This window comes from Sphaeramia orbicularis, chromosome 6 (assembly GCF_902148855.1).
Source record: "Sphaeramia orbicularis chromosome 6, fSphaOr1.1, whole genome shotgun sequence".
NCBI classification, from domain to species: Eukaryota; Metazoa; Chordata; class Actinopteri; order Kurtiformes; family Apogonidae; genus Sphaeramia; species Sphaeramia orbicularis.
The window spans coordinates 16,690,697-16,751,644 of record NC_043962.1 but is presented as its reverse complement, the minus strand read 5'-3'; the positions used below and the strand labels follow the sequence as shown (position 1 = coordinate 16,751,644).

General features: G+C 35.2%; 1 protein-coding gene across 2 annotated transcripts; it reads right to left on the bottom strand.

The window, feature by feature from the left end:
- Positions 1–280: 280 nt before the first annotated feature.
- cracr2aa (calcium release activated channel regulator 2Aa) lies at positions 281–37,139 on the bottom strand. Of its 2 annotated transcripts, none has more exons than XM_030137539.1 (18): positions 37,026–37,139; positions 30,807–31,218; positions 27,032–27,143; positions 26,764–26,950; positions 23,922–24,068; positions 22,477–22,567; positions 22,247–22,342; positions 21,147–21,334; positions 20,074–20,145; positions 18,636–18,681; positions 18,406–18,467; positions 16,131–16,461; positions 14,499–14,631; positions 9,092–9,173; positions 6,845–6,959; positions 5,959–6,060; positions 3,608–3,684; positions 281–1,264 (listed from the first exon to the last, which is right to left on the bottom strand). In XM_030137539.1, the coding sequence occupies exons 2-18, from the start codon at positions 31,023–31,025 to the stop codon at positions 1,177–1,179; spliced, it is 2,148 nt and encodes a 715-aa protein (XP_029993399.1). In that variant the 5' UTR covers positions 31,026–31,218; positions 37,026–37,139; the 3' UTR covers positions 281–1,176. The 2 variants fall into 2 exon arrangements, with proteins under 2 accessions (XP_029993399.1, XP_029993400.1); XM_030137540.1 differs by lacking the exon at positions 37,026–37,139 and adding an exon at positions 31,491–31,515.
- Between the last annotated feature and the right edge of the window lie 23,809 nt (positions 37,140–60,948).

Below are 60,948 nucleotides of genomic sequence, written 5' to 3'. Positions count from 1 at the left end.
TCTGACTTTTTTCTCAGGTTTCTGATTTTTTTTTCTCAGATTTCTGACATTTTCTCGAAATTCTGACTTTTTTCTCAGATTTCTGACTTTTTTCTCAGATTTCTGACTTTTTTCCCCTCAGATTTCTGTTTTTTTCTTCTTCTCATATTTCTGACATTTTCTTGGAATTCTTACTTTTTTCTCAAATTTCTGACTTTTTTTTCTCAGATTTCTGATTCTTTTTCTCCTCAGATTTCTAACTTTTTTTCTCTCAGATTTCTGCCTTTTTTTTTTTCTCAGATTTCTGTCTTTTTTTTCTCAGATTTCTGACTTTTTTTCTCAGAATAATAATTTTAAAAAATTGGACCTTAATTTTTTTTTCTTTTTTTGCAGCGGGCCTAATCCTCTTCTGTATTCATGTGTCTTAGAAGCACTGACTTAAAATTCCTGTATTTTTGTTGTTCAGTGAATCAAACACAGATGCACATTATGTGTATGTGCGCTACATGATGGCGCTGAAAAAGACACAAAAATGGAAATGAATGTAATACCACATGAGGCTACCACAAATCTAGTCACTAATAATAAAGTCCACAGTTACACTGGCCTGTAAATGAAACAATCTTAACATTTTACCAACATAAACTTAAGGTGAGGTTTAGTGCAGGATTGTGTGACATATTTTCGTTACATCATGCCCATAATACAAAGAAAATCACATACACAAAACACTGAAATAACATCTTAATACATAGCGTGAAAAGTTTGAATGTGACATATAAAACTTTTGCGGAGGCTAAATACATTTCTGAGTGTTAAAGTCACACTAGGACAGGATCAGTCTGGAATGGGACTGCTTTACATTCAGTATTAAAATGTATTAAGTCTTAGTTTGATTCAAAAAGGAACTTGGTTTGACTATAAATTCTAAAAAGAGACAACTTCTTATTGTTTAGTTATTTCCTTTTGTTTTTTACAAAATAATTTAGTCAATACCGTCATGGTCATAATAGTGCAATAACAGCCTTGAAATTAGCCACATTAGACGCATTCTTTGTGATTCTGAACGTAACCTCGAGTGCTACAAATGTTGAGTACTTGGTCCAAAACAAGGCGCTGACATTCAGAAAAATAACGTGTGTTCACAGGTGTGTGTTCGCACTATAATGTTGTGTATTTTACTGGCGTTGTGTGTCGTCAGCAGCAGGACTTCTTCTTCTCTGAGGGACTTCTTACCAGCTGAACCGTCTTCTCTTTTTGTCTGTCCTCATGCTCTTTTAGAATCCTGAGACACAGAAATAAAGTCATAAAAAATGAAACGGTCCTGGCAGAGAACCTGCTGTGTGCCATTACGTCCCATTTGCTTTGTACTCCCTTTACTCTGTGCAGTGAAATGCTACTGAATCTGCAGCTCTGCTTATGTCCTGTCAACACCAGTGAATAAATATGTCTTCAGCTGGAGTTTCCACTTTAGTCAAAGCTGCAATGCATTAATCGCTGTTTTTGTACAACATGTCATAGAAATGGACCATCTACAAGAACAAAAACAGGACCAGTGGGCCTGTAGGTAACCAGCATGCTCTATCAAGAATCAATAACATGTTGAATTTGTGAGGTTGTCGAGTTCTGCCGCCATGTTAGAGTCCTGTGGTCTGAATGCAGATCAATCTCCCAACAGAAGTGGGCGGTACTTTGACTGGAGAATAATGAAACAAATTAAATGAAAGTCCATATATGACTTCCTAGCAGTGATCAGTATAGTTACTATTGAATTATGTTATAAGACATGAAAATATGGGCCATTATAAGTAAAGGCAAATTTGTGGTATTTCAAAAATTCCTCAAAATTTCAAAAATTTCAAAATCTAAATTTCTCAAAACTGAACAAAATTTGTAGACGTCCCTGTGAAGTAACATATAAAATTTGAAATTACTCCGACCAGTAGTTTTGTCGGAGAAGATATTTGAAGAAATTGCTAATGACGACTACAATGACGTAGACTACGATGATGAAGACTACGATGACTAAGACTACGTTGACGAAGACTATGACGACAAAGACAACAACGACAAAGACAATGACGACAAAGACTACGACGACAAAGACTACAACGACGAAGACAATGACGACAAAGACTACAACGACGAAGACTACAATAATGAAGACAATGATGACAAAGACAACGAAGAGTATGACGACGAAGACTATGACAACGAAGACTACGACGACGAAGACTACGACGACGAAGACTACGACGACGAAGACTACGACAACAAAGACAACGATGACAAAGACAACGACGACGAAGACTACGAAGACAATGACGATGAAGACAATGACGAGAAAGACAACGATGACGAAGACTATGACGACGAAGACTATGACGACGAAGACTATGACGACGAAGACGATGATGACGGAGACTACGACAACGAAGACAACGATGACAAAGACAACGACGACGAAGACTACAACGACGAAGACAATGACGATGAAGACAATGACGAGAAAGACAACGATGACGAAGACTATGACGACGAAGACTACAACGACAAAGACAACAATGATGAAGACAATGACGACTAAGACAACCACATCAAAGACTACGACAACGAAGACTACGACAATAAAGACTATGACGACGAAGACTATGACGACGAAGACTATGACGACGAAGACGATGATGACGGAGACTACGACAACGAAGACAACGATGACAAAGACAACGACGACGAAGACTACAACGATGAAGACAATGACGATGAAGACAATGACGAGAAAGACAACGATGACGAAGACTATGACGACGAAGACTACAACGACAAAGACAACAATGATGAAGACAATGACGACTAAGACAACCACATCAAAGACTACGACAACGAAGACTACGACAATAAAGACAAGGACGACGAAGACTAAGACGACGAAGACAATGACGACGAAGACAATGACGATGAAGACTACGACGATGAAGACATGAAGACTATGATGACAAAGACTACAACGACGAAGACCACGATGATGAAGACTACGACGTCGAAGACTACAATGACTAAGACTATGATGACGAAGACTACAAAAACTATGACGACGAAGACTACAGATGCTGATGATGACGCCACATACAGCGCCTTCACACTACCTCATAGTCTTTCAGCCGATGAGCTAAAAATATATCACTCATCATTTTCCCTTTATCACTAACAGCCCAGCGTTACATTTTCTTAACAATGTCAGTAAAAGCAGCACAGTCACATGATTAACAGTAGTAGAGACGGTAAGAGTCAATGCTTGTTCTTAGAGTCGGATCAGAAGGATGTTCCTGGTAATACCTTAGGTCTACATATTACTGACATATGAACATTTATTGGCACACAGATACTGATGAGGCGTTTTATATGTGTGAGCTCTATTATTTGGGAACAAGCAGAACAGCTACTAAGAAAAGCTCCATTGTGCCTCTAAAACAAGACAAATTCAACATTTGGCTGCGTATGAATGGTTAGACTTTTAGCGCAGGTCACAAATCCCACCTCTGCTTAAAACTGCTCCAGCAGACAGTTTGAGCTCCACATTGAACTGAACAGCTCTTGTTTGTTTTCCTCTTAATAAACGTCTGCTTACCTGGCCAAATGAACCATGGACTCAAAGACGTTGTGTCCAGAACAGGCGCTGCACTCATAGAATGACATTTGGCAGTCCTGAAGAAGGGAGAACAGAAGAAAGACTGTTACGATTCAATGAGCTGTGAGTCAAAACTATTTCAACTTTTATACAGGGCAGGCCGATCATGAAACACAGGCTTCAAAAGGAACAAAAGAAACTGGCACATTAAAGATGAGGATGAAAACGCTGTCGGTATCAAAGTTTAATGTTTTTCTGTCAGTTCAACATCATGTCTGTACAATTGATCACACTGGTCTACAAGGAAAATGCTTCCAGAATAAAAGTAGTGAAATATAACCAAGTGTGAGTCACTGATAAAGAAAAGTCAAGCCATAAATGTTGGTTGGCGGAAGTTTCACAAGTCGCTTTTCCATTGGCCCTCAAATAGCGCAAATATAACTTTGCGTATAAAAATTTGCCTAATGGAAAAACGACAATTTCACCAAAAGTCTCATTATTCAATTAAAAGTTTTTGGGCTGTCAGGAGGTGGTTTTTCAGGCGTAGTGCAAATGGTATATCCAATCCAACCCAATCCAACTTTGTTTGTAAAGCACTTTGAAACAACTGCAGTGGACCAAAGTGCTGTACAGAAGAATAATGAAAACCAAAATAGAAGAATAAAAATACAGAATAGATTTAAAGACATAGAAACTGTACAAAAAAGAAAAAGTGCCATACAGAAGAAATAAATAAAACCCAAATAAAAGAATAAAATACAAGATAGACTAAAAAGCCGTACAATTAAAAACAACAAAATAAATAAATAAATAAAATAGATAAATAAGAACAATAAACCACTGCCAAATAAAAACAATAGAATAAAGATAGTACCTTCAAACATCTCACATAGTTTCAAATATCACGCAAAACTGCAATGGAAAGACCTTTTTTCGCAACTAGAGTCAGGTGAATTAAAAAAAAAAAACAATGTTGACTGATGTTACAAGAGAAGAAAAAGAGTTTTAAAAGACACGTCGCGGTATGTGTGGACACACCAGGAAACCCAAACATTTCAGAATTTAGTACGAGACAGAGGGGTAATATATAATAATAATGAATATATCTGTAAATCAACACTATATTTACGTTCAACGCCATGTTTATAGAATGAGTTCTCATATCATCTTGTGATAATAAATAAACAAATCATCGCATTTGTGATTTAATGGAAAAACCGACATTATGCACTTCTGATTTTTCGGCATTTAGTATTTTTTTCATATTTCATATGTATCGCAGGGTTAAAAAAAAAAAAATCGCAGTGTCAATTTTTTTCCAATATCATGCAGCCCTAGTTACAGCCATTAATAATTGTAACAAGCAGGGGTGTGTATTAATAGTTGCTTTTCCATTGACCCTCAAATTGCGCAAATATAACTTTGTACATAAAAATGTACCAAATTGAAAAACGACAATTTCGCCAAAAGTCTCATTTTTCAGTTAAAAGTTTTTGCGCTGGCAAGAGGTGGTTTTTCGGGTGTAGTGCAAATAGCATATCACGCAAAACTGCAACAGAAAGACCTTTTTTCGCAACTAGAGTCAGGTGAATTTAAAAAAAAAAAAAACAATGTTGATGGACGTTACAACAAGAGAAGAAGAAGAGTTTTAAAAGAAACATGTCGCGGTATGTGTGGACACACCAGGAAACCCAAACATTTTAGAATTTAGTACGAGATAGAGGGGTAATATATAATAATAATGAATATATCTGTAAATCAACACCATATTGACGTTCGATGTCATGTTTATGGAATGACTTCTCGTGTCATCTCACGAAAATAAATAAATAAATCATCGCATTTGTGATTTAATGGAAAAACTGACATTACACACTTCTGTTTTTTCAACATTTAGTAAATATCAGTAAAGTTTTGCGCATGTGTCTAATGGAAAAGCCACTACAAATACAATCTTGGGTCAAAATGTGAAATTCGAGAATTAACGAGAGAATGGGTTTAACTCCAAAGAAATATTTGTGTCAGGGCTACCAGATCTACTTCAAAACACTGTCTGCACATGACAATACATTCACTTTACAGGTTCTACCTAGTGGAAGATTTATAATCTATTATATAAATGTGCATAAACCTATATATATGTGTAACGACACTTTATCATATACCTTGAAAACATCAGCAAACCAGCACTTTTGTCATTGGTTTTCCATTTTATGTTATTAAAATACATAACATTTAACACATTTAATTTCTGAGGCAGATAATTTCTAAAAAAAAAAAATTGCAGACCAGTGTTATATAACCTACAAAATTTAGCCACAGAACCTTTGTGTCTGGCAGATTCAACAGACCTTGGCGAGTCTTTCACCCACTCCTGTTTGAACTTGTCTCTCAATCTCCTTGTCGGTTTTGTTTCCCAAGAGCATGATGGTTATGTCCTCACCTGTACCCTCCTATAAAAGAGAAAAAACACAGAACACAGCCTGCTCATGGAAGGGAAAAAATGCCATCGAAGGGGTCCTATCATACTTTCATTAAGTCTTTGGTACATTTATTTTGTGTATTTGGACTCTAATAGTTCCAAAAGTTTGAATTTGAACCCTCTAGGTGCTGCAAAGCTATCAAAATCGAGTGGATTTCTACAACCCCTTTTAATTCCCGCTTAATTTGTTACGTCTATAACTAGTTACAGTACGACATAATTGTTTGTCAGCAGCAGTGGTTGTAGTAAAAACTGAAAATAGGTCCAAATTTCGAGCCGATTACCTAAAATATTCAGTTGTTGGTCGTATTAATGAACACAAGTGGGTGAACGGGACAGAGCAGCACAATCAACAACCTGGAGGGGGCGGGGCGTGAAGTGGCTCATTTGCATTTAAAGGGCCAGCGCTCAAAACCACCTTTCTGGTGTCATTAGTCAGAAATATTGTTGAAAATGGACCCGTGGAGTTGAATTAATGAAGAATTCAGACCCAAGCAGAGCATTTACAGTTTATGTAGACCACAAGGAAATGTTCTAAAATGCATAATTCCATTTAAAAAAAAAGCTAAATATCACTCATTTAAATGCCTTCTACATGAATAGCACAAAGTAGTGCACACTCAACATGCACTGTGTAATTATATATCTTAGTTTCTAAAACACCAAAGACAAAATGACATCCTCTCCTTCCTACATGACTACATATAATGATGGGTTTCTTACATGCAGCAGGGGGCAGACTGCTGCTGTCTTACCTTTATACTTGTCAGCCACTGCCGTACTGCTGTGAAGCTCAGCTCAGCTGTAATGTCATACATCACAATCACAGCATCAGCCTTCCGAAAGAATTGCTTGGTTATGCTACGATACCTGCAGAGAAAAAGGAACGTGAGGGAAGAGTTGTGAAAATGTTAAATGCTAAATGTTATCCCTTTTAAGACTGCCATTATAACAGGCCACCTAGGAGTCTTCATGTTTTCTTTGCAATAAAAGTGTCAGAAAATGTCTTTTTTTGTCAGTTCTTTTGCACCTTCATTTTCAGGAGGACCTTCACTTTCAATATCTGGCCATTAATTATCATTATTATAAATAATAAACGCTTAAAAGTGTGTTTTAGTAAAAAAGAAAAAACAGACTTGAAGGTTTTTGCATATTTATTACCAGAAACATCTGTAAATATCTGTAACAAAACTTTTTGAGATTACAGAAATAAGCTTTCAACTATTGTACATCTGCTCAAACAGGCTTTTTGGTCTTCAACATTCAGTATCCATATTACGGCTTCATATTTTTTGCTATTACCCCGCCCCCTGAAGGGGAGCCAAGGGGTATTGTTTTTGGTTTGGTTTAGTTTGTTTGTTTGTTTGTTAAAACTTTAGCAGCAAAACTATTGGAATTCATACCAAGTTGGGTTTATAAATTGCCAGTGACATGGAATAGATGTGGTTACATTTATGGGAAAACTAGGTCAAAGTTCACATTTGTTATGATTTTTTTAATGAATTTTTTTTTTTTTTTTTAATATATTTTATTTTATTATTTCAAATTATACATTTACATAAACATGCACTTATACATAGGGAACCACACAGACACAATATACACAAACAAATTATACAACAAACCTACAAACTTATTAAATCCCCCAGAAAAGAAGAAAAACCACAAAAACAAACCACAAAAAACATAACAAAAAAAAAAACAACACCACAATAAATAATGTTATCAACTCCTCTTTACAATGCTCAGGGCTGATTAAGAGTTAATATAATGTAAACGAACAACGCATTTCTCCGTCAAAAGAACAAAGGAGACAGCAGGACACTTTTGTTGACAGCAGAGAAAAAAGATTCCATTGTTGATAAAAACAAATTAATTTGTCCACGAACAGAAAACGTAATCTTTTCAAACTTTAAAAAGAAAAGTAAATCATGCACCCATTGCACAAAAGTGGGTGGCAGAGGTTCCTTCCACTTAAAGAGAATTATACGACAGGCTAATAGTGTACAAAAAGCTATCGAGTCACTCACTTTTGGCCTTTGGATAATCCCAGCGCAGGAGAGGAAACTCCAAAAATAGACAGTAGGGGGCACGGTTGCACTGATTTACCCAAAGCAGTGCTAATTTTTAAAATCTTTTTTTTCTCCCATTTACTTATAATGGGCAAAATTTCAAATGTCTATAAAAACATCCATTTTGTTTCAATTTACTTCAAACTTGGCACATATATAGAGGTAACTGATATGCTGACATCAGCACATGCATAGACATGATGACATCAGCTGGATCAATGCCAAAATAAGCTATAATACGTGCGAGGGGCGGGGTTTGTTGTGCCTGGGACCACTTGTTTACAGCTGTTTTTTTAGCCTTGTGGAAGTCTCTGAAACAGTTCCGTTCTACTTGTAATAGTGTCCCACGTTGCTGCTGTAAAGTGTTTTAACCTCCTGAGACCCAGGAAAGTAAGTTTTGGATTTTTTACATTAAATAATTGCCTTGATTGGAAACACAACAATGCAACAGTGTTTTCAGATACATTTTCTATTTTTTGTAATGGAATGTATTTTGCAGTGGACAGTATTTTTATTTTTTTTTTTAAGTAAAGCAGTGAAACTCTTGTCCACTATGGAGGACAAAAATGCATAGCTGGGTCTCATAGTGTTGGAGAGATCAGGATCTCAGCTGTCTGATGCTGTTTTGTTGATAGTGGTTCAGGAGTTACAGTAATTTAAATGCTGTAAAATGCAAAATGCAGTGCTGGAAAGATTGCTGTTGTTAAAGGGTTTTCTGTAAATCAGATTTCAAGTCAGATCTGACATGCAGAAGGTCTGATGCAACTCAACAAAAGATCACATTATCTGGTTCATCTCACGTTATCATATGATGCGTTTTATCAGACAAAAGGAAATGATGTGACTCAAGGACTTTCTGATAATGCAGAGAGACCGGAGCAGGTACATAGACGTGGCTGATAGAAGTTTACCTTCAGGGTGAGGTCTTACCTTTCCTGTCCCGCTGTATCCCACATCTGCAGCGCTACTTGGCTGTTGTCCACAGTTATTGTCTTTACACTGTAGTCTATACCTGGGTACATAAACAACAGATTCCCAGTCAGCAATAGATCTCGTTCAGTGTTAGGAATTCCAGTGGAGTTCTGTGAAAAAGAACAGTTTGTCATATTTGCTTTCTTCTCAGATACACTGAAGTGAGCTACTATATCTGTGGCTGTGAACGTGTGCAATATACTGAATTGTATTACAGCTTTTTCCAAACACTGAATCATCAAACCTGTAAACAAAGGCATCAAAGGAACAGTACACACCGTTTCTTACATCAGACACTTTGTTCAGACTGAAATCTTTGGTGAGAAATAACACCTGAAATTGGCAGCGTTTAGAAACACACACACAAGGAGGAGGCTTTTATTTTTGTGTTCGCTGAAATGTCAGTAAATGTTAAGGATAAACAAAATATCCTTTAGAAATATAAAAAGCACAGCGAGTGCGATGTTTATTTCATGGCTGTCTTGTGTTTGACCTGGGTGTAGAGTTTCATACTGTGAGCTTATTTCCAAATGTTTGTTGGAAATCACAAAAGAAACAAGTGTTCAGAGAACGCAAACCTCCACCAAGCACCCCGAACAGTGTGCATGTGTGGATCGACTATTTCTGTTTAAATTAAACAGTTTTAAGGTTGTTCCATACAGCAGAAAAAGTTGAAGCTTGGTACCAGTCATGTATATGTCCAATTATATTAAATTCCAATCAATATTTGTTGACTTCTAATGAAAAATGTGTCATAAATGAGATTTTCAATGTTAAATGTAAATGTCCACAGAGTCCACATTCCACAGTGGATGTGGACAATTCTGTGCCAGATACAAGATATTGTTCTAAGCTACGGGTGTATGAAATTGGAGGCTAATTGGAGTCATTTTGAATTTTTTTAAATGAATTTTCGAAAATTGCTCAATGGTGAGAGATAGGAAAATTGTAGATTTTGTGACCTTGCTGTGACCTTGAACTTTGGCCTACTTGGCCCAAAATTTAATGGATTGGTCCCAGGGCCTAGGCCTATCTGTGGGTACAATTTGGTAAAGATGGTTATAAAAGTTTTCCCGTAAAGTTGCTAACAAACAAACACGCAAACAAACACACAAAGCAAAGTGATCACAATACCTCCTAGCGGAGGTAAATATCATAAACTACACTATGTATGTGCTGCAGTTTATAAAGAACAGTCACTAAACACAAGCTATTTATATGCTATTGAAGGGTTTGTCTCTTTTCTGTCCCTACCTGGCCCACTTTCATAGATTTACTCAGAAATAATTGAGTTTTATCCATCTTATGATTTCATTATTATTATTGCTACTTCTTGTCACTTTAGCCACTTTAACAAACTTGTTTATATTTTTATCTCTTCATTTTTCTGATGTATTGATGCATACTGTCTTGCACTGCTGTACACACTTGAATTTCCCCCTTGGGGGATCAATAAAGTATATTCTAGAGCTGCAACTGATTAATCGATTAGGTGCTTGAAGCGAATGCAAAAATTCACGATTTGATTAATCGACTCAAATTGATTGAAGGGAAATATTCTATTGCAGTTTTCCTGAATTGAAGCTTCTTTGTGCGTCACAATAAGCGTCCGTGTGAAACACAACAGTGGAACCAATGTTTAACAGCAGAGAAATGAAGGAAACAAAGCTTTGATTCAGGAGAATTGTGGTTGAATGATTTTTTTGGATCACTTTGAGTCGATTAATCGGTTGCAGCTCTAGTATATTCAATTCAATTCAGTGCCATATATTGATATTCTCCAACTATCTAAACCTCCAGATGCTGAACTCAGCCCCATTTACCATCATCTTGCACCAGCAATATTTTCTAAAAATCACATCAAAGCTCTTATGCAATTTTATCACCTTATACATCATTCATGCATATAATACTTAAACAGTGCCTTTAATACGTATCCATCTCCACATAATGACCAAACATGACCTTTGACCTGAATATCATGTTGGAAAATACATCAAAATCATTAGGTTTGACTTTTAAAATCTAAAATGACATTCTTGGACCCACCTAGATACAAACAATGGTTAGATATAGTACAGGAAATATGGGTGATGGAAAAAATGACTTATACCTTAAAGATTAAAAAAAGATGAGTTTGAGAGAAAATGGGACAAAGGGATTGGATTTATAAACAAAGACATTAGCGCTGAAATGGTCATGTGATGCCCTTATTAATAATGGATTGGATTTATATAGCACCTTTCTAGACACCCAAAGCGCTTTACATTATTGACCCATTATTCATTCGCGCTCACATTCTCCCTCTGGTGGTGGTAAACTACATCTGTACCCACAGCTGCCCTGGGGCAGACTGACAGAAAATATTTGTTTGTTTGTTTGTTTGTTACTAAAAAAACAAATTATAAAATAACATTCTTGCTTACCTTGTAGATTCTATTCCTTGAAATACGTTAAACACACTATATTTATACATACAATATATCATATTTTATCATTTCTTTTTTTTTTTTTTCTTTTTCATGTTCATGGACATAAAATTTAACAAACAGTACAGCAAGGCCAGCTGGAGGTTGCAGTATTCAACAAAAGACATCCATAAATAACACAATAAAAGGAAAATAAGGGCATCACATGACCATTTCAGCGCTAATGTCTGTTTATAAATCCAATCCATTTGTCCCATTTTCTATCAAACTCATCTTTTTTTAATCTTAAGGTGTAAGAAATTTTTTTCCATCACCCATATTTCCTGTACTATGTCTAACCATTGTTTGTATCTTGGTGGGCCCGAGAATATTATTCTAGATTTTAAAAGTCAAACCTAATGATTTTGCTGTATTTTCCAACATGATATTCAAATGAGTTCAGGTCAAAGGTCATGTTTGATCATTATATGGAGCTATTTAAGTATTATATGCATGAATGATGTATAAGTTGATAAATCTTTTGTTGAATACTGTAACCTCCAACTGGCCTTGCTGTACTATTTGTTGTATTTATGTCCATGAACATGTGAAAAAGAAATAAAAAAATAACTAAATTATAAAATAACATTCTTGCCCACCTTGTAGATTCTATTCCTTGAAACATGTCAAACACACTATATTTATACATAAAATATATCCAGCTTTAGAATCTACGAGGAGGACAACATGTTCAATTTTAAAGCAAACTAAGAAGGTTTAAAAATTACTCATACCCATGGAATACTTAACATACAGGTCTAGATGTATGTCTGAAGTTTTCTATAGAATCTGGTCCCCATTCCTGACTTATATCGGTACTAGGCTAACTACCATTGTGTAGAAGGGCCTGGTGGACCATAAGTGAGAAAGTACAGTATGGATCAATACACAGCAGGTTACCTGAATTATAACGCACTCAATGATAATGATGCTACTGTGGTGGAATGAAAACAAAAAAACTGGATGCTGTCTTTGGGGGGATTCCCCCTACTCTCATTTCTATGTATTATATATGATTATATTTGTTTATGTATGATATGACCTCAACCCCTGTTGTTTTTGTTGTTATGGTTGTTTTTGCCTTAGACAGCACTGTTTGTTTATGTGCTTATTACACTGGTCTACAATTTTTTTAGAAATGATTTGCTTCAGACATTAAATGTGCTAAATGTTACATATTTTAATAAGATGAATTGGAAAATAAATGACAAAAGTGCCGGTTTGCTAATGTTTTCAAGGTATATGATAAAGTGTTATTACACATATATATTGGTTTATGTACATTTATATAATAGTTTTATAAATCTTCCACTAAACAGAACCTGTAAAGTGAATGTATTCTAATGTGCAGACATGGTTTTGAAGTAGATCTTGTAGCTCTGAGACAAATATTCCTTTTGAGTCAAACCCATTCTCTCATTAATTCTTGAATTTCACATTTTGACCCAAGGCTGCATCTTGGAAAGTTCAGCCAACCAGCATTTTTGACTTGATTTTTCTTCATCAGTGACTCTCATGTGGTAAAATTTCATTACTTTTATTCTGGAAGCATTTTCCTTGTAGACCAGTGTTAGGGATGTAATGATTACCGGTATAACGATAAACCACTGTAAAATTCCCGACGGTTAGTATTACCGTTTAAATTGTAATTATCATGATAACCGTGTTTGAGTTCCACACTTTGAAAGACAAAGAGAGAGAGAGAGACCTGGTCCAAGCGCACAGAGAGAGAGAGAGAGAGAGAGAGAGACTATCTATCTATTTATCTATCTATAAAAAAGAAACAAAAACAACTCAAACTTGATATGGAAAATGGTCAAACAATGGCCATAAGGTGCCATCTTTAATGCATATTTGTATGTTTGATGTTTACATGTTAATATTCGAATGTTTCTGCCAACAGAAAGTACATTCTGGCTATGTTATTTTTTTTTGTTTGTTTGTTTGTTTTTTTCAAAATACATGGTTAAATTATTTCAGTGTGTGTATAAGTACTTTTTGAACATTTTGAGCACATTTCAACAGTACTGTGATAATAATGATAACCGTGGTATGAAATTTTCATATCGTTACGTCCCTAGTGCTTATCTATGCTGGGTTGTGTCTTTGTATATTTGGTTGTTCATAATGACATGCTGTATGTGTGAAGGAACAGAAACTATTTTATCTTTCGTTACATATGGCATAACCTTCCATTCATGCCTCTCCAGCCTCTTGCTTTATATTTGTATTCTTTTTTTTTCTATGTTTTTTTGTGTGTTATACGAAAAACTCAATAAAGATATTAAAAAATAATGATAATAATAATAATAATACTAACTATACATGACATGCAGAAGTGAATGGAACATCCCAACTGATCACCTAAACATGTCTTATTTAATGTTTGTTGTTATTACGATCATAAGTATTTGTTGCTTTAATGGAACTCCTTTCCAGTTGAGTAAATCATGTCACTATTAATACAAAACAGTTCCAGACTTATGATTACAGACACTGTCAGGCTAAAAGGAATCCATTTTGGAGATGCTTGATGTTGCCGTTTTGCTTCAGCATCTGAGTCATGCATCACTGAACATGGTCCAAAATGATTTTATAGACATAATTATGCATTTTACTGAGGCAGACACACCTATTTTTAAAATAAATCCAAAGTGGACACAACAGATAGGATACCAGAACATGCCCTTTCACAGCTACAGCATATATATTAACACAGCGGTCTTACTTCTACACTTTCACTCCTGACACTGCTAAAATTATTGCAACTGTATTAAAAAAAAAAAGCAACATACACACACTTCTTCCCACACACATGTGCTTTGTAAGCAAACGTATACGATTTGACAAACCACAGAGCTGACAAAGGGGTGTATGTGTGTTTATATCATACATACCCACAGTGGCACAAGTACCAGGATGGAAGGAGTTGTCACAAAATCTTCGAAGGAGGGAGGTCTTTCCTACGCTAGAGTTCCCCACCAGAATAATCTTAAAAAGGCGATCAGGCGGTGAGCTCCCACCTTCTTCCTGAATAAACAGATTGAAGGACAGTGAAGGAATCTGGTGCTAGTTAGAGGTGCAAAAATAAAATAAAATATTATTGTAATTAATTGGTTATCATGATAAGAAGATATCACATTTATTGATCACTGCATTTGGAGTAAATATTTAAAGTGCATATAAATATTATAGTCTATATTAACCCTTTGATGCGTGAATTATGAAAACCTTAGTCAAGATTTTTTTTCCTGAATGTTTTTATTCCTTTTTAGGCATGAAAAAACACCGTCATTGAAATTTTTTATGAACCTGTTTTTTATGGGCTTTCAAAAATGTCTACTCAGCTGTACAGCGTGCGTTTAATTTTTGAAGAAACATGTATTTAACCTCCCAAGACCCAGCTATGGGTTTTCTGTCCACATTTGTGGACAAGAGTTTCACAACTTTATACAAAAGAAAAAGAAAAGAAAACTGTTCACCACAAAGAACATTCCATAAAAATTTTAAAAACTGCATCTGAACAAACTGTTGCATCATGTTTCCAATATAGGCACTTATTCAATAAAAAAGAAAAAAAGCTTGTACTTTGCTGACATTTCCTGGGTCTTAGGAGGTTAAAATGCAATATCAGAAAGTGATATACTGTGTGAAAACTATGAAATATATATATATATATATATATATATATATATATATATATATATATATATATATATATATATACATATATATATATATATATATATATATATATTTATTTATTTATTTATTTATTTATTTTTTTTAATGCAGCTATTCTGATGTTTTCTCACATTTTTATCATACTCTAATACAAGTTATTACTCACTTCATGAACATTATATTTTTAAAAACTTTTTGTTTCAGAAAACTGTTAATTACAGTCTAATAACAAATAGCAATTGATTTACTCTCAAACATGTCACTGCAGATCAGGTTTATCAAGTATTTATCAGTAATTGTGTGAACTGCAGTGTATGAGATAGTGCACGAGCGTCCACTGTGTTGTCTGATATGCAACTAAAACAACAAAACCCATGAATAAACAAGAGAACAGATGTAGAATAACTGTCCACTGTAGTGACCACTATGCATGAAAGGGTTAAAAACGGTTGATTACGCAAACCTGATTGTGTGTGAGGTGATCAAAAAAGTGTATGTGAATGGTGTGTATGGATATTTTGTGTTATTGTAAAAATATACAGAGGAAAATGTGTGTTAACAAAGCAAAGGAAGCGGATCTAGTTTGATTATTAGTTTGTGAAAAGGGGGTGGGAGTCAATAAGTTATACTTCTGCCCTCTCCTTTTCGAGCGCAGAAAAATTTTGTTTGACCATGTTGTATGGTTCTTTGTTATCTGATGTTTCTATGTGCTCGAAATAAAACTACACTACTACTACTACTACTACTACTACTACTACTACTACTAAATACTGCCCTCTGACTGAGTCTCTTCATTCTACATCAAACATCTTGCACACTTCATTCCATTATATAAACATGCTTACGTTTATGCTGGTCTCCTTGCCAACAGGTTGACCTCTTGGAGATGTAGGGGTTTCCCTTCTCTCCACACTTCCCTTTGATTGTTCAGCAGAAGGTATTATATTGCTCATTACCAACTCTATATTGTCCTCGCTGTCTTCCTCTCCTTCAGCGCACTCCTGCAGAGGGGTTTGGACCTGACAGTCTCTCTGTAGCAGGTGTGGCAGGTGGTCCTCTTCGATGGAGATGATCCTCTGTAGGTGTCCTCTTATCTTCTCGGCACCAGGCTGCGGACATGACCCATTGGCTACACCGTGTCGAACTGAGCCAGTGGATGGATCCTCGTCTTCCTCACTGCAAAAAAAAAAACATGACTTTACAACATGGCTATGAAACATGCGGCCCACAAAGGGTCCAATCTGGCCTGTGGGTTGAATTTGTGAAATGCAAAAATTACACGGAAGGTATTAACAGTCATTACAGTTCAGGTTCCACATCTCAAGTCAGTACAATACAGTCAGTATTAGAGATCAGTAAAATGCTATCATATTAACCTATAAATAATGACAACTCCACATTCTTCTCTGTGTAAGTATAAAAAAAAAAAGTTAAATTATTAGGGCTGTCAAAAAAAATGTGCTAAAGCGGATTAATCCATCATCATGATTAATCTGACTAAAAATTTTAAGGCAATTAACCCATCTGCAGCCCAGAATGACTGTGAATGTCTCTGCCAATGCATTTTGAGGAGTTTGTCCAAGTAGAGTTAGTGTCACGCATATGCAAATGGGCAGTTGATCCGGTAGTGACAGACAACAGAACCAACCCATAAAGATAGAAGACACTAAACAGCACGTTGACCCTCTGGATGGAAATATGACGATAAAAAACCCCCAAGATGGAACAGTCGACCGACATAATTATGCATCATGCAATTATGCAGTATTATACACACTCTGCAGAAAGGAGTTTTCTTTTCAATGAAGCACTTCCAGTTTAAAATACCAATAAAATTAACACAAAGCATACTATAGTTGGGGATTCTGCTAGCACTTTGGCTAACATATCGCCCAGCTTGCGACAAACACATTAAGTGCATATATATTCCCTTCTTTCTTGTGTCTGTTTTCTCATGCAAAATGAAACGTGATTAATATAGATTAAAAAGGAAAATTTAATCGTGATTAATCAAAATTAATCCACAGTAACCCTGTGATTAATCTGATTAAAATTGTTTCACAAATTTTTTATATATACTTCTTGAATTTATTCATTTATTTATTTTTTTGACACTCATGGGCAAGGAACCAATATCGTAATTTGATTAAGCTTCATTTTCTACATAACAATAAAACATTTTGAAACATTTCACAAACGTAATAATGTCTTGTTATGTCCTCCAATAACACACTATGGTTGACATTTTGAGTATTTCTATGAGTGAACTATAAAGGGTTAAATCCCATGACCCCTAAGATACAGTGAAATTGTTTGAGTGTCCTTGAAAGACACAAAGATAATTCATACATTACATTATAGAAAAATTTACGAGATGGATATATGAGTAAAAAAAAAAAATATGAGTAGAAAAAACCCAAGACGGAACAGTTGTTTCCAGTTGTTTTGTTGAAACTGTTGAAGGTGTTGAATAAACACATTAACTACATATATATTCCCTTCTGTCTTGAGTCTGTTTGCTCATGCAAAATGAAATGCGATTAATATAGATGAAAAATGAATGATATTTAATCGTGATTAATCAACATTAATCCAGAGCAACCCTGTGATTAATCTGATTAAAATTGTAATCTTTTGACAGCACTAAAAATTACACAAAAAATTTTACATTTACAAACTATCCTGAAACTTAAAAAATATGAACATCCTGAAACATCTTAAGAGAAATAATGTTTTGTGTATTTTTAGATCACTGTGATCTATGGGTTTTAATGAACATGTGTAAATGATAAGCTGACATAATTTTGTTTAAATGTCCTTTTTTGTTGTAAGGAATGTCAGATTGTCCATTTTTATTCATGTTATTCACATTTTTTGAAGGATACTTTGTAAATACAAACATTTTCATAATGTAATTAACTTTTTTCACTCTAAAACATTGAGAAACATTTGGAGTTGACATTATTTATAGGTTTTTATGTTATTATTTTATTGGTCTGGCCCAATTCAGGTCACATTGAGCTGAATGTGTCCCCTGAACTACAATGAGTTTGACACCTCTGCTTTACAATTTAGACATATTACAGAAATATGACAGCATTTATATTTAATGAGGTTTACCTTTTGAAGATGTGTGTCTGCTTCCCGGCAGTGGTGAAAGGTCCCTGCTTCAGCTTTGGTTTCTGAAAAATGTCAACTTTTATTCATTATCTGAGCTGAGGTTCATGTTGATGGTTCTTCTAGGTACTAGTGATCACTTTGACACCGCATATATAATCTTTAAATAGAGAAAACATTAAGTGTATGCAGTGCAAATCACAACCACTTAGTCACCTATACGTGGCACATACCTGATAGCACATGTCCCTTTCATCCCGTAAATGTTTGTTCATTTCCCTGTTGACAGAACAACAACACGACCTGTTAAAAGCTGATTCCAGTTGTGGATGTAACAGGATCTATTCAACAACAAAAAAAAAAGAATTAAAATGTAAGGAGTGAGTTAAAATACTACTGCATACATTTGTTTGTCAGTTGTAGGAGGCTGCAGATGGAGATGCTCCTGGATGTTGGACTGTTAAGCAGAACTTTTCACGATGTCTTTCTGCCAAATATGCTTTAGAGCTCACAAACTAATCCGCCTAGTTTTGCTCCGAAACCATTAAAATTACCCCCTGAGGTGTTAGTGTTAACTACTTTTGGCTGAATAGTAACATTACATAATTTGTCAGAACACCGTTGGCACCAAATAAATCATTTGTAGTCGTAAACCTCTTAAAGTCGAATTTAAAAAATAAAAACCTTTTTGTATGCAGAATTGTTTCAACATTGAAGACTGGGTTTGGCTCAGCTCATAATGCGGCTACTGTTCATAATATGATGCATAATAAAAAGGAAATATCTCATTATATTCAATTACATGTGCAATATCTGTTTACTGTTTACAGTCTCTTACATTATTTATTTTCACACTATTTATCTTTGTGTACTTATCTTCTCATCACAATCGCACTATTTACATTAAATTTTTTACAAATATTCTTGGTTTGCAATATTTTTTTAATGTTAATTACTTAACTCTACTGTGCCTTTTTACTGGTATTTGTTGTTTGTCTGAAAATTTTTTGCACTGAACCTAAGAGCTCTACCTCAATTTCATTGATAATAAAGATATTCTGATTCTTTCACCACACAGAAACTAAATGTGTTAGCATTTGCTTCTTTGATTGCCTGTAGATGTACCCTCCTACACTGGAAGTAAGCTAAATCTCCAGCAGAACACACCTGAATAACAGACGTAATGTCTTTCTTGAAACTGGAAAAGATCAAATTTTCTTTCAGAGGATCAACCGAGAAATTTGGCATTACAGGGAAGCCTTTCGTCTCTTACTTTGATATAACATCTACAGAAAACATAACAGAATAGAACAGCTATAACACTCATAATTAAGTGAATGTGGACCAGTGTGGGTGGTGGTGGTGGTGATGGGATGCTACTTTAATTTTTTTTTCTTTCTTTTTTTTTAGTTTAAGTTTTTGTTTGTTGTTAGTTGTTTTTTGGAAAACTGGAAATTTGGACATGTTTATACCTGTGTTGAAAGGATATGTATACTGAAAATGTGTCCTAATAGAAAGATTATTTAAAAAAAAAATAAAAAAAACAGAAAAAAAAGAGATTCTGATTCTGAAAAGAGTGCACATTTATCATTAGGCAAATCATAAGAACAATATCACTGCCACTTGCCTGTACATTACTCCTCTTTTAATGTTTTGTTTTCTCATCCTTACCTGAGCAGGTCCAGTTGTTTAAGAAGACTTGCTCGTTCTCTTTGCAGTCCTTCAGTCAGCCTGTATATTTCACTGTGAGGCAAAACAAACATCATGTCTAATCCTACAGCGTGCGCATGTGTATTTATCATACAAACACATTCTCAAATCGGACATTTCAATGCAACCTTTCAGCTCTACCTCATGGACTGAAAGTGTACATATAAACTTATTTTATACTTGATTAGTAAATAAGGGGCTACATTAAAGGTGGAATAGGAGATGTTTTCCTGGAGCATTTTTTACTATGTTGCTTAAAATCCCCTTCACACTCCGATTTCAGCCAATTAATTAAATGCTCTAACACAAAAATAAAAAATTTTGTCACCTGTGGAATGGACAGGACTGAAAAAACACCATCCAAACATTTTAACTGGCCCGTCAAAATGATTTAACAGTGATATGTCTATCAAACTCAACTACCATTTGTCCCTCCCCCCTCTGCGCGTACCCCTCTTTGTGCACGAAATATGTGCTCTTGGAGGCTTGGAGCACTTGTACAGGAAACAAAGCCCGAGCCAGAGCTTGGCTAGCTATGTTAGCAATATTAGCATGCAAAGTTCACGGGCAAACTGTTTTGTCACCAACATAAATCACTAAGGAATGTAACGTTAGCTAGCTAGGTATGAATTGGGAGTGTTCTTACTAGCCCAAGATTACTTAGAACACCTGTCAAAATAACAGGTCTGAAAAGTCCAACTTCTAATCTGATGTACTGATGAACAGGTGCCTGCAGACCTGAATTCAGAGGTTCCGAGGGGGTTGGTGGAGAATGAATGAGGTACACATGGATCTGTGGACCGGGTGAGGACAGGAATTGATGTTGCGCAGCGCTTGTGAACCCTCGGAAACAAGCATTGCATGTTCTGGTACTCTGGAGGCGTGGCTTCGGGGGGGAAGTCTGAAGACAGGGGTTTGGACTTTTGAATTGTGTATTTTCAAAATGTAGCTTCCTTAAGCCGTTTTTTCCACGATCTCCTACCCCACCTTTAACGAGACCGAATAATCCTCATTGAATAACCGTAAAGACGTACATCTCCTTCTCCTCGTGAAGCCGTTGGGACTGCAGCTGCAGCAGACCCAGCTGCTCTTGGGCCAAGGTCAGCTCTTTACTGGTGTGCTCCAGTTCACGCGCTAACTCATCATTAGTTTGTTTTAACTTCACATTCTCCACTTTGGTCACATGTTGTTCGCTGTGAAGCTCCTGACACTGATGCTCCAGCTGAAAAAGAGAGCAGACGGGACAATGATTAGACCATCAAAAGTCATCAAAAACAATGGTTATGCAATCAAGTACTAACTCCTGTGTGTATCATGTGACTAAAACAGACGGAAAAGAAAACATGAAATGCCTAAAAGCACTGTTTTTGTCAGTACAATGCCATAGATATTGATGTAAGAACTGAAGTGATTTTGGTTATTATCAAGAAAACATGGAAAATGTCTAGATATCAGCTCTGAAATTAAACTCTTATGAGCTGTTTTTCTTGTTAGCATTATATTTGTCCAAACAAATGTACATTCAGTTGTACCAGGCATTAAAATGAACAAGAAATTGAAGAAAACAAGGGTGGTCTAATAATTTTTTCCATGACCATAGTGAAACAACCCTTTCAACCCATAGCCAAAAGATGAACTATAGGTTTGAGGCTTTCTTAGACATTTGACTACCTTGAATTTTACAGTATAAACGGTAAGCTGATGCTTTTACTATTAATGAAATTACTTGTCATATTTTCAGCTGTGCTAGACTGTATTCCAGCCTGCTCTCTGTAAACGGCAGCTTACTAAACATTTGACATATTAATTAGAGGTGTTAAGCGTCGGTGAAGACAAAAGCTGCTATGACCAGAGTGAGTTGGGTTGACTAATTATCCATAAAAGCATGAGTGCATTTGTGTAAATGGAGGTGTGATAGAATTAATGTTTGTCAGTATCCATCAGCACAAGCTGCTGTTGCAGATAAAGCTCACTGGAGGCTACACTCCAATTGATAAAAATATCCATGTGACAATTTAGCTGAGAGCAAAAAAAGTGAGAGCATGTTTGTGTAAAGCATTTCTCTCATTCTGTATAATAGACATGTCAAGTTTACTGCAGTAAGCTCTGGGGAAATCTGCTGGCTTTCACTCACCCCTCTCTGTTTCTGAAAGAGCTGCTCCAGCTCTTTTTCTTTTGCGGACAGCTGCAGCTCCAAGTCTTGACTCCTAGACAGAAATCGCTCATAGTCCTTTAGAGATAGAAGACGGAGGCAAAGAAGCAGAACATGAGGATGAAAAGGCAGGGAAAAAAGTTTAGGTTTTTATTGTTAGTTTCAAAGAGAGAAACTTACTCCAATAACGCTGAGTTTTTGTTTTTTTTTACCTGCAGCACAATCCTGTCTTTTTCATTTTTTATTTGCTGCTCCATTTCTTCATATAGGCGCTGGATTTCATCATCGTGAGTTGCTGCTTTCCTGTGTTGGTGCAACCAAATATATTATAAGAGAAGCAATTTACATACAGTATAATATACGTATTGTTAACCTCATAGCATAACTGCCTAAGTCATACACTATATGGACAAAAGTATTGGGACACACTGAATTCAGGTGTTTCTTTTCCAACAGGGTCTGAGTTACAAAATAATAATGACACGTCATAATATAGATTTATATTGGGATAAATATATTGATTATCAATATTGATGTTTATATCTCAAATCAACAGGAACAGGACATCTTACAGCTGTAGCCATGATGTGTCCCAATATTTTTGTCCAAATGGTTTATAAACATCAATATTTCCTTTTTTCTTCCTAAGTGAGATGTGAAGAAAGTAGATGGATAGTTATGGCAGGAAATTATTATATACAGTCGGAGCATGAAAAATATATTTTTAAAAATGTAGAGGTAGAACATTTAAAATCATAGTCATGGATTAAAAAAAAAAAAATCAATGTTGAGCAGTAACAATGTAGTAAAAACCATCTCTGAGGCATTTTGGAACCAAAGATAACAATTTAAACCAAACTAACTAATGCAATGCAAGGGTATTTACCCAATATAAAACTATATTATGACATTTGTCATCAGCTATTGTTTTGTATCCCAGACCCCTGTTAGAAAAGAAACACCTGAATTCAACGTGTCCTAATACTTCTGTCCATATAGTTTATAAATATCAATATTGACAGCCTTGATTTTTCTTACAAAGTGAGATGTGAAGAAAGAAGATGTTTAGTTGTGGTAGAAAATTATCATTTAGTGAAATGAAAAATATTTTTAGAAATTGAGGTAGAACATTTAAAATCATAGTCAAAGATTTAAAAAAAAAAACAAAACAAAAAAACAAAAAACAAAATAAATGTTTAGAGAAATTAAGTAAAAACCATCTCTGAGGCATTTTGGAAAGATAATTTAAACCAAACTAACCAATGCAATGATATTTATCACAATATACAACTATATGATGATATTTGTCATTATTGTTTTATAGTCCAGACCCTTGTTAGAAAAGAAACACCTGAATTCAACGTGTCCTAATACTTTTGTCTATGTAGTGTATGACTTAGACAATGAGGCTAACGATATGCAAAATAAGGGCCTAGTTTAACACCATCAAACATTTACAATCATCCCACATTTAAGCACTTAAATTAAAAGGAAAAAATATATATATATGTGTTTATGTGCACACACATAGACACGGCTCATTTATAACCAGCCAAATGCTTTTTCGTGAAGATCTGAGAAGCCAACGAACCTCTATTAACGTCTGAAACATTCAGTATTGATTGGCTTAATCAAGTGTTCACTGATATTTTCTGACCTTTTGAGAGCGCTCTCCATCTCATTCTTCTCCTGGTTTGCCTCTATGATCTGGGACGTCACTCTGGCCAGGAAGTCCTCAAAATTAGATAACAGGTGTGGTTCATCCCGGCGGAGCTGAGCCCATAAACTGCGTACTTCAGCAGGACTGATGTGATGACGGAGCATATGTTACAGATTGCAGCATCAAGACAGACTATTGATGTCATACGCAGTCTTAATCATTAACTTCATTAGACATTCACTATCCTTTTGCAGACCAAAACTAAAAAAAATACTATGTAATTTCTAGCATAGCAACAATTAAACACAATGACATGCAGAATGCAGAGGCAGCAGCTCAGGTCTTATACTTTGGTGACTACCTACTGCCTGAAACACACTTTTAAAAGGTCACAATGTTCTTTGCTTTAAAAAGTCTGCTAATTGTTACAGTAAAACCTACGTTGTGCGATGTGAGTTAAACAAGAAATCTTAATGAATCATGTCAAACAAATCTCTGGAGGGTCAAAACACCGTATTCGAAATCTCTCTGACAGGACATTTTAGAGACAATATGACAGATTAGTGTTGCTAAATGACCTACATTTTTACTTTTAAGTCCATTTTTCCTTTAGTTGGACCATAAGAGATTATCCAAAACAAGGAGCTACTTTATATTGAAATAAATGTTGGAATGGCAATCAATTAAAGTTCGCTCTACTGTGTTTTGACCCTGGAGGAGTTTTCAGCAGACACACAAACTTATCCACAAACTCTAGCAAACATAAATCAATTCATTCTGCACAAACTCCCGCTCTGACCAGGTGGGTGGAAAATACCCAAATGTGACATCCACCTCCACTCCTGTTACTTTTAAGAGGTGGAGTTCTTTGTTTGGTCATATACTGAGTAAGATCTACACTTTGTTTGTGTTTCAATGATACAACACATTCTGCAAACAGAGCTCAACTATGGTTATTAATCACCACTTCACAGGTTACCAAAATCAGACGGTAGAGTGACGGTTTCTTGTGGCGACTGTTTTTCTAAAAATGACTCTAAGGTTTTAAACTGCATTAAAAGTTTTAAACTCAAAGTCAGACCTTAATGTTAGAATTGATTAACAATTTTGGACAGATTTATGTCAAAACAGCTTGTCAACTATTATCAATGCCTGATATAGATTGATCAACTATAATATTCTACTTCAATTATACCTTACCCCAGAAAAATTACATTAATTCAAATCTAATGTGTCAGAAATGTGCTTCAGATGTGATACTGAAGTTGGCTCCTTCCTGCACTGTACCTGGCTGTGTATGAAAATTAGGCCTTTCTGGCATGATATCTGCTCCACTTTAACCCGGATCACTGGGGTTAATGTTCCAGTGGACCCTGAACTTTGTTTATTGGGGAACTTTACAAGTATTTGTGGTTCTCTAAACAATGCACAATTCAAATTTATGGAAGCCGCTCTGTGTGTGGCTAAGAGGTGCATTGTGGCGTCATGTAAATCTGACTCCCCTCTTCGTATCGATAGGTAGTCTTTTGAGGTGAATAGTTGCATCCCCCTGGGAAAAAAACACTTACTGTCTCAGAAGACGATATAACCCCTTTTTGAAAATTTGGTAGCCATATTTACACCAAGTTCTTAATGTAGTTGTTTGTATTGACCTTAAACACTGACTATTTTCTTTTTTTTTTTTTTGGGGGGGGGGGGTTCCTTCTCGCCTTGCCTTTTGTTATGTATCTATACTGTTGGTATGCTGATATGTTTGTACACATTGCATATAGAAAACTGAAAAGAAAATCTATATGTTTTTTAACAGTTTCAGATCACTCCCCACCCCCAATCACCACCAAAACTGAATCATTTGTTCCTTGTGCCAGTATTAACATTTCCTGAAAATTTCATCAAAATCCTTCCATAAATTTTTGAGTTATCTTGCCAACAGACAAACAAACAAAAAAAAAACAAACAAACCCCAATGAAAACACAAGTGTTCAGAGAACGCAAACCTCCGCCAAGCACCCCAAACAGTGTGCATGTGTGGATCGACTATTTCTTTTTAAATTAAACAGTTTCAAGGTTGTTCCATACAACAGAAAAAGTTGAGGCTTGGTACCAGTCATGTGTATGTCAAATCATATTAAATTCCAATCAATATTTGTTGAGTTCTAATGAAAAATGTGTGGTAAATGGGATTTTCAATGTTAAATGTAAATGTCCACAGAGTCCACATTCCACAGTGGATGTGGACAATTTTGTGCCAGATACAAAATATTGTTATAAGCTACAGGTGGATCAAATTGGAGGCTAATCAGAGTCGTTTTGAATTTTTTATGAATTTTCGAAAATTGCTCAATGATGAGAGATAGGAAAATTGTAGATTTTGTGACCTTGCTGTGACCTTGAACTTTGGCCTACTTGGCCCAAAATTTAACGGGATCGTCTCAGGGCCTAGGCCTATTTGTGGGGACAATTTGGTAAAGATGGTTGGAATAGTTTTCCCATAAAGTTGCTAACAAACAAACAAACTAACACGCAAACAAACACACAAAGCAAAGTGATCACAATACCTCCTGGCAGAGGTAATAACCTCCTTGGTGGAGGTAATGAATAAAATGCATTTAAACTGTGACACCAACACCAATAGGTAGGACAGATGGTTTACATAAGAGCATACAGTAGCTGGACAGTGGAAACTTGTTGCTCTTGTTTGCTTTGCACAGCTGATTACAGTCTCAGGCCAAAATGACTGAGTATGTACCCTTAGGAAAAACTGACAAGGTGTCCAAAGATATGAACCCCACAGGCTGTAATATTAAACCGACTCTCACAAACATACAGTAGTACTCACTCCTCAAAGACACTGTTGGCTCCCAGATTCTCCATCAGCATGCAAAAGTGCTTCTCCTCTTCATCCTGTGAAATTTCCAAGCCCTCCTCCCACTGGCTCTGGTACAAAACTTCTGGTGGGTTTTCACCTGGGTTTTTGTCCTCCATGCTTCCCTCTAAAGAGATCTTCTGGCCGAACAAAAACTCACCTAGGAAAATCAATCAACTTAGGTGCACATCGGGCTGACAGTAGTAGAGCGGCTGAACGTAGGAACAGACTGAAAACATACTAAAACCGGAGGAGAACTCGTCAAGGGTGAGGTATCCATTGCCGTCAGAATCAAGGGTGTCAAATACGTTTTCCAGCTCCTCTGCGCTGAGAGGGAGCTCACCATTCAGTCTCTGTTTAAGAAGACACAAAACACAGCTGCTGTTGGCAAGACCAGTGACTCAAGGGCATTATCCTGTAGCTATAACAACTGCTACTTATACAATAAGGACAGTGATTTACGCAAAATATACTGGAGACAAGTCGGAGGCTTTACTCTGTAGTTAATATGTTTCTGCCTATTTTAGATAGATAGATAGATAGATAGATAGATAGATAGATAGATAGATAGATAGATAGACAGACAGACAGACAGACAGACAGACAGACAGACAGACAGACAGACAGACAGACAGACAGATAGATAGATAGATTGATATTGTGTGTATGATGATTATCTATCTATCTGTCTGTCTGTCTGTCTGTCTGTCTGTCTATCTATCTATCTATCTATCTATCTATCTATCTATCTATCTATCTATCTATCTATCTATCTATCTATCTATCTATCTATCTATCTATCGTGTGAGCAGCTTAATGTGGTCAAAAACAGTTAATAAGAAAAGAGTAAACTAGCTTTATTAACACAAGAATCATGTCATATTCTCATATGTAAGCCATCCTTCTTAATTTCACACATGCTTCATACTCATACAGTTAAACACATCAGCACCTGGGATTTTCACACTGCAGCCACAAACTGTAATGACTGACCTCTGATCAGCTCTACTCCAACAGACTGTGTCTCCAGTGAGACTGTCCAGAACCCTTTAACATTAACATTTTAAGTAGAGAAACAGCTGCTCTTCAATTATGTGGCTAATCCAAATGGATACGCCACAGAAGAACAGTTAAAAAAAAAAAAAAAAAAAAAAAAAACATGCTGACTGGGATCACATCAGAAGAGAACCAACAAACATAGAAAGACATTTTATCAATTTGATTGAAAATGGTGGTGTAATGAAAAAGCAAGTGTCCTTGATATATCAGAAACTGTTGTTAGATTTTTCAGATAATACACAGCACATAAAACAACAATGGGAACTGGAATTAAACGTAATATTGGATGAGAATATCTGGGGAAATGTTTGCTCTGGTTGTCACAGGGGGGTGGGGAGTCAGCTTTGGAAGGAATTTGACTGGAAGGTTAAAATACGATTTTTCAGAACCCCATTAAAATCTTTTCTCTCTAAAAGTGGTGTTAGCAACAAGTGTTGGAGAAACTGTGGTCTTGTCGGTGATCAGACACACATATTTTGGGAGTGCCCCATTGTGAAACACTTCTGGACTAATGTAAAAGGCATATTGGAGAGTTTACTTAAAGTGAACCTCTCTATGGACCCATTATTATTTTCACTGGACATATTCCCTGATGGTCTGTCCCACGACCAAGAATTCACACTACATCTTCTTCTGATGACTGCGAGATAAATGATAACAATGCTATGGCTGAAACCTGAATCACCTACAATTGGACAATGGATACAAAAAATTAAACAAGTTTGTCTAATGGAACCGTTAACAGCACAGCTACAGCTGAATAATCCGACCTTTGAAAGAAGATGGAGACCAGTATTCAGTCTTATTGGAATGGATATTTAAGCCTGGATTGTTTTTTTGTTTTGTTTTTTTTCTCTCTCCTTTTCTTCATTGTAACCAAATATTTTATATTGTAATCTTGGGCCCAATCTCAGGACAAACGTTGTTACTCTGTACATTGTTTTTTTTGTTTTATTTTGTTTTCTTCAACAAAAGTTAAAAAAATAAAAAAATAAAAAAAATTTAAAAAAACAACTACCGAATCATCCCAAAAGTGACTGCTAGACATTTGTTCTAAAGCCAACAAAGCCACACCTCTGTTAGCAGCTTAGGTTTTATGCCATGTTTACACGGCTTCAGATGTTGACTGAGGCCACCCATACAATCCAGGACAAGGACAGAGAAGGGATATCATCTGTGTAACAGTATCAGCTGGTCTTGTAAAATGTGTTATCGGGGCTGAACATATTCCTCATGTCAGCAAACAGACAGCTTGTTGGGAACCAAGGTGTGAAAAACACTTTAAAGCTTGACTGAAAATGTTCTAAAGCAAAATTCTATGTCATGAAATATTAGCAGTGGTGCCGTGTTTTGCAGTCTGTTAAATAATGTACGTACGCTGACAGTTTCAATGTTTTCAAGGGCAGTTTGTACTCTACGTGCAGATGCTCATATAAACAGCAGTGAGAGGAACGGACCACTGTCTAGCTAAACCCGTAATTTCCGAACCATTAGCAAACACCAGATCAAAGCTTCCCTTCAAGGTATTTATGCCTGCCGGTGAGAGAGACAGACAGAGCCGACAAGAGGTTCATCAAAGGACCGGTCATGGCAGGGATGAATATCCAAGGGGTAAGGAAATCTGCACAATAATGTGAGTGAGTTGCATGACAAAGCTTGTGCGTGGCTCTGTGTTTGGCTCACACACTGTCGCTCAAACAGTCCCTTTTATGCCTGTCTGAATAAGGCGCATGTATCCTGGCTCCTGTCTGTGGCTTGTTTAGCATTATTAATGAGTGACTAGAGTGTCCCTGTAATTTATTCTCATTCTGGGTGAATAATGAGCTCTCGTTTCATACACATGCATATCTATATTCATATTCAGTGTTTAACGGTCTACAGATGATGGACATTAATTCATGTAACACTGATATTTTGTTATTAAGTGAGACTATAACTTTGTAAACTGAGTAGAATTGCGTTTTTATGTAACTTCAGCTTACATTCAATTAGGGATGTAACGATATGAAAATTTTATATCACGGTTATTGTGACCAAAATTATCACGGTTATCATTATTATCGCGGTATTATTGAAATTGTGCACAAAATGTTCAAAAAGTACTGATACACACAGAAATAATTTAACCAAGTCGTATTTTTAAAAAAAACATAAAATAATCAGCACAATGTACTGTCTTTTCGCAGAAACATTAAAATATTAACCCTTAGTGGTCTGAGCCTATATTGGCCGTTTTTCAGTACTTTTGATTTTGCCTTCATATACTATATAAACAAATGTTTACTATACCCATGTTTGGTATCTTTTTTTCATCACAACTTCATCTATATCATCTGCCTACTATTTTTTTCACTTTAAGCTACTATATCAACATAAAAGGCCAGAAAACACAAAAAAATATATAAAATCCGATTTGAAAAATGTATATACTTTATTGCATAAATAACACAAAGATGCTTAACGAACCTTTTCAAAGACTTTTAAAAGTGAATATTGGTTCCAAATATTTGGTATAGAAAATCAAAATTGCAATAAATTAAAACTATACTCAAATATTTGACATAAAAGCAGATCTTTACATAGGCGTTTTCTCCGGAAAAGTGTGGTAATCAAACACGGTTATCATGATAATTAGAATTTAAACGGTAATACTAACCGTCTGAGATTTTACTGCGGTTTATCATTATACCGGTAATCGTTACATCCCTACAATCAATCAAATTTGTGTTATTTTTTAACGCACGTATACAACAAGTAAGTAAGTAAGTACATTTTATTCATAAAGTGCTTTTCACAGATAAAAAGTGCTGTACATAAAATGGAAAACAACATAAGACCAATTTCATAAAATAAATAAAAAGGGTAAGCCCATCAACCAAAAGCTTTCCCAAATAAAAACGTCTTGACAAATGTGCTTTAAGATACATAGTAGCTGTCCTCAGATCAGCGTAACTCACCTGCATGTTACGCCGAGTGATGAAGCCCTTGTTTTCAATGTCGCAGATCTGGAAGAACTCAAGGATACTGCTTTGTCCCACGTCCCCGTTCTCGCTCTTCCTCCAGTCGTTCTCGTATTTGAATGCCTCCTCTGTACTTCCATTCCTTCGCCGTGCAGTTCTGGCCATAGCGGCGCCGGTGGCACCGGTCGTGGCACAGGCGGCGCTGAAAGCTGCCATGGTTATCTGAGAGTTTGTTGATATAAGAGCAAGTTTCGTTTCCCCTCACATGATCCAAGTTAAGGTAGAGGCGTGGAGGAAAGAGATCCTGGAGAAGTGGAGCATCGGGGCTGTCGTACATCAGAGGCTTCCACCAATATCACCGGCTGTCATCTCTTAGCAACCAAACACTTCTTTAATTAGTCCATGAAACCTGGGAGAGAGAGAGAGAGACAGGAGGAGACTTCAGTTTAAATCAGCACAGCCCCTCCCGACGGAATATACTGTGCAATCATTAAATAAATAAATCAACTGTATCAAACACATTAGAATACAAAATGTAAAGTCTATACAAGAGACTGCTGTTCAAAGCAATGACATGCCACTTTTTTTTTTTTTTTTACTTCCTCTCTTTTTCCTTCATGTCATTCTCTCAAACCATATTCAGCAATCAGTCAGCATTAAGCATACTTGTTGTAAACATACTTCACTGTGTGCTGTGTACACTTAAAGCAACTGCTGCTCTTCTCAGTCACTGTCAAACTGATGGCTCATGCTTAGCCCGATGGCATTTGACGAGTAAACTCAAAACTGAAAAGCAAAGGGAGACATGATGACGAGTATTCTGTCTGGAAATATTGACTGGTCTGAGACGTGGGTTTCATATATAGATTGCAGTTCAGAGCGCACTGGCTTGGAAGACTGACTTCTGGACGCTATCGTGCACAATCGAATCATGAACATAGCAGTAGACAGTGTGTGAGCTGACCCACACAAATACAGATATGGTATAAGGCAAACAGAAAGCAACCGGATCAGCAGGCAGAAGCACAGGGTCAGAGATGTTCAGCGGGCGTGCATACATCCTACACATGACATGTCAATATAAAAAAAAAATTAAGATACTAAACTGGAAGAAAAGCTCCAAGGCACTCTCTTTAAACATTAAAATGCCTCTATTACCATGGCATGGTCATATCTAGACCTAAAAAACACTTCTAAGCGTTTCAGCTTCAAGCCTTCATCAGGAAGTCAAACAAGAGCCTGGAAAACTATAAGTTCCTATACAGTAGGACCTGACCAATAGGAACTTGCCAACTGGGCATAAAGATAATGGCCTGCAGAGGGTGTCACTATGGGTCAAAACCTCATCTCAGATTCAGATTCAGATTTAAGTTCATTTGTCATTTCAGCATATAAAAATACACAGAAACGAAATATTGTACTCAGGTACCCCGACTGTCAGCAGCATTTAGTAAAAATAGCATAAGTTACTGACAAAATAATAAAAATAATAAAATACTGATATAAAAAAAAAAAAAAATTAGCAATAACAATAACACCCCCCCTAAAAATTACTTATAAATAACTAAAAAAAAGTTGTATTTATAAAGTGCACAGCAGTAAAGTGCCAATTTAAAAGTGCATTCTGGGCTCAAAGTTCAGCAGGAGTCCATCATTCTAACTGCCTCTGGATAAAAACTGTTTCGGAGTGTGGTGGTCCGGGCTTGGATCTATTTAAATATTTACAAATAAACAAGGATAAATAACAGTGTGAATCTTAATGTAGGGTCAAAACAGTGTAAAATCTTTAAAAACAAGAAAAAAGAAAAAAAAAAAAGCAATTCATTACAGGAAAACCGAAAGATCCAACTCTTCATTTAGGCCAGGGGGTATAGTGACTTGGAGTTTAAAAATCCCCCCCAAAAAATAATTTTAATACAGTTTTTTGACAATTAGTGGAACTATTTTGTGATTTCTGGGATTTGTGTACATTTACTCTACTGTTTATTTGACTGTTGTTTTCATATCCAACTAATTCTGTAAAGCCCTGTGTTTTGTTTTTATTTATTTATTTATTTTTTAAAATGTTTTTATGTTATATACCTGTTGTGAAGCACATGGAGTCTGCCTCATGCAAGAAATGTGCTCTATAAATAAAGTTGAATTGAATTGAATTTACAGTTGCGGAAAAAAATTATCAGACCATCAAAAGCCACCAAAAACACTGGTTATGCAATCCAGTACGAACTCCTGTGTGTATCATGTGACTAAAACAGACGGAAAAGAAAACATGGAATGCCTAAAAGCACTGTTTTTGTCAGTACAATGCCATAGATATTCATGTAAGAACTGAAGTGATTTTGGTTATTATCAAGAAAACATGGAAAATGTCCAGATATCAGCTCTGAAATTAAATTCTTATGAGCTATTTCTGTTGTTGTTATCATCATATTTGTCCAAACAAATGTACCTTTAGTTGTATCAGGCATTAAAATGAACAAGAAATTGAAGAAAACAAGGGGTGGTCTAATAATTTGTTCTGCAACTGCATATGTCATACGTGGAACCTTGTGTGTAAACATTGCGTAATATCTTGCATGACAAACCACATGAGGAAAGTCACAATCCTTAGTAAGCAACCCGGCAAGAGCATAAGACAGGAAATAAGAAGGAGAACTTAGTTGAATTGCTGTTTAGAATCAGTAATGATCCGTTACATCCTCATGAGTCACACAATAATAAACAACAGCTAATACTGTTATCTAATCTTTACTGTAGTCTATCCTGTTGGATAAAAGCCACACAGGTTTTATGGCTATTTAGTTTAAAAGCTCATAAGTGTCTCATGACAGGTGGCTAATGGCAAGAAGTTAGAGTAGGACAGTGGTTCTCAAACTTTTTACAGTGGAGTACCCCCTGAAATATACTTTTTTTACCCCAACTCTCCCTTCAGCATTTTTGATTTTTTAAAAAATTGGCAAAATTTGTTCCTGTGCCAAAGGTGTCTGTTTACGTTTTCAAAACTTTGTAAACAAACAACATACATTTAAGCTACCTGTAATACATATATATATTAAAAAAAAGAAAAAAATAAATAAATAAATTGGTCATTAATTAATAAATGAACCTTTCATCAACAAAAAAATAATTACTTAGCTACAAAACCATTTTGAATAATATAAAATAGAAATATTCTTAAAATGTTACCAAACCTTAACCAAATTATTGACAATAAAACTATTATATGAACGTATTTATTGTGTTTTATATTTCAGCATAAATTCTCATTATTTATTTTGTATTCGGTAAATGATGACTTATTTAACCCATAAAGACCCAGCGCTACATTTGTGGCAGTTAGTAAATTAATTTTTCTTTATATTTAGTAACCATTGTTTAAGTGATTTTTCACAATTTATGATAATATTATCCTCTGTGTTTTGCATATTTAAGTGTAAATCATGCATTTTCCTACACTTAATTCACTGATCATGTAGATGTTCATAAAAATTCAGAGTAAATTCAAAGGTTATTATATCAAAACAGAGAAAGATTTAGGAAAATGTTACTTTTTCAACAAAATATATCATAAGTGAATGTAAAAACAAGTGTATTCATCCACTGTCATTGATCCAACTCCATGGGTTTTACTGTTGAATCAATGTTGTAGAAGATGACGGTGTTTCCACGTTCACTACAGAGCCTCTGAACGTCTAAATGAGTCATATCTGATGACTATAAAAAGATGATAAACTGCATTTTACACCAATTATTTACATGTATTGATAGGATTAGGAGATCAACAGGTATTAAACATTTTAGATCAGTAGATGGTTCTGGTCGCCGGTGGCTGTTTGGGCCTTTATGGGTTAATGTATGTACCCCCTGGACTTCTTCCAAGTGCCCCTGGGGGTACACGTACCCCACTTTGGGAACCCCTGGAGTGGGACATCTAACAAAAAAGCAACACATTCACAAGAAGGACAGAATACACATAAATAAATGTAGCCTAAGTCCATTTATGCAGTTGGAGTGTCTCTTAAGGGAATGCAACATTTCTAGATTCCCTTAAGTGGCACTAGACCATAACTGAAAAACAAACCCTGGAACAAAAAAAGAGACTTAAACATCTTAAATTACATTGTATTATATGTTTGGACATATACAGAAAGTGTGAAAGTATATTCCAGAGAGGTGTAAGTAAAGCAACTGATGCTGCTTGCTGCTTTGCATGTTCACCATTATCAGTTTAATGGCTGAAACTGAAACTCAGAGCACACTAAAATACTCACCCACAAAAATGAACAAAAGATGTGTAACAGTCCTGATGAGGCTGTTAGACAGGATTAGCACATAGCAATTTGGAAAACAGCTAAAATTTGCTTAGAGGTCTTTTTTCTGTCTTTGTGCATAAGAAATCAATATAAGTGAATCCCCAAAAGAACTTTGTGTTGGTAAAAGCAAGTTATGCAAATTTACAGGATTTCAGTTCTGTTCAACATGTTGATGGTCATATGAACTATGTTTTCAGGTCAAAAATGTCACATTTCATCACAATTAATGCTATATTTTCATGTCACAAATGGGCAAGTTATATTTTAACTTAATTTACCTGAAAAACTAATATTCTATTCTTTTAGTTTCCCCAATTTTTCTTACAAGATTCTATCCTACATATCACATGTTTTATTTTTACAGGTTGCAATACGGAGTATGGTGCTGATCCTTCCTGCTTATGTTACGCCAATACATACATTAAGAATGTCACACATCACTTTTTAAATCAACAGTTTTCTAATAATAAGCATTTTTATAAAGAAATAACAATTCTCTTTTGTTATTTACTCTTTAGTATGATGATAAACTATACAATAAATAATTCTGATCCTAGTTTTTGCACAGGGATTATTTGTGGAAACGGTGACATGGCTGCCGAGCATCAGTATGATGGGATCTGGAACAACCATGTCACATCCGTCCACTGCCACATTTTGTGTTTTTGTGTCAGCTGTTACTGTTTTAGATCCACAATACTAACATTTATGAATAAGAGGAGAATTAGCAATAGTAAGTATATAAGTTTATTCCTAATAAAGTACTGGTACTGACCAGAACATCATGGGTAAAGTCACGTCCGTCCACCAGCAAGTTTTCACATACACGTGCTATTCCAAATCCAATATTTCTGAAAATATAGCTTCCACTGTCAAATAATATCAGTAGTCTGTGCACAAATGGATTAGCATTATTTCAACAGTTCTATGCATTTCTTACAACTTTTTTTTTTTTTCTTACAAAAATGGCCACTCATTTGACCCCCTAAGTAAATTTTAGCCAAAAAACAAATTACATAGTAAACATGAGTTTCCTTCTTAAATACTTAAAGAGAATAGACACAGACTGTGCTTAGGATTACACAGACACAATTAGTGTGGCCTGAGGAAACAAAAGATTATTTTGCAAAAACTTAAAGATTAGTCTTGCTTTGTTGCCTCAATCTCCATCAGTAACAACCTTGTGATTTAGAAAAACCACAGCCAATGATGTATTTTCTACCATTGATCTACAGACAAAAAAAAATAGTATTCATTGACACCAAATCCTTCCTCTGCATTTTCCAGTTTATGCACAATATTATTAAATAACTTACTGTAAAATAATATACATAAAAAACTCCCATATCAAATAACTAATGTAAGTGTAACAGCTGGTTCAAAGTGTCCACAGGTCAAGCTTATACTTCATGACGCCTCCTTTCACGTCTTTACTATCTATTAAAAGATCTTCCACTTCCTGTTGAGATGTCATCACCACTATGACAAAGGTTTCATCTTAACAATGTAAGACAACCATCCTCAGGTGTACCTCTGTGGCGTCCAAATAATAAAAAAAAACCCGAGGATTTACTGCAAAAAATATACAACAAATGAAAGCAGCGGAAATGACTGGGAGTTAAAAATAACACAGCAGGTTAATTTCACACTAAACACGTGTAACGAGATAAAAGAGTCACTTCCTTCTTCATAGTTATACTTTTTTTTTCCTTTTTTGTAACTTCTTACGACAGGCCAGTGCCACTGTTTTACTTTATAAATGACAGTTTGACAGTTGGTGTTAGCTAAAAAGTTGAGCTAAAGCTGAATATGTGAGTAGGTGCAGGTTCAGTTAGCTGTCATGTTAACTTCAATTTACAGGGTTAGTGACGTAATTAGCCGTGGAAAGAAATTAAGTACATACCAGTGAAGGCAAAAAAAACGGAGAATAAGTCATTAAGTTGGTGTGGAAAACCGGAGGAGTTTAGTGAAGCTCAGTGTTTACACGCGTCCACTGGTGTGTGTGGAGGAATTTGACAACAGGGACTGGGTAAACTGAGAGGGCGGGGCTTCCACAAAGTCATCGTTGGTAACCATAGCAGCGACAACCCGGAAGTCCGGACTCACAGACAGAGAGATGTGGTTTTCTTTGTACTCTTACTCTTTTGTTTGTGTTTTTTTCTCATCTTTTTGTCGTTGAAAAAGTCCCATGTCAGACGAGGAAATAATGTGAAAATAATCTTAGAGCTTAAGCTTTTGTCTGAATGTCTTTTAAGGAGAAAAGTGGGTTAAAGTTAAACTAAATGCAGTTTTTTGTTGTTTTTTTTTAACATCAGCCTTTCATAACATTAGCCTTTTTTTCAACTTTATTGAAAACATTTGAGTATACAGTACAAAAATTTAAACAAACAACAAGATGTCAAAAGGGAAAAAGCATTTGAACATATAAATTTAAGAAAATAATGCATAGATTTAAAGATATGAAGCATAATATACAAATAGTATAAAAAAAAGTAAATAAATAAATAAAAATAACAAATCATACAAATATAAATAAATAAATTTAAATGCAGTTGTTTTGTTCTTTAAGCTTTGTTTCCATTACATCATTACATGCACCTGTTCACTGAATATCAGATATGATCATTATCATTGTCAGAAACACGAGGAAATGGATAAAACTAGTTTCAACAAACTGACTCCAACCCCCCCTGCCACCCTTTGTTTGTTTTTTTTTTTTTGTTTTTTTTTTGTTGTTGCTGATATACAGTCGCGGGAAAAAAATATGAAAACTGTGCAATAAAAACATTTTTAATGCTGATAATCTGATGTTTTCTCACATTTTAACATACTCTAATACTAGTTACTATTGACTTCATGGAGATAATATGCAAAAAAAAAAAACAAAAAAAAAAAACTTAATTACAGTCTAATATCAATTAGCAATTGATTTACACTGAAACATGTTAGTGCAGATCAAGTTTATTAACCCTTTCATGCACAGTGGTCACTACAGTGGACAGTTATTCTACAGCTGTTCTCTTGTATATTCATGGATTTTGTTGTTTTAGTTTCACATCAGCCAACATATTGGACGCTTATGCATCATCCCATACACTACAATTAATTACATTACTGTAACTTTGCTGTTCTTGATAAACCTGATCTAACATGTTTGAGTGTAAATCAATTCCTTGTTATTGCTATTAGACTGTAATTAACAAAAACTTTTTTTTTTTTGCATATTATATCCATGAAGTGAATAATGACTACTATTAGAGTATGTTAAAATGTGAGAAAACATCCGATTAGCAGCATTAAAATGTTTTTATTTCATAGTTTTCACACAGTATATCAGTAAATACATGTTTCTTTGCTTCAAAAATTAAATGCATGGTGTCCAGCTGAGTGGCCATTTTTGCATGTTTTTTATTTTTAATGCCTGAAGAGGAATAAAATCACTCAAAAAAAAAAAAACTTGATTAAGGTTCTTGTAATTCATGCATGAAAGGGTTAAGAACAGCAAAGTTAAAGTAACGGTATGAAATGCACTGTGTGGGACGGTGCATAAGTGTCCATTGTGTTGTCTGATATGCAAGTAAAACAACAAAACCCATGAATATATAAAAGAACAGCTTTGAATAACTGTCCACTGGAGTGACCACTATGCATGAAAGGGTCAAACTGGAAAGTTATAATACTGAAGTTCCCTTTATAGTACAATAGTCAGCAACCATAATAAATGTGAATATATGTGTGTATATTGCAAAAGTAAAATACCTCAAAATACTCAAATAAAGAAAAGAAAAGGAAACGTTTTAGCATCTGTGTGTGTGGTGTTAAAGTCTGGAATAGATAGACGGAGGAGCACAAGAAATGTTCAAACATAAGCCAATTCAAAAACACTTATAAGAACATGTTTTTCACAAGATATAGAGAAGAGGGTTATTAATTGTCACCATATGTTCACTGTTGTTTATGTATATATTTCCTTCTTTGAGTTAGTTATTATTTGTTTATTTATTTACCAGCACAACTAAGAAAGGCACTGGTAAAAGATTATATGTGTATTTGTATGTTGTGTGTATGCATAAATGTATATATGTGTATATGAATGAATGAGTGTGTGTGTATGTGTGTATGTGTGTTTGTGTGTGTGTGAAGAGATATATAAATATAGAAGAGTAATGTAAAAGGAAGAGGGACTTATATTATTAATAATATTGTAGGGAGAGGGGGTGGGATTAAATAAGTTGTACTTCTTCCCCCCGCTTTTCAGGTATGTAAATGGAATTATTGTGCTTTTCTTCTGTCTAAGATTGTTATGATTCTTGATATTTGTATTATTATGTATGTTTAGCAAGTGCATATATGTTAAATTTCATTGCATGTTCGGAATAAATCACTAAATCACAAAAATAAGATTAGGAGCATTTGACTCTGTAAATCACTGTCAAGTGTCTGTTATCATTAAACTATTAACAGAGTTGACACATGGCATGTCTAAAAATAGAATTTTAATAGATTTTATCATATTATTGGTTTTTAACCCTTTCATGCATGAATTATGAGAACCTTAGTTGAGGTTTTTTTTATTTATTTATTTTTTTTGGAGTGTTTTTATTCCTCCATAGGCATGAAAAAAACAATGAAATTGAGGTTGTTGTTTTTTTTTCACAGATTTACAAAAATGTCCACTCAGCTACACCATGAATTTTATTCTTGAAGCAAAGAGACATGTATTTAAAACCCAATATCATAAAGTGATATGAAAACAGTGAAATGAAACCAGGTTCAATGCTTCTAATCTGATGTTTTCTCACATTTTAACATATTCTAATACTAGTTATTACCCACTTCATGGAGATAATATGCAAATACTATATATATATATATATATATATATATATATATATATATATATAAACAATTGATTTCTACTCAAGAACCAATCAAGAACAGCAAAGTTACAGTAATGGTATGAATTGTAGTTTATGAGATGATGCATAAGTGTCCACTGTGTTGGTTGACATTGAACTAAAACAACAAAACCCATGAATATATAAGACAACAGCTGGAGAAGAACTGTCCACTGGAGTGACTTACACATGAAAGGGTCAAAATGTTCATGATTGATTAACTATGATTTAACAATAACAGAGTTGACAAGTAATTAATCTACTATTGGTATATCCTAAACATTTTGTACAAAATAATGGGAGAAGAAAAATGATATACCTTACTGCCTTCAACATGTTTTCTGCCAGAGGAAGTGAAATGACAATATGCAGGTCTCATGTTTTTATATGAATGCTTTGGAGATTTTTATGGAGTTTTATAACAGAGATAACAGAGTTGACCAGAACGTATAGAGAGACAAAAAACGTATTTATTTAATACTGAAATTTCATACAATACAGAAAATAGATATTCTGTGCAATTGATTTTATTGATATTACTAGAGTGAGCACAAAAATATTTAAATTATATTAAATTATTTCATTGTAATTCATGGTCAGTGTATGAAACCTAAGATGAAGACAGTCAATTGTGAATGGGGTGAGACTTCTTAGGTTAATATTTTCTGTATACACTTTGTCAAAAATAAACAAAAAGCATTATTAGTTGATAAAGTTTGATTAAATTAGTAGTATTATTAAAAAGTGATTCAATAAAGATTTGTCTGGGGAGAAAAAACAAAGGGTGTATCTGGGAGACGCGAAATGTACCCCCCAATTCTGAAATGACCCCTATATGCCCTAACAAACAAATAGAACAACAAAAAGCTGCATGTTCAGTGCTGATGAACTTGCATGAACCACTTCTGACCATGAGGATTTCACAGGACAATCCCACAGTATATGACTCAAAGTTTCCACTTGACCATATTCATCCCTATAGGAGATCAGACTTCCATGAGTCTACTTGACCAATGATTTTTTTCCCTGCCCAATATTAGAGAAAGTGTTCAGCACAGTTTTTAGTGGGCAATAAGACATAGATTTGCCTGCAGCTGAAATCACATAGAACTGAGAAGGATCCACAGCAATGCACATCTGAGTTTACTGTCTTATCACGGAGAAATGTGGGGGCCTTATTTATTAATGGATGAATAGAATAAAAAACTGCAAATAACATTCAGTTACTGGGGTCTTTGTTTGGATGATAAAGGGTGCCAGTTCTACATCGAGGTTATTATCGTTAACGAAAACTAACAAAATGACGAAAACTAGAATTGTAAAAACATTTTCGTTAGCTCAAATAAATAAAAACTAGAATTAAAAGAAAAAAAAAAACGATAACTAACTGAAACTGTATTTTGTGTTTACAAAACTAACTAAAATGTTTAAAAATTATGGATAAAATTCCCTTCGTTTTCGTCTTTGTCAATGTCAGATTGATACGAAAGCGATTTATTTCCCTCAAGCAATTTTAGCTGGTGACACCATATGTTATTTAACGGTCCATCACTTGTGGTCACTTGCTATTTAGTCGTCTTCTCATCCCCACTCTACCTGGAAACATGGAGACTAAAGTTGGGAGAAAGCAGTAGAGTCCTGTCTGGGATTTATCTGAATTTGACGGCGAAGAAGATAAAAGATATGAAAAAAAAAAAAACAACTAAAACTAAGCATTTAGAAAATAACGAAAACTAATAAAAACTATCAAACCTGCTCTAAAAACGAATTAAAACGAACTGAATTAGAGAAAAAACAGTCAAAACTAAATAAAACTAAACTATCATGAAAAATCCAAAACTATTAGAACCTTGTTCTAGATGTATACCTTCAGATTCAGATTTGGCAGGAATTAAAAGCAAATTGTACTTTCACTTCAAAATTTTCCCTCAATCAGTCAAGTTTCATTCATATAGCGCTAAATCATAACAAGTTTTCTCATGACACTTTACATATAGAGCTGGTCAAGGCAAGGCAGGTTCAATTATAGCACATTTCATGTACAAGACAATTCAAAGTACTTTACATAAAACATAAAAGCATTACAGCAGGGGGCAGGGGAAGCAATAAAAAGTGTAGGCCTTAAAAAAAAAATAAAAATAAAAATAAAAAACAGACTCTCAAGCCAATTTACAGAAACCCAACAGAATCTTCCAGGAGCAAACATTTGTTGACAGTGGTGAGTAAAAACTTCCTTTTAACAAGCAAAAACCTCGAGCAGACCCCGATTCCTGGAGGATGATCGTCTGTCTGGACCAGACCCTTCAAAAGTTACTCGAAGCAGTGTTTCCCAACCTTTTTTGAGCCGTGGCACATATTTTACATTAGAAAAATCACAAGGCACACCGCCAAACAAAAATATCACAAAAAGTACAGGGTGGGGAAGCAAAATTTACAATATTTTGAGGCAGGGATTGAAAGACAGTGTATGACCAATTAGTTTATTGAAAGTCATGAGAATTTATTTGCCACAAGAAAATTGACATAATAGAAAATGTTTTTATTCTATGTGTCCTCCTTCTTTCTCAATAACTGCCTTCACACGCTTCCTGAAACTTGCGCAAGTGTTCCTCAAATATTGGGGTGACAACTTCTCCCATTCTTCTTTAATAGTATCTTCCAGACTTTCTCGTAATAGTTTTGCTCATAGTCATTCTCTTCTTTCCATTATAAACAGTCTTTATGGACACTCCAACTATTTTGGAAATCTCCTTTGGTGTGACGAGTGCATTCAGCAAATCACACACTCTTTGACGTTTGCTTTCCTGATTACTCATATGGGCAAAAGTTTCTGAAAAGGTATGGATAATAGTGTTAGGTATAATTATGACATCAATATATGTTTGGTTTCAAAACAATTGACGTAGTGCCTGCTGAGAAAAAACAACTAAATGTTCATTGTAAATTTTGCTTCCCCACCCTGTATATTTGTTGAAATATGATGCAAATCTAGTCTCAGTTTACTTAGTGTGAAACCTGGGCCTGTTTAGTTGAACACAAAGCTGATATTCTTGTAAGAACTGAAGAAAGACGTGGAGCGTTTGCAACGAGAAAGCTGAAAGAAGTGCAACAGCGACCCTTTGGATGGAACCCCTGCTTATGGATTGAGATCCGTATAACAGAGGCATATGCCCCCCACCCCAACCCGATCCGTGGGCCCACACATCACTAGTGAGGGGGGCTTTGTAAACAGAACACACTGCATCGGGGCTGGTTCACTTTCATTTTCACTTTGCAAAGGGAAACTGTTGGTGTAGAGTGGATCATTGGTGCATGCAGTCGTACGTATCTGTATCACGCCACTCGCTTATAGTACCAATCAGGTGAAGCTGGATAATCTTCCACAGCACACCTGAGGATTTCCAACGTCACACTTGCGCACCGCAGCACAGTGGTTGGGAAACACTGACTCAAAGTACCACCAAGTGAGCAGCAGTTAAAACTAAATACAGATAAAAACAAAACTTTTTGCTTTAACCCTTTCATGCATAAGTCACTCCAGTGGACAGTTCTTCTCCAGCTGTTCTCTTGTATATTAATGGGTTTAGTTGTTTTAGTTCCATATCAGCTAACACAGTGGACACTTACGCATCATCTCATATCCTGACATTCAGACCATTACTGTAACTTTGCTGTTCTTGATAAACCTGATCTGCACTAACATGTTTGAGTGTAAATCAATTGTTATTTGTTAGACAAGAAGGTTTTTTTTTTGCACATTATCTCGATGAAGTGAGGAATTAATAGCATTAGAATATGTTAAAATGTGAGACGACATCAGATTAGCAGCATCAAACATGTTTTTATTTCATTGTTTTCATATCCCTCTCTGATATTGGGTTTTAAACAAATGTTTCTTTACTTCAAAAATTAAATGCATGGATATTTTTGTAACTCCACAGAAAAAAAAAACTCGATTGAATGTTTTTTTTCATGCCTAAGGAGGAATAAAAACACTGAAGAAAAAAATCTTGACTAAGGTTCTCGCAATTAATGCATGAAAGGGTTAACGATGCATGTGTGAAGCCACTTGATCACTTCTATGGCTGAATCCCAGTTCACCCCTTACCCCTACCCCTCCATTTTGCGCGTTCATGTGAAGGGGTAGGGGTGTCCCGATTCCCAATGAGTCAGAGAGGAAGGGCTAAGGGTGAGGTCTGTTTGGCCCTTAAACGGAGATTTTTCGGGCCCACACTACAGACAAAAGGGTTTGAGAAACCTTCCATAATTCTTTTCGAATCATTGGGAAGATGGAGGTAAACACAGCAAAAAAGTGCAGCAGTGTGATGAAAGAAACACAAATGTACAGATTTTCTTCATAAACAACTTAATCATTTAATCAAGGGTAAAGGTTCAAGGTATCTTTATTATCCCCGAGGGGCAATTTGTTTTGCAGCCAGCAGAACAATCATCAAGCAAACAACAGACAAAAAACAAAACCCAACACAATACAACCAATGGACTGTGTAATGCCATTTTAATCTGTTCTAGATCGCATTTCTGTGGTTTGTGGTTGATAGTCATAAAAAGTTGCCCCAAAGCCCATGCAACAGAGACGGTTACAGCTGCAAACGGCATGGTGAATTCTTTCAGAAACAAAGTTGTCGCATCTGTTTAGAACAGCATCGATGACTGCTGATGACGTAACAGGTCTCGAAGGGTTGTACCATTTCATAGAGGAACATTTCAACCCCTACCCCTTGCAACTCCGTTACAAGGGGTAGTGCCAAGTGGAAGGGCCAAGGGGTGAATTGGGATTGGGCCTTTCTCATGTTGTTTTGTGTTAAACTGTTACAACTAAGCTATTTGTATGTGGATAAAGATACAAAACAGTGTGCAACAACAGTCTCTATGCTAAAACAAGGGATATTATGGTGTATGGACTGGACCTTTAACCTACAGCAGTGATTTTCAACCTTGGGGTCGGGACCCCGCGTGGGGTTGCCTGGAATTCAAATGGGGTCGCCTGAAATTTCTAGTAATTGATAAAAAAATTTAAAAAAAGAAAAAAGAAAAAAGAAAAGAAAACTTACTAATAAAAATTTACATTATATAGCCTAAATGTCCTCTAAAATTAATGTTTATTTGCAACATAGTATAGCAAACTATTACATGATCAAAAACAAATTAATTTTAGCAAAAAAAAAAAAAAAAAAAAGGTCTCCGTTTTGAATGTCTGGGGTTACCTGAAATTTCTAATAATTAAAAAAAAATTCAAGATTAAAACTTACTCATAAAAATGTACATTATACAGTCTAAATATCATCTAAAATTAATGTTTATTCGCAACATAGTATAGAAAACTATTACGTGATCAAAAACAGGTTAATTTTAGCAACAACAAAAAAAAGTCTCCATTTTGAATGTCTGGGTTTGCCTGAAATTTCTAATAATTGATAAAAATAAATAAATAAATAAAATTAAAACTTACTAATAAAAATTTACATTATATAGTCTAACTGTTGTCTAAAATTAGCATTTATTTGCAACATAGTATTGCAAACTATTACATGATCAAAAACAAATTAATTTTAGCTAAAAAAAAAAAGTCTGCATTTTGAATGTCTGGGGTCGCCAGAAATTTGTGATGTTAAAATGTGGTCAGGAACCAAAAAAGGTTGGAAACCCCTGACCTACATCTTACCACTATCTCACATGTGCTTCTATTTAGCAGTTGCACTACCGATATCTTCCAGATGAGGACAGCATAGGACCAGTTATGAATTTACTGAAGTTAAACGAGTTGCTTTATACATCCCATGTTCCACTATAAACCAGGAAACTTGTGTTTAATCATCTGCTTTTGAAGAAGTTAATACTATAGTTATTGACCTTCCAACATTCTGTGGGAGCTGTTATACTCTCCATCTGGACCGATATAGTCTAATAAATTGTACAGATGAGTTTGGACGGTCTTAGAACAAGTAAGTCTAATCTACAGAGGGAATTACCTTATACTGTACCATTTGTCAGCTTCATTGTACAGCAGCCAAGCAGGTGTAAAACCACTCTCCCAGGCCACCTCTGTCACTGTTTCCCACTTCAGCGACTGAAAGTACATAGTTGTTCCACATGTGTGGCTGTGATGAGGGCCCTCGAGCTTTGACTGTTTCCCCTTCAAGTTGTTTTTTGAAAAGCCTGATTTGTAGCAAACAGATGCATGTGAGGCGACGCTCTGAGTGAAATTTCAGAGCCAGATGTGTTTACACTAAGGGATTCTGAGTAATGGTCGTTGAAATAGCATTCATTTTGTGCATGAGTGAAGACAAACAACAACAAAACATGGTTAAATATGATACGCTTTTATTTAGTCGTGCATGATTTCATTTCTATATGAAGAGAGTTTTTTATGTTTGGGATAGTTTTTCTTTATCGTTAAACAGATAAAAGTGTTGTTTTTTCCAGAAGGTGATAGCATCTCTTCTACAGATCACATGTTCCTGCCTGTTTGGGTTTTATTATTAACCCTTTTATGCATGAATTATGAGAACTTCAGTCAATATTTTTTTCTGGAGTGTTTTTATTCCTCTTTAGGCATGAAAAAAACAATGCGATTGATTTTTTTTAATTTTTTTTATGAACCTATTTTTCGTGGAGTTACAAAAATGTCCACTCAGCTGGACACCATGCATTTAAGTTTTGAAGCAAAGAAACATGTTTTTAAAAATCATTATCAGAAAGTGATATACTGTGTGAAAACTATTAAATAAAAACATTTTTAATGCCGCTAACTGCTAAATCGCTAATGTTTTCTCACATTTTATCATACTTTAACATTAGTTATTACTCATTTCATGGAGATAATATCCTCCTGAGACCCAGGAAATTGGTTTTAGCTTTGTTACACTAAAAAAAATGTCTTGATTTGAAAGTGCATAATGCAACGGTTTTTTTCAGATACATTTAGAAAATAATTTTTACTTATTTATTGATTTTTTTAATGGAATGTCCTTTGTAATGGACAGCATTTTTAAAATAAAACTGTCAAACTTTTGTCCCCTATAGAGGACACAATGCATTGCTGGGTCTCAGGAGGATATGCAAAAAAAAACCCCAAAAAATCAACTTTTTGTTTCAGAAAACTGTTAATTACAGTCTAAAAACAATTAGCAACTGATTTACACTAAAGCTATTAAATAAAAATATTTTTAATGCCGCTAAATTGCTAAATTGCTGATGTTTTCTCACATTTTATCATACTCTAATATTAGTTATTACTCATTTCATGGAGATAATATTCTCCTCAGACCCAGGAAATTGACAGTTTTAGCTTTGTTACACTAAAAAAAATGTCTTGATTTGAAAGTGCATAATGCAACAGTTTTTTTCCAGATACATTTTAAAAATGATTTTTATTTATTTATTGATTTTTTTAATGGAATGTCCTTTGTAATGGACAGCATTTTTAAAGTTAAATTGTCAAACTTTTGTCCCCTATAGAGGACAAAATGCATTGCTGGGTCTCAGGAGGATATGCAAAAAAAAACAAACAACTTTTTGTTTCAGAAAACTGTTAATTACAGTCTAATAACAATTAGCAACTGATTTACACTAAAACTATTAAATAAAAACATTTTTAGTGCCGCTAATTGCTAAACTGCTGATGTTTTCTCACATTTTATCATACTCTAATAGTAGTTATTGCTCATTTCATGAAGGTGATATCCTCCTGAGACCCAGGAAATTGACAGTTTTAGTTTTTTTACACTAAAAAAATAATGCAACGGTTTTTTTCAGATACATTTTAAATATTATTTTTATTTACTGATTAATTTTTTAATGGAATGTCCTTTGTAATGGACAGCATTTTTAGAGTAAAACTGTCAAACTTTTGTCCCCTATAGAGGACACAATGCATTGCTGGGTCGCAGGAGGATATGCAAAAAAAAAAAAAAAAAAAAAATCTTTTTGTTTCAGAAAACTGTTAATGACAGTCTAATAACAATTAGCAACTGATTTACACTAAAACTATTAAATAAAAATATTTTTAATGCCACTAATTACTAAATTGCTAATGTTTTCTCACATTTTATCATACTCTAATATTAGTTATTACTCATTTCATGAAGATAATATCCTCCTGAGACCCAGGAAATTGACAGTTTTAGCTTTTTTACACTAAAACTTTTTGTTTATGGATTGATTTTTTTAATGGAATGTCCTTTGTAATGGACAGCAATTTTAAAGTAAAACTGTCCAATTTTTGTCCCCTTATAGAGAATAAAATGCATTGCTGGGTCTCAGGAGGATATGCAAAAAAAAAAAAAAAAAAAATCTTTTTGTTTCAGAAAACTGTTAATTACAGTCTAATAACAATTAGCAACTGATTTATACTAAAACTATTAAATAAAAATATTTTTGATGCTGCTAATTGCTAAATTGCTGATGTTTTGTATGAGTTATTACTCACTTTATGGAGATAATATGAAAAAAAAAACCTTTCTGTTGAAGAAAAATGGTTAATTACAGTCTATTAACAATAACAAGCAATTGATTTATACTCAAACATGTTAGTGCAGATCAGGTTTATCAGGAGCAGCAACATTACAGTAATGGTATGAATGTCAGTGTATGGGATGGTGCGTAAGCGTCCACTGTGATGGCTGATATGGAACTAAAACGACAAAACCCATGAGTATATAAGAGAACAGCTGTAGTATAACTGTCCACTGGAGTGACCACTATGCATGAAAGGGTTAAGTCTACAGTTCTTTCAGCCTCGTCATCCCATAGGATCACCTGGAGATAGGAAACTACAGCCGTGTACTATACTATATACGGTACCATGGCACCTCTGGGATCCATTTGCACCAGCTGAAAGGAGAACCAGAACAAAGTGGCAAAAAAAGAAAGCAGAAAGAGCAGCAGACAGAGGGTTATGCAGCCAGTGTCACTGCAGCGTTCTGGTTTAAGGCCTTGGAAGGACTGACATCACACTTGGACAGTGTTCTACAGCTCTGCATCCCTAACTATGTGAGGGTGTGTGGTTGGGGGGCTTGGAGTCATCTGTGGCACTGCTTTAGTGGTCTTTCAGTGCCTGTAGGATCACGTTTTGCGGCAGGGAACGTGTCTATGCATACGGACACTTCTTCCACTCAAAACCATAGTCTTTGTATCGTTGTGTAACTTCTGAGCTTCGGTTGCTGTAGATGTGCTCCCTTTGTGCTTTCAATCTTGATGTTCTGCCAGGGAAAACTGAGGAGCTCATTCATATTTCGGTGCTGCAGCAGAAGGACTGTAAAACTTTATGTAGACTTCTTGATCTTTTTTGTCATTGCACGAGCGCAGTCTGGGTAAACAATCGGAGGTTTTCATGTAGGTCAGACCTACTTTGAAGGGCTGTTGTCACCTGCAGGACTTCCAAATATAGCCCAATTCTGTCAGCTGTGATACAGTATGTTTGTACTTACTTCCTCCCAGTTGTTCCCAAATGGCATTTAGGCTTCATTAAACTGCAGTGGCCTTTTTTTTGAAGGTTCAGTTGCTGTTGTTTTTGTAACCTTAAGACAGTTTCAATTTAGTTGTCTTCACTTAAAGTACAAATAATTAAAAATAGATAGATAGATAAATAAATAAATAAATAAATAAATTTAAAAAATTAAAAACAAAATTAAAAAATGAATTAAAATAATAATGAAATAAATAAAAATAAACAAATATGTAAAAAAACAAAAAAAACAAATTAAAATAAAAAAAATTAAAAAATTAAAAAAAATTAAATAAATAAATAATAAAATGGAAAAATAAAAATAAAACAAAATAACATAAATAAATAAAACATATATATATATATAAAAATATAAAAAATGAAATAAATGAAAAATAAACAAATATTTTAAAAAAAATACAAATTAAAATAAAAATAAGAAAAAATAAAAAATAAAATAAATAAATAAAAAATAAAATGAAAAATAAAAATAAAACAAAATAAAATAAATAAAAATAAAAAAATATTTAAAAAAATTAATTCCAAAAATAATGAAATAAATAAAAATAAATAAATAAATATATAAAATATAAATAAATAAATAAATAAATAAATAATGGAAAAAATAAAATAAAATAAAACAAAATAAATAAATAAATGAAAATTAAAAAAACTAATAAATAAAATAATAAATAAAAAAAATAATGAAATTAAAAAAAAAAAACATTTTAAAAAATATCTAAAAAATAAATAGAAAATAAAATAAAATAAAATTTTAAAAAAAGTACAAATACTCTTTACTTTGCATATAGGTTTTGTTCAAGCGCAAGAAATTGTTCAAGTTGATAGGAAAACTACCAAGTGAATGACTGCCTGTTCTATGATCTTGGACTAAGTCAGTTTGCTGTCATACAGATGAGCCTGTGGTGGAGTTTCACTTTCCCTTCAGAACCTCTAGATGGCAGTCAAAGTAAGTTAATACCACCAGCGAGTTCAGCTCAGCACAGCCTCAAACACTCTCACTAATGAGCAATGGATATGGAGATAAAGTCTGTCACGGCTAATTTATCTCTGCTCAGTAGTAAAAAGATTTCTTTATGAATGGATAATAAATTCTTCCATGGCATCATCTACAATGTTTTTGTCAGCGATAATCATTTCTGCTACGGTATCACGTCTGAAAACGACCATTTTAGTAAGACGAATGTATGCTTCTTATTTTGGTTTACTGAGAGAGTTATTATATGAAGTGGAAAATGTTGACTTGTTTTTAAGTTGATGTTGTCTTGGAGCTATGGTTAATGTGCTTATACAGCAAAATGCCACAAGTTGCATTCTTCTAAGACACAAACAACTCCATCCGTCATGGCGCGCCTTTGTAATCTGTTATTTTTACGTATTTTTACATTACAGTGATGAAAGGTTTGACCATCTGACTTCTTTTCCAAAGGATGTGGTCATGGTTGGCGTGCAGTCATGTGGCAACCTGTTCCCTGAGTGTTGCCAAGTTGGAAAACCAGGACTATGTACATGAGATGCAAGGATGCTGCTATGCTGCTATTGCGTCTCATCACACTAAGTCTTATTGGGTATGACCGGCTATTGCACGCTTCATTTATGAAATAGCTGCTGATAGGTTGCAGGACAGAATTATTAGCCTTATGTGTGAGATAGTGGAAAGTGGCCATTGTTGCGTCATAATCCAGCAAAGTCAGACTTAATAAATTTCGTTATGATTATCATACTACAGTTACCTCCCATGATAAGTGACGCTCATATATCTATGCTGAACTTTACTGTAGATTTCCTTCAGGGATTTCCATTGCCTCTAGAAACTGGATTCAAGCCATTAGACATGATTGCATTTAAGTACCACTTGCAATAGGTTCCTCAAGGGAATCTGGAAACATGTGTTTCCTATTGTTTTATGGGTTATTTCATATGTTCACACTGACCACACTGACTTTCCAGCTATCTCATTGGGCCTGCTTACTTCAGCAGACTGTCTTATCAGCTTTTCTGTTTACTTTCAGATTATATCACCTAAAGGAGGTACACCAGGAAAGTAAGTAAACGGGCAGCCTCGCGCCATCGCCCACTTAAAATGTGTTTTCTTTGTATCGCTCAGTTAACAGTGTCTCGGCTAATTTGTAATCTGAAGTGACTTAGCTTCTTATTGTATTTATTTATTTGCATTCTGTCCTTTTTTATGGCTCCTTGTACATTTTAGGATATATTTTTTCCAACCTATGATACATTTACAATTACACAAGGAAAGCTCTGTCCTGTTTTGCTGATTTTTTTTTTTTTTATTATTTATTTTTTTTACACGTGTCCAGGCAAGATGTTTGAGGACAACTGACCTCTACTGCTTCTTCTAAAATCTAGGTTGAAACACAGGGGAGAGTGCACTTTTGCAACTGTGGACCCAAAACTCCAGAACAAACTGCCTCTGCATGTTGGGCCGACCCCTTCACTGCCTGTTCTTAAAACCTATTAAAAAATAAATAAATACAAAATAAAAAAATAGGACCAATGGCCCTGTAGCTTACCGGCCAAATTAAAAGCTTTGGGAAATGTATCCAGATGCCATTTATTATCACCCAGTTCTGTGTATTTATTCTATTACAGAAATAGCCCATGTTTTGGTCATATTCCAATCAGATCTGTAAAAAATTCAAATTCCAACTTGATATCATTGATACTGATTTATTGGATCAATCCACTTCCTATCTGTTATAATGGGAAAATTTTTCAAAGTCGCACCAAATCCAGAATCAGATCCAGATCCAAATAATTTCACTAACTTGTGTTGACATCATCATACAGAATCTGTATACCAAGTTTGAAGTCAATGAGAACAGTAGTTTGGGAGAAGAAGACGATTGAAATTTTTTCCCCATAAGAGCCCATGTTAAATTTTCCGTAAGTTCCCGGATCCAGAAGAAGATCCTGATCAGCATGTGGACATTATGTTTTGGTCATCTCCCCATCAGGGCTGGACTGTAGAAATTTACACTGGATATCATTTATATTTACTGAGTTATTGCATCGATCCACTTCCTATCTCTTTTAATAGGGAAATTTTTCAAAGTCACACCAAATCCAGAATCAGATCCGGATCCAAATACTTTCACTAACTTTTGCTGACATCATCATAAAGAAGCTGTATACCAAGTTTGAAGTCAATCAGAATTGTAGTTTCAGAGAAGAAGACAATTGAAATTTTTGTAACGGACGACAGACGACAACAGACGACAACAGACGACAACGACGACGACAGATGACGACAACAACAGACGACAACAACAGACGACGACAACAGATGACGACGACAGACGACGATGACAGACGACGACAGATGACGACGACAGATGACGACGACAGATGACGACGACAGATGGCAATGACGACAGACGGCGATGACGACGACAGATGACAGATGACGATGACAGACGACGATGACGACAGATGACAGACGACAGCGACGACAGCGACAACAGCGACGACAGACGACAACGCCGGACGCCACATGATGACAGTAGCTTACAGCCTGTTGGCCGGTAAGCTAAGTAAAAAATCAATTAAATCAACTATTGTTTTCAAATGCTCTTCGTAGAATACCTGTACCCACAAGTGTCTGAAACATGTGCTTCAGATAGATAGATAGATAGATAGATAGATAGATGGATAGATTCCAACCGTATTAAAAGCAAGTTAAAAACAAGTTCTATCGTAGACACTAAGTACTCCACAATAGTAAAGTACTAAACAATAGTACTAGTATTACAGCAGTACTACAACAATAGTAAAAACACCATTTTAAATTTCCACACAGTCAGTACAAAACAGACTGTTGTGTTAAGACAGTCTGTGCAATAGTGCATGTTCCCTCCCTTCAGTAATCTAAGTGAGTAAAACAGCTCTTCATCTTTGACTTGATATCTATAATCTAGGCAGGTGAAAATATAACCTTCTTGTCTTTTATTTGGCTGAGGCTTTCATTCGTCGCCTCTTTACAATCCACAGAAGGCACATTTTCTGTACTCGAGGAAAGAAAAAAGGCCAATTCTCCAGCCTACACAGCCTCAAGATAAATGCTGTTTGCAGAAATGAATTGCAGGTGTTAATTCAATCATAGCGCCGCTCTGCTGGGGGGCGGGACCTTCTGTATTCTGGCTCCAACACTCGCTCCCTCTTGGCGTCCAAAATGCTGAAAATCTTATTACTCAACATACTGAAATGTTTTGCATAAGACGTTTTATTTTTTAATGTACTTAGGCATTTCAGGCATCTTCAAAGATACTATTATAAATTAAAGGTTTTATTATTATCATGAGGATTAGAATGAATTGTCCAGATTGTCCATCATGGATTGAGCTTAAGTTTTCCAGCCAAAGGAAACACAAATAAAATTTTCCATACCTCCTGCATTAATCATCTTCATTTTTCCCACTAGTATCTAGTAATACAATCGCACTGACCAAAGATGAATTAGATGGAACATTTTTGTAGCGGAGGAGCTGCCATTTCTGTTGTTTTTTTAATCATTTACCTTCGGAGTGCCTCTAGTTGTTAGATCTTTGGTGTGTTTCAGTAGAGATGCAGTGTGGAAGTACACTTTTTTCACCTTCATAAACTCAGACTTACCTAATAACATCAATTACTCATTAATCATCATTAGTCGCTTTCCCATTGACCCTCAAATTGTGCAAATATAACTTACGCATAAAAATTTACCTAATGGAAAAACGACAATATCGCCAAAAGCCTCATTTTTCGATTAAACGTTTTTGCGCTGTCTGTCTGCGTCTATAGAGTCAAAAATAGCCGCAAAACCCCTGAAATATAGCCCAAACCGCATCAAGATGACACTAATAACATCTGCTTAGATTGTGTTTTTCGCATTTTCCTTACGTATTTGTCATAAGAGTAAAAACACAGTTAGATTTTGGGTTACTGGTGCTGAATTCACCAAAATAAGAGGAGATGGTTTCAGTAGTCGCTTTTCCATTGACCCTCAAATTGCGCGAATATAACTTACGCATAAAAATTGACCTAATGGAAAAAAACGACAATTTCGCTAAAGTGTCATTTTCGATTAAAAGTTTTTGCGCTGGCAAGAGGTGGTTTTCAGGCGTAGCACAAATGGTATATCACACAAAACTGCAATGGAAACACCTTTTTTCGTAACTAGAGTCAGGTGAATTAAAAAAAACGTATGTTGACGGACTTTACAACAAGCGAAGAAGAAGAAAAAACGTCGCGAAATGTGTGGACACACCAGGAAACCCAATAATTTTTTATTTTAGTATGAGATAGAGGGGTAATATATTATAATAACGATGAATATATCTGTGAATCAACACTATATTTACATTTGTCGCCATGTTTATGGAATGACTTCTCATGTACTCTTGCGATAATAAATAAACAAATCATCGCATTTGTGATTTAATGGAAAAACCAACATTATGCACTTGTGTTTTCATTCATTCATTCATATGACTCTAGTTGTGGAAAAAGGTCTTTCCATTGCAGTTTTGCGTGATATACCATTTGCGCTATGCCGAAAAAAACACTTCTTGATATCAAAAAATGAGAGTTTTGGCAAAATTGTTGTTTTTCCATTAGGTAAATTTTTATGTGCAAGTTATATTCGCGCAATTTGAGGGCCAATAGAAAAGCGACTATTGACCCTCAAATATAACTTCTATAACTATATTATCTGCCCAATGGAAAAACAATTTTACCAAAACTTTTCTTTTTCGATGACAAGTTTTAGCGCTTCAAATAGGTGTTTTTTTCGGCCGTAGCAAAATTGGTATATCATGCAAAACTGCAATGGAAAGACCTTTTTGCACAACTGGAGTCACGTGAACAAAAAAAAACACCTGATGTTGACGGACATTACAACAAGTGAAAAAAAGGAGTTTTAAAACAAACATGGCGTGGTATATGTGGACACACGAGGAAACCGAATCATTTTTTAATTTCGTACAGTATAGAAGGGTAACGAGCATTCAAGATTCAAAACAACAGGTATTTATGTTTGTCGCCATGTTTATGGAATGGCGTCTCGTGTCATCTCGCAATAATAAACAAATCATCGCATTTGTGATTTAATAGAAAACCCGGCATTACGCACTTGTGCTTTCATTCATTCATTCATGTGACTCTGGTTGTGGACAAAGGTTGTTCCATTGCAGTTTTGTGTGATATATCATTTGTGTTATGCCCAAAAAACCACTTCTTGCCATCAAAAATGAGAGTTTTGGCGAAATTGTCATTTTTCCATTAGGTAAATTTTTATGTGCAAGTTATAGTCGCGCAATTTGAGGGCCAATGGAAAAGCGACTATTGACCCTCAAAAATAACTTGCGCATAAAAATCCGCCCAATGGAAAAACAACAATTTTTACCAAAACTTCTGTTTTTCGATGACAAGTTTTTGCGCTTCAAATAGGTGGTTTTTTTGGGCGTAGCGAAATTGGTATAGCGTGCAAAACTGCAATGGAAAGACCTTGTTGCACAACTAGAGTCAGGTGAACAAAAACACCCTGATGTTGACGGACGTTACAACAAGTGAAAAAGAAGAGTTTTAAAAAAACATGGCTTTGTATGCATGGACACACGAGGAAACCGAATAATTTTTTAATTTCGTACAGGATAGAAGGGTAAGGAGCATTCAAGATTCAAAACAACAGATATTTATGTTCGTCGCCATGTTTATGGAATGGCGTCTCGTGTCATCTCGCAATAATAAATGAACAAATCATCGCATTTGTGATTTAATGGAAAAACCGACATTACGCACTTCTGTTTTTTCGACATTCAGTAAATATCTGTAAAGTTTTGCACAGATGTCCAATAGAAAACGACTAGTGTTTCATATGTTATAGGCCCTTTTTGTGCATGTTTCGAGCCATTTTCCACCCATCCCTGGTTCAACGCCCAGTCGCGTTCGGAAAGATGGGCCAGGATGTGAGATGACATCACAGGTTTTCCTTTGTAAAATGGATATCTGACTGACTGGTCCCCCCACAGTAGTCTATTAGTTCTGGTGACTTGTGAAATACAACAGACACTGGACGGATAAAATGAAATTTAAAAAAAAAAATAGTTTGGCAGAAGCACTTGGCAGCACACTGATAGGTTTTAGAACGTAATCTGAATACAATGCTGTTATAAAGCGGTTAAGTCTGTATTAAACTAACAGAACATATCCAATGTAGATGTTTCTGGTCGTAAAACTGAATCCACTGTAAATGTAGATTTTATTTTAACACAGTTCATCCACCTACTTCTTATCAAACTAACCTCAACCTTTGAACTCCTACAACAGCTGTTCTCAGTATTGTCTCTTTTCCAACTCGATATATCTGCGTTATACACTGAAATATGTAATGTGGTACATTTATGAAATGAAATGCCAGTTCCATAATATTCTTTACAGGCCTGACCATAAAGTCATGACTGATTTATGACACTGACAAGAAGCCAGATGGAATAATTCACTTCTGTCTGTTAGTACATGTCGACTGGGGTGTTGGCATCAGACACTAAAATATGCTTACGATGTGGATGACTTTGCACGTCTCGTTAATTTTTCTTTAATGTAATGTATGAATTATCTTAGTGTCTTTCAAGGACACTCAAACAATTTCACTGTATCTTGGGGGTCATGGGATTTAACCCTTTATAGGTCACTCACAGAAGTACTCTGAAATTCTAAATGTCAACCTTAGTCTGTTATTAGAGGACGTAACAAGACTTTATTACTTTTGTGAAATGTTTAAAAAAAAAAAAAGTATTGTTATGTAGAAAATCAAGGTTAATGAAGTTACCATATTTGGTTCTACAGCCATAAGTGGCAACAAAAAAAAAATAAAAAATCAGGAAGTATATGGGTGCTTCTATGAAACTGGGTTTATTTTGGTACCTGGCACTTTACCAGCCTTTTAGACCCAATAATTAAACTGAAATTTACACATAATTCCCCCAGGATGTACCTAATGATGACGTCAGATAAATGCCAAAAATGTATACTCTTGCTCTGAGCCATCCCAAAATTCATGAATTTTTAATAAAATATTTGGGCCAAAAATAGGACCAAAATTCAGACAAGAAAAGCTACCTATAGGTGTCAGTGGATTTGATCTGAAAACATGGCTGTAAATGGTCTTATATACCACTGTAAATAAAGACACTGTGTTAAATTTGAAGATCCTTGTGTTTTTTCGAATCCAGACATGTGAGACATATGAATCTAAATCTTATTCCAGGTTTTGCACGTAACCCGTCGTGTCCACTCGCGTTACATGCAGAACCTGCCCATTTAAACACATATAAATTGCAAGTGATTTTGCAACAGTAGTCATTTTTGTGAAACACTCTGTCTTGCATAATTAGCTCAATTCCCAAAATGTACCTGTGAGAGAATAAATAGATTTTAGAAAAAATAGTAGTGTGTAGTTTTTGTGTCCTTTTTTAACGTGTTACACGCAGATTTTTGTATAAAAAGTAACAGAAAAATGTGTTTTATCTGAAAAATAGTTTCTCTTTTATGTCAGTAACTATTTATCTTTAAAACAGACCCAAAGTGCTTCCAATCTTGCTTCATAACATTAGTCTAAATCTGGCTTGAATTTTTAGCCCCTCAGTCCTGTTTTTAGGGACCAGTTTTATAGAAGCACCCATATATAAAACATACAAAACAAAACACATGTAATATGAAAGGAACATGTTTTTTTGTTTTTTTTTTCCGAACATTAGAACATCACTTTTAGAACATTACAACAACATAAGTGTTGATCCAGACCCCTGTCCATATCCACATTATCCCTTTGAACATCATTCCTTACATTAGTACCATTAGTTCATGGTACCGAACAAAGCAGGTACACTCACTGTTCATGCAGAGGTGGACCTTACAGACCCTGTAGACCACATTGGACCTGAGACTGTTCCCTTACTGTCCTCACTAGTCACTTTTTCATTGACCCTCAAATTGCGAGAATATAACTTGCACATAAAAATTTGCCTAATGGAAAAACGACAATTTCGCCCAAACTCTCATTTTTTGATGAAAAGTTTTTGCACTGGCAAGAGGTGTTTTTTTTTTTGGCGTAGCGAAATTGATAGACCTATATCACACAAAACTGCAATGGAGAGACCTTTTTTTGCAACTAGAGTCACGTAAATAAAAAAAAATTTAAAAAAAAAAAAAAAAAACGGATGTTGACGGATGTTCCAACAAGCAAAAAAGAAGAGTTTTAAAAGAAACATGGCACACCAGAAAACTGAATCATTTTTTAATTTAGTGCAAGAAAGAGGGGTAATATATAATAATATTGAATATATCTGTAAATCAACGCAATATTTATGTTCGTCACCATGTTTATGGAATGACTTCTTATGTCATCTCACGATAATAAATAAACAAATCATCGCATTTTTGATTTAATGAAAAAAAACTGACATTACGCACTAATGTTTTTTCGACATTTAGTAAATATCGGTAAAGTTTTGCACAGATTTCCAATGGAAAAACCACTACTGTAACTGTTTCTGTCACTATCTTGTAATGTATGCGGAAATTACCAAAAATAGTCACATGCCCGATAAATGGTTAAGTCACACTGGTGCAAGCAAAAGTCTGAATGTTTGCGTTATCACTTTAAGAGGTGACTAAAACATAGCGAGGTACATGTTGGTGTAGCGGGCCTCAGACGCTGCTGCACATCTTGAAACAGTTGTCTGGTTTCCCTGTATTCAGCAGTATATCAGATGTCTGTGTGCAGAACGCATTGTTTGGTCAACAAACCCAGAATGTGACTGTTCTGAAATCGGTGTAACTCACATTTATTTTTGCACAGTATCATCTTGCTTGGATATTTCCAGCCAAATTAAATAATTATTACACTGCTTCTGCATTGGGTGTGAAGTCACTTTAACCCATAAAGACCCAAACATCCACCGGCAACCAAAACCATCTACTATAATAATGGATTGGATTTTATATAGCGCTTTTTCTAGACACCCAAAGCACTTTACATTATTGATCTATTATTCATTCGCTCTCACATTCTCCCTCTGGTGGTGGTAAAGTACATTTGTATCCACAGCTGCCCTGGGGCAGACTGACAGAAGCGTGGCTGCCAATTCACGACCACCACCAAACATTCATACGCATTCATACACCAGTGTGAGTGGCACTGGAGGCAAGGAGGGTGAAGTGTCTCGCCCAAGGACACAACAGACTGACTAGGATAGAGCGGGATTCGAACTGCCAACCCTTCGGTTATTAGACAACCCACTCTACCATCTGAGCCATGGCCACCCTACTGATATAAAATGTTTAATACCTGTTGATCCACTAATCCTATCAATACATGTAAATAATTGGTGTAAAATGCAGTTTTTAATCTATCTATCTATCTATCTATCTATCTATCTATCTACAGGGTGGGGAAGCAAAATTTACAATGAACATTTAGTTGTTTTTTCTCAGCAGGCACTACGTCAATTGTTTTGTAACCAAACATGTATTGATGTCATAATCATACCTAACACTATTATCCATACCTTTTCAGAAACTTTTGCCCATATGAGTAATCAGGAAAGCAAACGTCAAAGAGTGTGTGATTTGCTGAATGCACTCGTCACACCAAAGGAGATTTCAAAAATAGTTGGAGTGTCCATAAAGACTGTTTATAATGGAAAGAAGAGAATGACTATGAGCAAAACTATTACGAGAAAGTCTGGAAGATACTATTAAAGAAGAATGGGAGAAGTTGTCACCCCAATATTTGAGGAACACTTGCGCAAGTTTCAGGAAGCGTGTGAAGGCAGTTATTGAGAAAGAAGGAGGACACATAGAATAAAAACATTTTCTATTATGTACATTTTCTTGTGGCAAATAAATTCTCATGACTTTCAATAAACTAATTGGTCATACACTGTCTTTCAATCCCTCCCTCAAAATATTGTAAATTTTGCTTCCCCACCCTGTACATACGAAAAACCTTTGCGTTACAAAAAACCAACTGTTAATTACGGTCTAATAACAATTAGCAACTGATTTACACTCAAACATGTTAGTGCAGATCAGGTTTATCAAGAACAGCAAAGTTACAGTAACAGTATGAACATCAGTGTATTATGGGATGGTGCATAAGTGTCCACTGTGTTGGCTGATATGCAACTAAAACAACAAAACCCATGAATATACAAGAGAACAGCTGTAGAAGAACTGTCCACTGGAGTGACCACAATGCATGAAAGGGTTAATACTGTAGGTTTTATATAAGTGCCTTGTAATTATAAGTAGAACTAGAAGCACTCGGAGAGCGCAGACCTCCGCCAAGGCTGATCAGTGGCCCCCCCCCGTGGCCCCACCCCCCACCCCCGATCACCACCAAAATTTAATCATTTCTTCCTTATCCCATTTCCAACAAACCC

Bases quoted from the DNA above. Each gene is read 5' to 3' on its own strand.
- cracr2aa (XM_030137539.1), bottom strand. From the start codon at position 31,025: ATGGCAGCTTTCAGCGCCGCCTGTGCCACGACCGGTGCCACCGGCGCC. The intron at 21,335-22,246 runs GTGAGTGAAAGC...TCTCTTTTTCAG, and splicing joins TCTTTCAGAAACAGAGAGGG to CTGGAGCATCAGTGTCAGGA. The intron at 18,682-20,073 runs GTAAGGATGAGA...TTCTGTCAACAG, and splicing joins AAACAACTGGACCTGCTCAG to GGAAATGAACAAACATTTAC.